Source organism: Cyanistes caeruleus, chromosome 5 (genome assembly GCF_971803275.1).
Source record: "Cyanistes caeruleus chromosome 5, bCyaCae1.hap1.1, whole genome shotgun sequence".
In the NCBI taxonomy this organism is placed as follows: domain Eukaryota; kingdom Metazoa; phylum Chordata; class Aves; order Passeriformes; family Paridae; genus Cyanistes; species Cyanistes caeruleus.
The window spans coordinates 28,214-100,302 of record NC_141705.1 but is presented as its reverse complement, the minus strand read 5'-3'; the positions used below and the strand labels follow the sequence as shown (position 1 = coordinate 100,302).

Sequence of the window (72,089 nt, the reverse complement as noted above, 5' to 3'; positions counted from 1 at the left end):
TTCAATTTGAAAAATATATGGATAGACGTTCATATATTTTTATATTCATTATGCATTTTATCTATGTGTATAAATATAGCTCAATATGATAGAAATAAATATTAATTACATTTAAGTGAAGGTGTATTTTGTTTTTTATTTGGTTAGAGGCAGGGCTTGCTAAGTTTCGATGGGGGGTGGGTTTTGGGACGTACCTCGGAGAAGAATTTTTGGAAGGGGGTTGCACACGTGGTTTCTTCCCTCGCTTCTCTGCACGTGCAGGGGCGCCCCCCCGCCCGCCCCGGGCTGAGCTCTGCGGCAGTGCTGCCGCCTTGTGGACACAGAGCGGTACTGCAGCTGTGATATATAGAATAATATAGAAATGAAAATATACACATCTATAATAAAGAAATGTATATAGGGAGATAGATAGATAGATAGATAGATAGATAGATAGATAGATAGATAGATAGATAGATAGATAGATAGATAGATAGATAGATAGATAGATAGATAGATAGATAGATAGATAGATAGATAGATAGATAGATAGACAGACAGACAGATAGATGGATAGATAGATAGATGGATAGATAGATGGATGGAGCCATAAAAGAAGAAATGAATTCCAGTAATCCAAATCTGGACAAGTAAATTAATGATCAGTATGAAAACTATAGGGATAGATGGTGATGTACTTTAATATCTGTTATGCATTGTGTCTGTGTGTACAAATATAAAAGATCAATATTATAGAAGTAGATATTAAAAACATTTAAAACAAGGGTTTAATTGTTTTTTATTTGGTTAGAGGCTTAGAGGCAGGGCTTTTAAATGATTAATATAGAAATGAAAATATACACATCTATAATAAAGAAACGTATATAGGGTGATAGAGAGATATATTGATAGGGAGATACATAGATAGATAGATAGATAGATAGATAGATAGATAGATAGATAGATAGATAGATAGATAGATAGATAGATAGACAGAGAGATAGAGTGATAGAGAGATAGAGAGATATAGCCATAAATAAGAAATAAACACAAATTATCCATATCTAGACAAGCTGGTTAATATTCAATATGAAAAATATACGGATAGATGGTAATGTATTTTAATATCTGTTGTGCATTATATCTCTGTGTGTATAAATAAAGAAAATCAATATTATAGAAATAGATATTATAAATCTTTCAATCAAGGGAATTACTGTTTTTTATTTGGTTACAGGAATGGCATTTAAATGAATAATATAGAAATGAAAATATACACATCTATTATAAAGAAATAAATATAGGGAGATAGATAGATAGATAGATAGATAGATAGATAGATAGATAGATAGATAGAGCCATAAAAGAAGAAATGAATTCCAGTAATCCAAACCTGGACAAGTAAATTAATGATCTGTATGAAAACTATAGGGATAGATGGTGATGTACTTTAATATCTGTTATGCATTGTGTCTGTGTGTACAAATATAAAAGATCAATATTATAGAAATAGATATTAAAAACATGTAAAACAAGGGTTTAATTGTTTTTTATTTGGTTAGAGGCTTAGAGGCAGGGCTTTTAAATAATTATTATAGAAATGAAAATATACACATCTATAATAAAGAAATGTATATAGGGTGATAGATAGGGAGATATATAGATAGGGAGATATAGAGATAGGGAGATAGATAGGGGGATAGATAGATAGATAGATAGATAGATAGATAGATAGATAGATAGATAGATAGATAGATAGATAGATAGATAGAGCCATAAAAGAAGAAATGAATACCAGTAATCCAAATCTGGACAAGTTAATTAATGATCAGTATGAAAACTATATAGATAGATGGTAATGTGCTTTAATATCTGTTATGCATTATATCTGTGTGTATAAATATAGAAGGTCAATATTATAGGAAAATATATTAATTTTTTTATACAAGGGGCTTTTCTTTTTTTATTTAATTAAAGGCATGGCATTTAAATGAATAATATAGAAATGAAAATATACACATCTATAAGAAAGAAATATATGTAGTGAGATAGATAGATAGATAGATAGATAGATAGATAGATAGATAGAGCCATAAAAGAAGAAATGAATTCCAGTAATCCAAACCTGGACAAGTAAATTAATGATCAGTATGAAAACTATATTGATAGATGGTGATCTACTTTAATATCTGTTATGCATTGTGTCTGTGTGTACAAATATAAAAGATCAATATTATAGAAATAGATATTAAAAACATGTAAAACAAGGGTTTAATTGTTTTTTATTTGGTTAGAGGCTTAGAGGCAGGGCTTTTAAATGATTAATATAGAAATGAAAATATACACATCTATAATAAAGAAATGTATATAGGGTGATAGATAGGGAGATATATAGATAGGGAGATATAGAGATAGGGAGATAGATAGGGGGATAAATAGATAGATAGATAGATAGATAGATAGATAGATAGATAGATAGATAGATAGATAGATAGATAGATAGATAGATAGATAGAGCCATAAAAGAAGAAATGAATACCAGTAATCCAAATCTGGACAAGTAAATTAATGATCAGTATGAAAACTATATAGATAGATGGTAATGTGCTTTAATATCTGTTATGCATTATATCTGTGTGTATAAATATAGAAGGTCAATATTATAGGAAAATATATTAATTTTTTTATACAAGGGGCTTTTCTTTTTTTATTTAATTAAAGGCATGGCATTTAAATGAATAATATAGAAATGAAAATATACACATCTATAAGAAAGAAATATATGTATTGAGATAGATAGATAGATAGATAGATAGATAGATAGAGCCATAAAAGAAGAAATGAATTCCAGTAATCCAAATCTGGACAAGTAAATTAATGATCAGCATGAAAACTATAGGGATAGATGGTGATGTACTTTAATATCTGTTATGCATTGTGTCTGTGTGTACAAATATAAAAGATCAATATTATAGAAATAGATATTAAAAACATGTAAAACAAGGGTTTAATTGTTTTTTATTTGGTTAGAGGCTTAGAGGCAGGGCTTTTAAATAATTAATATAGAAATGAAAATATACACATCTATAATAAAGAAATGTATATAGGGTGATAGATAGGGAGATATATAGATAGGGAGATATATAGATAGGGAGATAGATAGGGGGATAAATAGATAGATAGATAGATAGATAGATAGATAGATAGATAGATAGATAGATAGATAGATAGATAGATAGACAGAGAGATAGAGAGATAGAGAGATAGAGAGATATAGCCATAAATAAGAAATAAACACAAATTATCTATATCTAGACAAGCTGGTTAATATTCAATATGAAAAATATACGGATAGATGGTAATGTATTTTAATATCTGTTGTGCATTATATCTCTGTGTGTATAAATAAAGAAAATCAATATTATAGAAATAGATATTATAAATCTTTCAATCAAGGGAATTACTGGTTTTTATTTGGTTACAGGCATGGCATTTAAATGAATAATATAGAAATGAAAATATAAACATCTATAATAAAGAAATAAATATAGGGAGATAAAGAGATAGATAGATAGATAGATAGATAGATAGATAGATAGATAGATAGATAGATAGATAGATAGATAGAGCCATAAAAGAAGAAATGAATACCAGTAATCCAAATCTGGACAAGTTAATTAATGATCAGTATGAAAACTATATAGATAGATGGTAATGTGCTTTAATATCTGTTATGCATTATATCTGTGTGTATAAATATAGAAGGTCAATATTATAGGAAAATATATTAATTTTTTTATACAAGGGGCTTTTCTTTTTTTATTTAATTAAAGGCATGGCATTTAAATGAATAATATAGAAATGAAAATATACACATCTATAAGAAAGAAATATATGTAGTGAGATAGATAGATAGATAGATAGATAGATAGATAGATAGATAGAGCCATAAAAGAAGAAATGAATTCCAGTAATCCAAATCTGGACAAGTAAATTAATGATCAGTATGAAAACTATAGGGATAGATGGTGATGTACTTTAATATCTGTTATGCATTGTGTCTGTGTGTACAAATATAAAAGATCAATATTATAGAAATAGATATTAAAAACATTTAAAACAAGGGTTTAATTGTTTTTTATTTGGTTAGAGGCTTAGAGGCAGGGCTTTTAAATGATTAATATAGAAATGAAAATATACACATCTATAATAAAGAAACGTATATAGGGTGATAGATAGGGAGATATATAGATAGGGAGATACATAGATAGATAGATAGATAGATAGATAGACAGAGAGATAGAGAGATAGAGAGATAGAGAGATATAGCCATAAATAAGAAATAAACACAAATTATCTATATCTAGACAAGCTGGTTAATATTCAATATGAAAAATATACGGATAGATGGTAATGTATTTTAATATCTGTTGTGCATTATATCTCTGTGTGTATAAATAAAGAAAATCAATATTATAGAAATAGATATTATAAATCTTTCAATCAAGGGAATTACTGGTTTTTATTTGGTTACAGGCATGGCATTTAAATGAATAATATAGAAATGAAAATATAAACATCTATAATAAAGAAATAAATATAGGGAGATAAAGAGATAGATAGATAGATAGATAGATAGATAGATAGATAGATAGATAGATAGAGCCATAAAAGAAGAAATGAATACCAGTAATCCAAATCTGGACAAGTTAATTAATGATCAGTATGAAAACTATATAGATAGATGGTAATGTGCTTTAATATCTGTTATGCATTATATCTGTGTGTATAAATATAGAAGGTCAATATTATAGGAAAATATATTAATTTTTTTATACAAGGGGCTTTTCTTTTTTTATTTAATTAAAGGCATGGCATTTAAATGAATAATATAGAAATGAAAATATACACATCTATAAGAAAGAAATATATGTATTGAGATAGATAGATAGATAGATAGATAGATAGATAGATAGATAGATAGAGCCATAAAAGAAGAAATGAATTCCAGTAATCCAAATCTGGACAAGTAAATTAATGATCAGCATGAAAACTATAGGGATAGATGGTGATGTACTTTAATATCTGTTATGCATTGTGTCTGTGTGTACAAATATAAAAGATCAATATTATAGAAATAGATATTAAAAACATGTAAAACAAGGGTTTAATTGTTTTTTATTTGGTTAGAGGCTTAGAGGCAGGGCTTTTAAATGATTAATATAGAAATGAAAATATACACATCTATAATAAAGAAATGTATATAGGGTGATAGATAGGGAGATATATAGATAGGGAGATATAGAGATAGGGAGATAGATAGGGGGATAAATAGATAGATAGATAGATAGATAGATAGATAGATAGATAGATAGATAGATAGATAGATAGATAGATAGATAGATAGATAGAGCCATAAAAGAAGAAATGAATACCAGTAATCCAAATCTGGACAAGTAAATTAATGATCAGTATGAAAACTATATAGATAGATGGTAATGTGCTTTAATATCTGTTATGCATTATATCTGTGTGTATAAATATAGAAGGTCAATATTATAGGAAAATATATTAATTTTTTTATACAAGGGGCTTTTCTTTTTTTATTTAATTAAAGGCATGGCATTTAAATGAATAATATAGAAATGAAAATATACACATCTATAAGAAAGAAATATATGTAGTGAGATAGATAGATAGATAGATAGATAGATAGATAGATAGATAGATAGAAAGAGCCATAAAAGAAGAAATGAATTCCAGGAATCCAAATCTGGACAAGTAAATTTATGATCAGTATGAAAACTATAGGGATAGATGGTGATCTACTTTAATATCTGTTATGCATTGTGTCTGTGTGTACAAATATAGAAGATTAATATTATAGAAGTAGATATTAAAAACATTTAAAACAAGGGTTTAATTGTTTTTTATTTGGTTAGAGGCTTAGAGGCAGGGCTTTTAAATGATTAATATAGAAATGAAAATATACACATCTATAATAAAGAAACGTATATAGGGTGATAGAGAGATATATTGATAGGGAGATACATAGATAGATAGATAGATAGACAGACAGATAGATAGATAGATAGATAGATAGATAGATAGACAGAGAGATAGAGAGATAGAGAGAGATATAGCCATAAATAAGAAATAAACACAAATTATCTATATCTAGACAAGCTGGTTAATATTCAGTATGAAAAATATATGGATAGATGGTAATGTATTTTAATATCTGTTGTGCATTATATCTCTGTGTGTATAAATAAAGAAAATCAATATTATAGAAATAGATATTATAAATCTTTCAATCAAGGGAATTACTGGTTTTTATTTGGTTACAGGCATGGCATTTAAATGAATAATATAGAAATGAAAATATACACATCTATAATAAAGAAATAAATATAGGGAGATAGATAGATAGATAGATAGATAGATAGATAGATAGATAGATAGATAGATAGATAGAGCCATAAAAGAAGAAATGAATTCCAGTAATCCAAATCTGGACAAGTAAATTAATGATCAGTATGAAAACTATATAGATAGATGGTAATGTGCTTTAATATCTGTTATGCATTATATCTGTGTGTATAAATATAGAAGGTCAATATTATAGGAAAATATATTAATTTTTTTATACAAGGGGCTTTTCTTTTTTTATTTAATTAAAGGCATGGCATTTAAATGAATAATATAGAAATGAAAATATACACATCTATAAGAAAGAAATATATGTAGTGAGATAGATAGATAGATAGATAGATAGATAGATAGATAGATAGATAGAGCCATAAAAGAAGAAATGAATTCCAGTAATCCAAACCTGGACAAGTAAATTAATGATCAGTATGAAAACTATATTGATAGATGGTGATGTACTTTAATATCTGTTATGCATTGTGTCTGTGTGTACAAATATAAAAGATCAATATTATAGAAATAGATATTAAAAACATGTAAAACAAGGGTTTAATTGTTTTTTATTTGGTTAGAGGCTTAGAGGCAGGGCTTTTAAATAATTAATATAGAAATGAAAATATACACATCTATAATAAAGAAATGTATATAGGGTGATAGATAGGGAGATATATAGATAGGGAGATATAGAGATAGGGAGATAGATAGGGGGATAAATAGATAGATAGATAGATAGATAGATAGATAGATAGATAGATAGATAGATAGATAGATAGATAGATAGATAGATAGATAGATAGATAGAGCCATAAAAGAAGAAATGAATACCAGTAATCCAAATCTGGACAAGTAAATTAATGATCAGTATGAAAACTATATAGATAGATGGTAATGTGCTTTAATATCTGTTATGCATTATATCTGTGTGTATAAATATAGAAGGTCAATATTATAGGAAAATATATTAATTTTTTTATACAAGGGGCTTTTCTTTTTTTATTTAATTAAAGGCATGGCATTTAAATGAATAATATAGAAATGAAAATATACACATCTATAAGAAAGAAATATATGTAGTGAGATAGATAGATAGATAGATAGATAGATAGATAGATAGATAGATAGAGCCATAAAAGAAGAAATGAATTCCAGTAATCCAAATCTGGACAAGTAAATTAATGATCAGTATGAAAACTATAGGGATAGATGGTGATGTACTTTAATATCTGTTATGCATTGTGTCTGTGTGTACAAATATAAAAGATCAATATTATAGAAATAGATATTAAAAACATTTAAAACAAGGGTTTAATTGTTTTTTATTTGGTTAGAGGCTTAGAGGCAGGGCTTTTAAATGATTAATATAGAAATGAAAATATACACATCTATAATAAAGAAACGTATATAGGGTGATAGAGAGATATATTGATAGGGAGATACATAGATAGATAGATAGATAGATAGATAGATAGATAGATAGACAGAGAGATAGAGAGATAGAGAGATAGAGAGATATAGCCATAAATAAGAAATAAACACAAATTATCTATAACTAGACAAGCTGGTTAATATTCAATATGAAAAATATACGGATAGATGGTAATGTATTTTAATATCTGTTGTGCATTATATCTCTGTGTGTATAAATAAAGAAAATCAATATTATAGAAATAGATATTATAAATCTTTCAATCAAGGGAATTACTGGTTTTTATTTGGTTACAGGCATGGCATTTAAATGAATAATATAGAAATGAAAATATAAACATCTATAATAAAGAAATAAATATAGGGAGATAAAGAGATAGATAGATAGATAGATAGATAGATAGATAGATAGATAGATAGATAGATAGATAGATAGAGCCATAAAAGAAGAAATGAATACCAGTAATCCAAATCTGGACAAGTTAATTAATGATCAGTATGAAAACTATATAGATAGATGGTAATGTGCTTTAATATCTGTTATGCATTATATCTGTGTGTATAAATATAGAAGGTCAATATTATAGGAAAATATATTAATTTTTTTATACAAGGGGCTTTTCTTTTTTTATTTAATTAAAGGCATGGCATTTAAATGAATAATATAGAAATGAAAACATGCACATCTATAAGAAAGAAATATAGATAGATAGATAGATAGATAGATAGATAGATAGATAGATAGATAGATAGATAGATAGATAGATAGATAGGTAGAGCCATAAAAGAAGAAATGAATTCCAGTAATCCAAACCTGGACAAGTAAATTAATGATCAGTATGAAAACTATATTGATAGATGGTGATGTACTTTAATATCTGTTATGCATTGTGTCTGTGTGTACAAATATAAAAGATCAATATTATAGAAATAGATATTAAAAACATGTAAAACAAGGGTTTAATTGTTTTTTATTTGGTTAGAGGCTTAGAGGCAGGGCTTTTAAATAATTAATATAGAAATGAAAATATACACATCTATAATAAAGAAATGTATATAGGGTGATAGATAGGGAGATATATAGATAGGGAGATAGATAGATAGATAGATAGATAGATAGATAGATAGATAGATAGATAGATAGATAGATAGAGCCATAAAAGAAGAAATGAATTCCAGTAATCCAAATCTGGACAAGTAAATTAATGATCAGTATGAAAACTATATAGATAGATGGTAATGTGCTTTAATATCTGTTATGCATTATATCTGTGTGTATAAATATAGAAGGTCAATATTATAGGAAAATATATTAATTTTTTTATACAAGGGGCTTTTCTTTTTTTATTTAATTAAAGGCATGGCATTTAAATGAATAATATAGAAATGAAAATATACACATCTATAAGAAAGAAATATATGTAGTGAGATAGATAGATAGATAGATAGATAGATAGATAGATAGATAGATAGAGCCATAAAAGAAGAAATGAATTCCAGTAATCCAAACCTGGACAAGTAAATTAATGATCAGTATGAAAACTATATTGATAGATGGTGATGTACTTTAATATCTGTTATGCATTGTGTCTGTGTGTACAAATATAAAAGATCAATATTATAGAAATAGATATTAAAAACATGTAAAACAAGGGTTTAATTGTTTTTTATTTGGTTAGAGGCTTAGAGGCAGGGCTTTTAAATAATTAATATAGAAATGAAAATATACACATCTATAATAAAGAAATGTATATAGGGTGATAGATAGGGAGATATATAGATAGGGAGATATAGAGATAGGGAGATAGATAGGGGGATAAATAGATAGATAGATAGATAGATAGATAGATAGATAGATAGATAGATAGATAGATAGATAGATAGATAGATAGATAGATAGATAGAGCCATAAAAGAAGAAATGAATACCAGTAATCCAAATCTGGACAAGTAAATTAATGATCAGTATGAAAACTATATAGATAGATGGTAATGTGCTTTAATATCTGTTATGCATTATATCTGTGTGTATAAATATAGAAGGTCAATATTATAGGAAAATATATTAATTTTTTTATACAAGGGGCTTTTCTTTTTTTATTTAATTAAAGGCATGGCATTTAAATGAATAATATAGAAATGAAAATATACACATCTATAAGAAAGAAATATATGTAGTGAGATAGATAGATAGATAGATAGATAGATAGATAGAGCCATAAAAGAAGAAATGAATTCCAGTAATCCAAACCGGGACAAGTAAATTAATGATCAGTATGAAAACTATATTGATAGATGGTGATGTACTTTAATATCTGTTATGCATTGTGTCTGTGTGTACAAATATAAAAGATCAATATTATAGAAATAGATATTAAAAACATGTAAAACAAGGGTTTAATTGTTTTTTATTTGGTTAGAGGCTTAGAGGCAGGGCTTTTAAATGATTAATATAGAAATGAAAATATACACATCTATAATAAAGAAATGTATATAGGGTGATAGATAGGGAGATATATAGATAGGGAGATATAGAGATAGGGAGATAGATAGGGGGATAAATAGATAGATAGATAGATAGATAGATAAATAGATAGATAGATAGATAGATAGATAGATAGATAGATAGATAGATAGATAGATAGATAGATAGATAGATAGATAGATAGAGCCATAAAAGAAGAAATGAATTCCAGTAATCCAAATCTGGACAAGTAAATTAATGATCAGTATGAAAACTATATAGATAGATGGTAATGTGCTTTAATATCTGTTATGCATTATATCTGTGTGTATAAATATAGAAGGTCAATATTATAGGAAAATATATTAATTTTTTTATACAAGGGGCTTTTCTTTTTTTATTTAATTAAAGGCATGGCATTTAAATGAATAATATAGAAATGAAAATATACACATCTATAAGAAAGAAATATATGTAGTGAGATAGATAGATAGATAGATAGATAGATAGATAGATAGATAGATAGAGCCATAAAAGAAGAAATGAATTCCAGTAATCCAAACCTGGACAAGTAAATTAATGATCAGTATGAAAACTATATTGATAGATGGTGATGTACTTTAATATCTGTTATGCATTGTGTCTGTGTGTACAAATATAAAAGATCAATATTATAGAAATAGATATTAAAAACATGTAAAACAAGGGTTTAATTGTTTTTTATTTGGTTAGAGGCTTAGAGGCAGGGCTTTTAAATAATTAATATAGAAATGAAAATATACACATCTATAATAAAGAAATGTATATAGGGTGATAGATAGGGAGATATATAGATAGGGAGATAGATAGATAGATAGATAGATAGATAGATAGATAGATAGATAGATAGATAGATAGATAGATAGATAGATAGAGCCATAAAAGAAGAAATGAATACCAGTAATCCAAATCTGGACAAGTAAATTAATGATCAGTATGAAAACTATATAGATAGATGGTAATGTGCTTTAATATCTGTTATGCATTATATCTGTGTGTATAAATATAGAAGGTCAATATTATAGGAAAATATATTAATTTTTTTATACAAGGGGCTTTTCTTTTTTTATTTAATTAAAGGCATGGCATTTAAATGAATAATATAGAAATGAAAATATACACATCTATAAGAAAGAAATATATGTAGTGAGATAGATAGATAGATAGATAGATAGATAGATAGAGCCATAAAAGAAGAAATGAATTCCAGTAATCCAAACCGGGACAAGTAAATTAATGATCAGTATGAAAACTATATTGATAGATGGTGATGTACTTTAATATCTGTTATGCATTGTGTCTGTGTGTACAAATATAAAAGATCAATATTATAGAAATAGATATTAAAAACATGTAAAACAAGGGTTTAATTGTTTTTTATTTGGTTAGAGGCTTAGAGGCAGGGCTTTTAAATGATTAATATAGAAATGAAAATATACACATCTATAATAAAGAAATGTATATAGGGTGATAGATAGGGAGATATATAGATAGGGAGATATAGAGATAGGGAGATAGATAGGGGGATAAATAGATAGATAGATAGATAGATAGATAAATAGATAGATAGATAGATAGATAGATAGATAGATAGATAGATAGATAGATAGATAGATAGATAGATAGATAGATAGAGCCATAAAAGAAGAAATGAATTCCAGTAATCCAAATCTGGACAAGTAAATTAATGATCAGTATGAAAACTATATAGATAGATGGTAATGTGCTTTAATATCTGTTATGCATTATATCTGTGTGTATAAATATAGAAGGTCAATATTATAGGAAAATATATTAATTTTTTTATACAAGGGGCTTTTCTTTTTTTATTTAATTAAAGGCATGGCATTTAAATGAATAATATAGAAATGAAAATATACACATCTATAAGAAAGAAATATATGTATTGAGATAGATAGATAGATAGATAGATAGATAGATAGATAGATAGATAGAGCCATAAAAGAAGAAATGAATTCCAGTAATCCAAATCTGGACAAGTAAATTAATGATCAGCATGAAAACTATAGGGATAGATGGTGATGTACTTTAATATCTGTTATGCATTGTGTCTGTGTGTACAAATATAAAAGATCAATATTATAGAAATAGATATTAAAAACATGTAAAACAAGGGTTTAATTGTTTTTTATTTGGTTAGAGGCTTAGAGGCAGGGCTTTTAAATAATTAATATAGAAATGAAAATATACACATCTATAATAAAGAAATGTATATAGGGTGATAGATAGGGAGATATATAGATAGGGAGATATAAAGATAGGGAGATAGATAGGGGGATAAATAGATAGATAGATAGATAGATAGATAGATAGATAGATAGATAGATAGATAGATAGATAGACAGAGAGATAGAAAGATAGAGAGATAGAGAGATATAGCCATAAATAAGAAATAAACACAAATTATCTATATCTAGACAAGCTGGTTAATATTCAATATGAAAAATATACGGATAGATGGTAATGTATTTTAATATCTGTTGTGCATTATATCTCTGTGTGTATAAATAAAGAAAATCAATATTATAGAAATAGATATTATAAATCTTTCAATCAAGGGAATTACTGGTTTTTATTTGGTTACAGGCATGGCATTTAAATGAATAATATAGAAATGAAAATATAAACATCTATAATAAAGAAATAAATATAGGGAGATAAAGAGATAGATAGATAGATAGATAGATAGATAGATAGATAGATAGATAGATAGATAGATAGATAGAGCCATAAAAGAAGAAATGAATACCAGTAATCCAAATCTGGACAAGTTAATTAATGATCAGTATGAAAACTATATAGATAGATGGTAATGTGCTTTAATATCTGTTATGCATTATATCTGTGTGTATAAATATAGAAGGTCAATATTATAGGAAAATATATTAATTTTTTTATACAAGGGGCTTTTCTTTTTTTATTTAATTAAAGGCATGGCATTTAAATGAATAATATAGAAATGAAAATATACACATCTATAAGAAAGAAATATATGTATTGAGATAGATAGATAGATAGATAGATAGATAGATAGATAGATAGAGCCATAAAAGAAGAAATGAATTCCAGTAATCCAAATCTGGACAAGTAAATTAATGATCAGCATGAAAACTATAGGGATAGATGGTGATGTACTTTAATATCTGTTATGCATTGTGTCTGTGTGTACAAATATAAAAGATCAATATTATAGAAATAGATATTAAAAACATGTAAAACAAGGGTTTAATTGTTTTTTATTTGGTTAGAGGCTTAGAGGCAGGGCTTTTAAATGATTAATATAGAAATGAAAATATACACATCTATAATAAAGAAATGTATATAGGGTGATAGATAGGGAGATATATAGATAGGGAGATATAGAGATAGGGAGATAGATAGGGGGATAAATAGATAGATAGATAGATAGATAGATAGATAGATAGATAGATAGATAGATAGATAGATAGATAGATAGATAGATAGATAGAGCCATAAAAGAAGAAATGAATACCAGTAATCCAAATCTGGACAAGTAAATTAATGATCAGTATGAAAACTATATAGATAGATGGTAATGTGCTTTAATATCTGTTATGCATTATATCTGTGTGTATAAATATAGAAGGTCAATATTATAGGAAAATATATTAATTTTTTTATACAAGGGGCTTTTCTTTTTTTATTTAATTAAAGGCATGGCATTTAAATGAATAATATAGAAATGAAAATATACACATCTATAAGAAAGAAATATATGTAGTGAGATAGATAGATAGATAGATAGATAGATAGATAGATAGATAGATAGAGCCATAAAAGAAGAAATGAATTCCAGTAATCCAAATCTGGACAAGTAAATTAATGATCAGTATGAAAACTATAGGGATAGATGGTGATGTACTTTAATATCTGTTATGCATTGTGTCTGTGTGTACAAATATAAAAGATCAATATTATAGAAATAGATATTAAAAACATTTAAAACAAGGGTTTAATTGTTTTTTATTTGGTTAGAGGCTTAGAGGCAGGGCTTTTAAATGATTAATATAGAAATGAAAATATACACATCTATAATAAAGAAACGTATATAGGGTGATAGAGAGATATATTGATAGGGAGATACATAGATAGATAGATAGATAGATAGATAGATAGATAGATAGACAGAGAGATAGAGAGATAGAGAGATAGAGAGATATAGCCATAAATAAGAAATAAACACAAATTATCTATAACTAGACAAGCTGGTTAATATTCAATATGAAAAATATACGGATAGATGGTAATGTATTTTAATATCTGTTGTGCATTATATCTCTGTGTGTATAAATAAAGAAAATCAATATTATAGAAATAGATATTATAAATCTTTCAATCAAGGGAATTACTGGTTTTTATTTGGTTACAGGCATGGCATTTAAATGAATAATATAGAAATGAAAATATAAACATCTATAATAAAGAAATAAATATAGGGAGATAAAGAGATAGATAGATAGATAGATAGATAGATAGATAGATAGATAGATAGATAGATAGATAGATAGAGCCATAAAAGAAGAAATGAATACCAGTAATCCAAATCTGGACAAGTTAATTAATGATCAGTATGAAAACTATATAGATAGATGGTAATGTGCTTTAATATCTGTTATGCATTATATCTGTGTGTATAAATATAGAAGGTCAATATTATAGGAAAATATATTAATTTTTTTATACAAGGGGCTTTTCTTTTTTTATTTAATTAAAGGCATGGCATTTAAATGAATAATATAGAAATGAAAACATGCACATCTATAAGAAAGAAATATAGATAGATAGATAGATAGATAGATAGATAGATAGATAGATAGATAGATAGATAGATAGGTAGAGCCATAAAAGAAGAAATGAATTCCAGTAATCCAAACCTGGACAAGTAAATTAATGATCAGTATGAAAACTATATTGATAGATGGTGATGTACTTTAATATCTGTTATGCATTGTGTCTGTGTGTACAAATATAAAAGATCAATATTATAGAAATAGATATTAAAAACATGTAAAACAAGGGTTTAATTGTTTTTTATTTGGTTAGAGGCTTAGAGGCAGGGCTTTTAAATAATTAATATAGAAATGAAAATATACACATCTATAATAAAGAAATGTATATAGGGTGATAGATAGGGAGATATATAGATAGGGAGATAGATAGATAGATAGATAGATAGATAGATAGATAGATAGATAGATAGAGCCATAAAAGAAGAAATGAATACCAGTAATCCAAATCTGGACAAGTAAATTAATGATCAGTATCAAAACTATATAGATAGATGGTAATGTGCTTTAATATCTGTTATGCATTATATCTGTGTGTATAAATATAGAAGGTCAATATTATAGGAAAATATATTAATTTTTTTATACAAGGGGCTTTTCTTTTTTTATTTAATTAAAGGCATGGCATTTAAATGAATAATATAGAAATGAAAATATACACATCTATAAGAAAGAAATATATGTAGTGAGATAGATAGATAGATAGATAGATAGATAGAGCCATAAAAGAAGAAATGAATTCCAGTAATCCAAACCTGGACAAGTAAATTAATGATCAGTATGAAAACTATATTGATAGATGGTGATGTACTTTAATATCTGTTATGCATTGTGTCTGTGTGTACAAATATAAAAGATCAATATTATAGAAATAGATATTAAAAACATGTAAAACAAGGGTTTAATTGTTTTTTATTTGGTTAGAGGCTTAGAGGCAGGGCTTTTAAATGATTAATATAGAAATGAAAATATACACATCTATAATAAAGAAATGTATATAGGGTGATAGATAGGGAGATATATAGATAGGGAGATATAGAGATAGGGAGATAGATAGGGGGATAAATAGATAGATAGATAGATAGATAGATAGATAGATAGATAGATAGATAGATAGATAGATAGATAGATAGATAGATAGATAGATAGAGCCATAAAAGAAGAAATGAATTCCAGTAATCCAAATCTGGACAAGTAAATTAATGATCAGTATGAAAACTATATAGATAGATGGTAATGTGCTTTAATATCTGTTATGCATTATATCTGTGTGTATAAATATAGAAGGTCAATATTATAGGAAAATATATTAATTTTTTTATACAAGGGGCTTTTCTTTTTTTATTTAATTAAAGGCATGGCATTTAAATGAATAATATAGAAATGAAAATATACACATCTATAAGAAAGAAATATATGTATTGAGATAGATAGATAGATAGATAGATAGATAGATAGATAGATAGATAGATAGATAGAGCCATAAAAGAAGAAATGAATTCCAGTAATCCAAATCTGGACAAGTAAATTAATGATCAGCATGAAAACTATAGGGATAGATGGTGATGTACTTTAATATCTGTTATGCATTGTGTCTGTGTGTACAAATATAAAAGATCAATATTATAGAAATAGATATTAAAAACATGTAAAACAAGGGTTTAATTGTTTTTTATTTGGTTAGAGGCTTAGAGGCAGGGCTTTTAAATAATTAATATAGAAATGAAAATATACACATCTATAATAAAGAAATGTATATAGGGTGATAGATAGGGAGATATATAGATAGGGAGATATATAGATAGGGAGATAGATAGGGGGATAAATAGATAGATAGATAGATAGATAGATAGATAGATAGATAGATAGATAGATAGATAGATAGATAGACAGAGAGATAGAGAGATAGAGAGATAGAGAGATATAGCCATAAATAAGAAATAAACACAAATTATCTATATCTAGACAAGCTGGTTAATATTCAATATGAAAAATATACGGATAGATGGTAATGTATTTTAATATCTGTTGTGCATTATATCTCTGTGTGTATAAATAAAGAAAATCAATATTATAGAAATAGATATTATAAATCTTTCAATCAAGGGAATTACTGGTTTTTATTTGGTTACAGGCATGGCATTTAAATGAATAATATAGAAATGAAAATATAAACATCTATAATAAAGAAATAAATATAGGGAGATAAAGAGATAGATAGATAGATAGATAGATAGATAGATAGATAGATAGATAGATAGATAGAGCCATAAAAGAAGAAATGAATACCAGTAATCCAAATCTGGACAAGTTAATTAATGATCAGTATGAAAACTATATAGATAGATGGTAATGTGCTTTAATATCTGTTATGCATTATATCTGTGTGTATAAATATAGAAGGTCAATATTATAGGAAAATATATTAATTTTTTTATACAAGGGGCTTTTCTTTTTTTATTTAATTAAAGGCATGGCATTTAAATGAATAATATAGAAATGAAAATATACACATCTATAAGAAAGAAATATATGTAGTGAGATAGATAGATAGATAGATAGATAGATAGATAGATAGATAGATAGAGCCATAAAAGAAGAAATGAATTCCAGTAATCCAAATCTGGACAAGTAAATTAATGATCAGTATGAAAACTATAGGGATAGATGGTGATGTACTTTAATATCTGTTATGCATTGTGTCTGTGTGTACAAATATAAAAGATCAATATTATAGAAATAGATATTAAAAACATGTAAAACAAGGGTTTAATTGTTTTTTATTTGGTTAGAGGCTTAGAGGCAGGGCTTTTAAATGATTAATATAGAAATGAAAATATACACATCTATAATAAAGAAACGTATATAGGGTGATAGAGAGATATATTGATAGGGAGATACATAGATAGATAGATAGATAGATAGATAGATAGATAGATAGATAGACAGAGAGATAGAGAGATAGAGAGATAGAGAGATATAGCCATAAATAAGAAATAAACACAAATTATCTATATCTAGACAAGCTGGTTAATATTCAATATGAAAAATATACGGATAGATGGTAATGTATTTTAATATCTGTTGTGCATTATATCTCTGTGTGTATAAATAAAGAAAATCAATATTATAGAAATAGATATTATAAATCTTTCAATCAAGGGAATTACTGGTTTTTATTTGGTTACAGGCATGGCATTTAAATGAATAATATAGAAATGAAAATATAAACATCTATAATAAAGAAATAAATATAGGGAGATAAAGAGATAGATAGATAGATAGATAGATAGATAGATAGATAGATAGATAGATAGAGCCATAAAAGAAGAAATGAATACCAGTAATCCAAATCTGGACAAGTTAATTAATGATCAGTATGAAAACTATATAGATAGATGGTAATGTGCTTTAATATCTGTTATGCATTATATCTGTGTGTATAAATATAGAAGTCAATATTATAGAAATAGATATTAAAAACATGTAAAACAAGGGTTTAATTGTTTTTTATTTGGTTAGAGGCTTAGAGGCAGGGCTTTTAAATGATTAATATAGAAATGAAAATATACACATCTATAATAAAGAAATGTATATAGGGTGATAGATAGGGAGATATATAGATAGGGAGATATAGAGATAGGGAGATAGATAGGGGGATAAATAGATAGATAGATAGATAGATAGATAGATAGATAGATAGATAGATAGATAGATAGATAGATAGATAGATAGAGCCATAAAAGAAGAAATGAATACCAGTAATCCAAATCTGGACAAGTAAATTAATGATCAGTATGAAAACTATATAGATAGATGGTAATGTGCTTTAATATCTGTTATGCATTATATCTGTGTGTATAAATATAGAAGGTCAATATTATTGGAAAATATATTAATTTTTTTATACAAGGGGCTTTTCTTTTTTTATTTAATTAAAGGCATGGCATTTAAATGAATAATATAGAAATGAAAATATACACATCTATAAGAAAGAAATATATGTATTGAGATAGATAGATAGATAGATAGATAGATAGATAGATAGATAGAGCCATAAAAGAAGAAATGAATTCCAGTAATCCAAATCTGGACAAGTAAATTAATGATCAGTATGAAAACTATAGGGATAGATGGTGATGTACTTTAATATCTGTTATGCATTGTGTCTGTGTGTACAAATATAAAAGATCAATATTATAGAAATAGATATTAAAAACATGTAAAACAAGGGTTTAATTGTTTTTTATTTGGTTAGAGGCTTAGAGGCAGGGCTTTTAAATGATTAATATAGAAATGAAAATATACACATCTATAATAAAGAAACGTATATAGGGTGATAGAGAGATATATTGATAGGGAGATACATAGATAGATAGATAGATAGATAGATAGATAGATAGATAGATAGATAGATAGACAGAGAGATAGAGAGATAGAGAGATAGAGAGATATAGCCATAAATAAGAAATAAACACAAATTATCTATATCTAGACAAGCTGGTTAATATTCAATATGAAAAATATACGGATAGATGGTAATGTATTTTAATATCTGTTGTGCATTATATCTCTGTGTGTATAAATAAAGAAAATCAATATTATAGAAATAGATATTATAAATCTTTCAATCAAGGGAATTACTGGTTTTTATTTGGTTACAGGCATGGCATTTAAATGAATAATATAGAAATGAAAATATAAACATCTATAATAAAGAAATAAATATAGGGAGATAGAGAGATAGATAGATAGATAGATAGATAGATAGATAGATAGATAGAGCCATAAAAGAAGAAATGAATTCCAGTAATCCAAACCTGGACAAGTAAATTAATGATCAGTATGAAAACTATATTGATAGATGGTGATGTACTTTAATATCTGTTATGCATTGTGTCTGTGTGTACAAATATAAAAGATCAATATTATAGAAATAGATATTAAAAACATGTAAAACAAGGGTTTAATTGTTTTTTATTTGGTTAGAGGCTTAGAGGCAGGGCTTTTAAATGATTAATATAGAAATGAAAATATACACATCTATAATAAAGAAATGTATATAGGGTGATAGATAGGGAGATATATAGATAGGGAGATATAGAGATAGGGAGATAGATAGGGGGATAAATAGATAGATAGATAGATAGATAGATAGATAGATAGATAGATAGATAGATAGATAGATAGATAGATAGATAGAGCCATAAAAGAAGAAATGAATTCCAGTAATCCAAATCTGGACAAGTAAATTAATGATCAGTATGAAAACTATATAGATAGATGGTAATGTGCTTTAATATCTGTTATGCATTATATCTGTGTGTATAAATATAGAAGGTCAATATTATAGGAAAATATATTAATTTTTTTATACAAGGGGCTTTTCTTTTTTTATTTAATTAAAGGCATGGCATTTAAATGAATAATATAGAAATGAAAATATACACATCTATAAGAAAGAAATATATGTATTGAGATAGATAGATAGATAGATAGATAGATAGAGCCATAAAAGAAGAAATGAATTCCAGTAATCCAAATCTGGACAAGTAAATTAATGATCAGCATGAAAACTATAGGGATAGATGGTGATGTACTTTAATATCTGTTATGCATTGTGTCTGTGTGTACAAATATAAAAGATCAATATTATAGAAATAGATATTAAAAACATGTAAAACAAGGGTTTAATTGTTTTTTATTTGGTTAGAGGCTTAGAGGCAGGGCTTTTAAATGATTAATATAGAAATGAAAATATACACATCTATAATAAAGAAATGTATATAGGGTGATAGATAGGGAGATATATAGATAGGGAGATATAGAGATAGGGAGATAGATAGGGGGATAAATAGATAGATAGATAGATAGATAGATAGATAGATAGATAGATAGATAGATAGATAGATAGATAGATAGAGCCATAAAAGAAGAAATGAATACCAGTAATCCAAATCTGGACAAGTAAATTAATGATCAGTATGAAAACTATATAGATAGATGGTAATGTGCTTTAATATCTGTTATGCATTATATCTGTGTGTATAAATATAGAAGGTCAATATTATAGGAAAATATATTAATTTTTTTATACAAGGGGCTTTTCTTTTTTTATTTAATTAAAGGCATGGCATTTAAATGAATAATATAGAAATGAAAATATACACATCTATAAGAAAGAAATATATGTAGTGAGATAGATAGATAGATAGATAGATAGATAGATAGATAGATAGATAGAGCCATAAAAGAAGAAATGAATTCCAGTAATCCAAATCTGGACAAGTAAATTAATGATCAGTATGAAAACTATAGGGATAGATGGCGATGTACTTTAATATCTGTTATGCATTGTGTCTGTGTGTAAAAATATAAAAGATCAATATTATAGAAATAGATATTAAAAACATTTAAAACAAGGGTTTAATTGTTTTTTATTTGGTTAGAGGCTTAGAGGCAGGGCTTTTAAATGATTAATATAGAAATGAAAATATACACATCTATAATAAAGAAATGTATATAGGGTGATAGAGAGATATATTGATAGGGAGATACATAGATAGATAGATAGATAGATAGATAGATAGATAGATAGATAGATAGATAGACAGAGAGATAGAGAGATAGAGAGATAGAGAGATATAGCCATAAATAAGAAATAAACACAAATTATCTATAACTAGACAAGCTGGTTAATATTCAATATGAAAAATATACGGATAGATGGTAATGTATTTTAATATCTGTTGTGCATTATATCTCTGTGTGTATAAATAAAGAAAATCAATATTATAGAAATAGATATTATAAATCTTTCAATCAAGGGAATTACTGGTTTTTATTTGGTTACAGGCATGGCATTTAAATGAATAATATAGAAATGAAAATATAAACATCTATAATAAAGAAATAAATATAGGGAGATAGAGAGATAGATAGATAGATAGATAGATAGATAGATAGATAGATAGATAGATAAATAGATAGATAGATAGATAGATAGAGCCATAAAAGAAGAAATGAATACCAGTAATCCAAATCTGGACAAGTTAATTAATGATCAGTATGAAAACTATATAGATAGATGGTAATGTGCTTTAATATCTGTTATGCATTATATCTGTGTGTATAAATATAGAAGGTCAATATTATAGGAAAATATATTAATTTTTTTATACAAGGGGCTTTTCTTTTTTTATTTAATTAAAGGCATGGCATTTAAATGAATAATATAGAAATGAAAATATACACATCTATAAGAAAGAAATATATGTAGTGAGATAGATAGATAGATAGATAGATAGATAGATAGATAGATAGAGCCATAAAAGAAGAAATGAATTCCAGTAATCCAAACCTGGACAAGTAAATTAATGATCAGTATGAAAACTATATTGATAGATGGTGATGTACTTTAATATCTGTTATGCATTGTGTCTGTGTGTACAAATATAAAAGATCAATATTATAGAAATAGATATTAAAAACATGTAAAACAAGGGTTTAATTGTTTTTTATTTGGTTAGAGGCTTAGAGGCAGGGCTTTTAAATGATTAATATAGAAATGAAAATATACACATCTATAATAAAGAAATGTATATAGGGTAATAGATAGGGAGATATATAGATAGGGAGATATAGAGATAGGGAGATAGATAGGGGGATAGATAGATAGATAGATAGATAGATAGATAGATAGATAGATAGATAGATAGATAGATAGATAGATAGAGCCATAAAAGAAGAAATGAATACCAGTAATCCAAATCTGGACAAGTAAATTAATGATCAGTATGAAAACTATATAGATAGATGGTAATGTGCTTTAATATCTGTTATGCATTATATCTGTGTGTATAAATATAGAAGGTCAATATTATAGGAAAATATATTAATTTTTTTATACAAGGGGCGTTTCTTTTTTTATTTAATTAAAGGCATGGCATTTAAATGAATAATATAGAAATGAAAATATACACATCTATAAGAAAGAAATATATGTATTGAGATAGATAGATAGATAGATAGATAGATAGATAGATAGATAGAGCCATAAAAGAAGAAATGAATTCCAGGAATCCAAATCTGGACAAGTAAATTAATGATCAGCATGAAAACTATAGGGATAGATGGTGATGTACATTAATATCTGTTATGCATTGTGTCTGTGTGTACAAATATAAAAGATCAATATTATAGAAATAGATATTAAAAACATGTAAAACAAGGGTTTAATTGTTTTTTATTTGGTTAGAGGCTTAGAGGCAGGGCTTTTAAATGATTAATATAGAAATGAAAATATACACATCTATAATAAAGAAATGTATATAGGGTGATAGATAGGGAGATATATAGATAGGGAGATATATAGATAGGGAGATAGATAGGGGGATAAATAGATAGATAGATAGATAGATAGATAGATAGATAGATAGATAGATAGATAGATAGACAGAGAGATAGAGAGATAGAGAGATAGAGAGATATAGCCATAAATAAGAAATAAACACAAATTATCTATATCTAGACAAGCTGGTTAATATTCAATATGAAAAATATACGGATAGATGGTAATGTATTTTAATATCTGTTGTGCATTATATCTCTGTGTGTATAAATAAAGAAAATCAATATTATAGAAATAGATATTATAAATCTTTCAATCAAGGGAATTACTGGTTTTTATTTGGTTACAGGCATGGCATTTAAATGAATAATATAGAAATGAAAATATAAACATCTATAATAAAGAAATAAATATAGGGAGATAAAGAGATAGATAGATAGATAGATAGATAGATAGATAGATAGATAGATAGATAGATAGATAGAGCCATAAAAGAAGAAATGAATACCAGTAACCCAAATCTGGACAAGTTAATTAATGATCAGTATGAAAACTATATAGATAGATGGTAATGTGCTTTAATATCTGTTATGCATTATATCTGTGTGTATAAATATAGAAGGTCAATATTATAGGAAAATATATTAATTTTTTTATACAAGGGGCTTTTCTTTTTTTATTTAATTAAAGGCATGGCATTTAAATGAATAATATAGAAATGAAAATATACACATCTATAAGAAAGAAATATATGTAGTGAGATAGATAGATAGATAGATAGATAGATAGATAGATGGATAGATAAAGCCATAAAAGAAGAAATAAATACCAGTAATCTAAATCTGGACAAGTAAATTAATGATCAGTATGAAAACTATAGGGATAGATGGTGATGTACTTTAATATCTGTTATGCATTGTGTCTGTGTGTACAAATATAAAAGATCAATATTATAGAAATAGATATTAAAAACATTTAAAACAAGGGTTTAATTGTTTTTTATTTGGTTAGAGGCTTAGAGGCAGGGCTTTTAAATGATTAATATAGAAATGAAAATATACACATCTATACTAAAGAAACGTATATAGGGTGATAGGGAGATATATAGATAGGGACATGGATAGATAGATAGATAGATAGATAGATAGATAGATAGATAGATAGATAGAGATAGAGAGATAGAGAGAGAGATAGAGAGAGAGATAGAGAGATATAGCCATAAATAAGAAATAAACACAAATTATCTATACCTAGACAAGCTGGTTAATATTCAATATGAAAAATATACGGATAGATGGTAATGTATTTTAATATCTGTTGTGCATTATATCTCTGTGTGTATAAATAAAGAAAATCAATATTATAGAAATAGATATTATAAATCTTTCAATCAAGGGAATTACTGGTTTTTATTTGGTTACAGGCATGGCATTTAAATGAATAATATAGAAATGAAAATATACACATCTATAATAGAGAAATAAATATAGGGAGATAGATAGATAGATAGATAGATAGATAGATAGATAGATAGATAGATAGATAGATAGATAGAGCCATAAAAGAAGAAATGAATACCAGTAATCCAAATCTGGACAGGTAAATTAATGATCAGTATGAAAACTATATTGATAGATGGTAATGTGCTTTAATATCTGTTATGCATTATATCTGTGTGTATAAATATAGAAGGTCAATATTATAGGAAAATATATTAATTTTTTTATACAAGGGCCTTTTCTTTTTTTATTTAATTAAAGGCATGGCATTTAAATGAATAATATAGAAATGAAAATATACACATCTATAAGAAAGAAATATATGTAGTGAGATAGATAGATAGATAGATAGATAGATAGATAGATAGATAGATAGAGCCATAAAAGAAGAAATGAATACCAGTAATCCAAATCTGGACAAGTAAATTAATGATCAGTATGAAAACTATATAGATAGATGGTAATGTGCTTTAATATCTGTTATGCAATATATCTGTGTGTATAAATATAGAAGGTCAATATTATAGGAAAATATATTAATTTTTTTATACAAGGGGCTTTTCTTTTTTTATTTAATTAAAGGCATGGCATTCAAATGAATAATATAGAAATGAAAATATACACATCTATAAGAAAGAAATATATGTAGTGAGATAGATAGATAGATAGATAGATAGATAGATAGATAGATAGATAGGTAGATAGATAGAGCCATAAAAGAAGAAATGAATTCCAGTAATCCAAATCTGGACAAGTAAATTAATGATCAGTATGAAAACTATAGGGATAGATGGTGATGTACTTTAATATCTGTTATGCATTGTGTCTGTGTGTACAAATATAAAAGATCAATATTATAGAAATAGATATTAAAAACATGTAAAACAAGGGTTTAATTGTTTTTTATTTGGTTAGTGGCTTAGAGGCAGGGCTTTTAAATGATTAATATAGAAATGAAAATATACACATCTATAATAAAGAAATGTATATAGGGTGATAGATAGGGAGATATATAGATAGGGAGATATAGAGATAGGGAGATAGATAGGGGGATAAATAGATAGATAGATAGATAGATAGATAGATAGATAGATAGATAGAGAGATAGAGTGATAGAGAGAGAGAGATATAGCCATAAATAAGAAATAAACACAAATTATCTATATCTAGACAAGCTGGTTAATATTCAATATGAAAAATATACGGATAGATGGTAATGTATTTTAATATCTGTTGTGCATTATATCTCTGTGTGTATAAATAAAGAAAATCAATATTATAGAAATAGATATTATAAATCTTTCAATCAAGGGAATTACTGGTTTTTATTTGGTTACAGGCATGGCATTTAAATGAATAATATAGAAATGAAAATATACACATCTATAATAAAGAAATAAATATAGGGAGATATATAGATAGATAGATAGATAGATAGATAGATAGATAGATAGAGCCATAAAAGAAGAAATGAATACCAGTAATCCAAATCTGGACAAGTAAATTAATTATCAGTGTGAAAACTATATAGATAGATGGTAATGTACTTTAATATCTGTTATGCATTATATCTGTGTGTATAAATATAGAAGATAAATATTATAGAAAAATATATTAATTTTTTTATACAAGGGGCTTTTCTTTTTTTTTATTTAATTAAAGGCAAGGCATTTAAATGAATAATATAGAAATGAAAATATACACATCTAGAAGAAAGAAATGTATGTAGTGATATAGATAGATAGATAGATAGATAGATAGATAGATAGAGCCATAAAAGAAGAAATGAATTCCAGTAATCCAAATCTGGACAAGTAAATTAATGATCAGTATGAAAACTATAGGGATAGATGGTGATGTACTTTAATATCTGTTATGCATTGTGTCTGTGTGTACAAATATAAAAATTAATATTATAGAAATAGATATTAAAAACATGTAAAACAAGGGTTTAATTGTTTTTTATTTGGTTAGTGGCTTAGAGGCAGGGCTTTTAAATGATTAATATAGAAATGAAAATATACACATCTATAATAAAGAAACGTATATAGGGTGATAGAGAGATATATAGATAGGGAGATACATAGATAGATAGATAGATAGATAGATAGATAGATAGATAGATAGATAGATAGACAGAGAGATAGAGTGATAGAGAGATAGAGAGATATAGCCATAAATAAGAAATAAACACAAATTATCTATATCTAGACAAGCTGGTTAATATTCAATATGAAAAATATACGGATAGATGGTAATGTATTTTAATATCTGTTGTGCATTATATCTCTGTGTGTATAAATAAAGAAAATCAATATTATAGAAATAGATATTATAAATCTTTCAATCAAGGGAATTACTGGTTATTATTTGGTTACAGGCATGGCATTTAAATGAATAATATAGAAATGAAAATATACACACCTATAAGAAAGAAATAAATATAGGGAGATAGATAGATAGATAGATAGATAGATAGATAGATAGATAGATAGAGCCATAAAAGAAGAAATGAATACCAGTAATCCAAATCTGGACAAGTAAATTAATGATCAGTATGAAAACTATATTGATAGATGGTAATGTGCTTTAATATCTGTTATGCATTATATCTGTGTGTATAAATATAGAAGGTCAATATTATAGGAAAATATATTAATTTTTTTATACAAGGGCCTTTTCTTTTTTTATTTAATTAAAGGCATGGCATTCAAATGAATAATATAGAAATGAAAATATACACATCTATAAGAAAGAAATATATGTAGTGAGATAGATAGATAGATAGATAGATAGATAGATAGATAGAGCCATAAAAGAAGAAATGAATTCCAGTAATCCAAATCTGGACAAGTAAATTAATGATCAGTATGAAAACTATAGGGATAGATGGTGATGTACTTTAATATCTGTTATGCATTGTGTCTGTGTGTACAAATATAAAAGATTAATATTATAGAAATAGATATTAAAAACATGTAAAACAAGGGTTTAATTGTTTTTTATTTGGTTAGTGGCTTAGAGGCAGGGCTTTTAAATGATTAATATAGAAATGAAAATATACACATCTATAATAAAGAAATGTATATAGGGTGATAGATAGGGAGATATATAGATAGGGAGATATAGAGATAGGGAGATAGATAGGGGGATAAATAGATAGATAGATAGATAGATAGATAGATAGATAGATAGATAGATAGATAGATAGATAGATAGATAGATAGATAGATAGATGGAGCCATAAAAGAAGATATAAATACCAGTAATCCAAATCTGGACAAGTAAATTAATGATTAGTTTGAAAACTATAGGGATAGATGGTGATGTACTTTAATATCTGTTATGCATTGTATCTGTGTGTACAAATATAAAAGATCAATATTATAGAAATAGATATTAAAAACATTTAAAACAAGGGTTTAATTGTTTTTTATTTGGTTAGAGGCTGAGATGCAGGGCTTTTAAATGATTAATATAGAAATGAAAATATACACATCTATAAAAAAGAAATAAATATAGGGAGCTATATATATAAATTGAAATAAAAACAAATAAACACAAGTAATCTAAAACTAGACAAGTAGATTAATATTCAATATGAAAAATATGTGGATAGACGTTCATTTTATATTTATATATAAATATATATAAATATTTACATTATTTATATTTTAATTTTTATATTGATTATGCATTATGTCTATGTGTATAAATATAGATCAATATGATAGAAATAAATATTAAATACAATTAAATGAGGGGGTATTTTGTTTTTTATTTGGTTAGCGGCAGGGCTTGCTAAGTTTCGATGCGGGGGTTTTTGGGGGAGTTCCTTGGAGAGGAGTTTTTGGAAGGGGGTTGCACACGTGGTTTCTTGCCTCGCTTCTCTGCACGTGCTGGGGCGCCCCCCCGCCCACCCCAGGCTGAGCTGTGCGGCAGTGCTGTTGCCTTGTGGGCACAGAGCGGTACTGCAGCTGTGCTCCTAGCCAGGTGGGACCGGGCGGGGCCGAGCCCAGCCGAAGCGTGCGGGCCCGAACCGAGCCGAAGCGGGCTGGAAAGAGCCGAACTGAGCGGAGCTGCGTCGGGACCCCACCCCGCAGGAGCCGGCCGGGAGGACCCCAGCAGAGGCGTTGACTCCAATGCCTGCCGCCGCAGGCGGGGCCGCCACCCAGCTACGGAGCCACTGAGCCCCGCTGCCATCATCCTCGCCCCGGGAAAGGCGGCGGAAAATCGGGCGGAGTGCTCGGAATCGGTCGGCGTCGGCAGGTTTTTCGTTCACACAAGTTAGACGTGCTGAGAGCAGCGGGGGCCTTAATTGTGCCATAACAAAGCTGGCCGCTCAGCCGGAAGTGGCTTCAGCCACAACAAAGATGGTGGCGAGGAAGGGCGGAAGTGATGTCATGACACACACAGGATGGCTGCCCGGTCGTGGCTGGCTTGACCTTCCAAGGATGGCGGCCAAAAAGGCGGGAAAATGGAAGGACCCTGGGCAGTGGGTGCATGCTTTCGACTGCCTGACAAACACCCCGGCGCCGACGCCGCTCCGGTGCAATTTTCCATGGCTTTTCTGGCCGTGCGGACCCGGGCTGTGCGCTCGGCAGTGCCCGGGCCAGGCGCGAGCCGGTCGGGCACCGACAGGCAGCGGTGAAGACGCCTCTCTCTGCCGGGGTCCTTGCCGCGGCCGTGTTCTGGGGCTTCTGGCACTCGTGACGACCCGTACGTTGCTGCCGCTCCTCTCGCTCCGTTCTCTCCCCCACGGCCCGGGGAAATGGCGGAAACCCCAATGGCATCGGGACCGAACGGTCGCTTCCCGGGCCTGGGACCGAAGCAGCCCGAGGAGGCGGCTGCTCTGTGTGCCGGAACAGTGAGAGCGGCGGGTGGGGCGGGGGCAGGTTAGCAACCGAGTATATACCTGTAAGTATAAAGATGATCACAATAGATATTAAAAAATATTGAAGATAAAGGGGCTGCTTGGTTTTTATTTAGTTAGAGGCAGGGCTTTTAAATAAATAAGAAAAATACAAATAAATAAAATATTTAAAGAATGAATATATAAAGGTATAGAGAAATATATATATATAGACATATATATATATATGTAGGTGTAAAAATAAGTAATAGCAATATATACATATATATTGATTTATAATCTATAATATGATTTCTGTACGTATAGATGGTAATATGATATCTTTTAGGATATGTTATGTGTTATGTATATCAACAAGGTATATAAATATGATAAAAATTATATATTAAAATATTTTTAAATACCGTTTAAGATAAAGGGACTGTTTGGTTTTTATTAGGTTAGCTTCGGGGCTTTTAAATAAATACAACAAAAATAAAAACATAGAAATGTATATTAAATATATAAAGATATAGACATACGTGCAACCAGAAAAGTAAAGATATATAAGTAATGCCAATATATACAAACAGATTTATATTTAATATATATTATTTATATTTATTTAATATATGTATTATATATATAATAAATATATATCATTAAAATGTATATAATATATTTAATATATAATAACATACGTATACATGTTAAAATAATATATTTTGATACTTTATATATTGCTTGTCATATATAAATGAATATAGTATATAAATTTAAACATGTGTGGTGGAAATAGATGTTAATTTGGTTTTTTTAAATTTTCATTGTTTTGATATGTTTCTCGGAGGCAATCCTCCCCTTGCAACTGCTGACAGCACTGAAAACCTGTGTGCTTCGTGGTGTCTATTGCCCAGCTGTCTACAATTCCATTGTGTTTGGTGCATTAAGTCACACCCAGCTGTGTGGGATGGCAGGTGAGCACATTGCCCGACCCTTTTAGCTTTTCTGGCTCATGCACAACTTCCTTTCCTTTTGGATATGGAAAACAGGGAAGAGAGGGTAGTGTGACATTAGCACTAATTTCTAGCAGATTTTTAACTGCCCCTGATGCTCGTTCATCTTTGCAGTGTGGGTTTTCATGCTGACAAATCCTCTGCTTTGCCTTCTGCTCACAGTCAGCTGGGCCCTTTATTGAACAGATTTATCTGCTACAAGGCTACGCAGAAGGATGGAAAGGAGGAACACAGGGGGAAAAAAAATAGATTCAAGGCCGTGCATTGATCATCTGATGTACTCTAGAGACAAACGTGGCTATCAGGGGTAAAATGGAGCAGCCCTTCTGGCCTTTTCAGTTGTATTCAGAGAGATGTTTGTCTTCTGTGAATATCTGGGTGCTTGGAGTTCACTCTGATTTCAACAAGCCCATCAATAATAAAACATTGTATTGATAGAACAAGATCTACTTCTGTGAAGTTGTGGCTCCACAGAAAAGCGGCATAAAGAAGGTAGCTGGTTTATTTGTATGATATGTAGCTTTTTTAGGATGTTTTGTTCTTTATATGGCGTTAATTCCAAATACAAGCCTGTGAACTTTGTGTTCCCCTTTAGGGGCTGGTTCTGGGGTAATGAGGAAACACAAGGCCTAAACACCTCTGGCTTGTCTGTCCAAGGATCTGCCTCAATTGTGGCTTCCATCCTTCTGAAGAACTCTTCAGCACAGTGAGTTACCTTCTATAACTATTCATTGTTGTATTGTTGTTGTGAGACCTCATTGCTGGGTGAGAGGACCAGGGGAAATGAAAGGCTGTATGCCACTGTTACTTCATCACTGAATTCTTGCACTCTGTTAAAATCAAAACAAAAGGGATTTACACTGTTAGAAACACTTAACTGTAAGTTAAGGTAAAGGTCACAGTGCTAAAATGTAAGAGCAGATAGCGTTGAGCTCTTTTCTATTCCCTCTCCGGCAGCTTTTGTGACTCCTGCCTCCAAGGTATCATCAGATATCCTCTAGATCTTGCAGTAGAAGAGATGCTGAACCATCAGCTGTTCCATATTCTACACCATGTGTCTTTTTACCATGCTCCTCTGAGAAGCATCTCTCCCTTCTCTGTTTCTTTGCAGACAAAAAGGGAGAAATTGGGATTGCCTTTGTTCTTTTGCCTGTTAATAAAATGGCCGCTTGTGGCTGTGTGCAGCGGCAACTGCATCACAGAATCTTAGAGGGGATTATTCACAGGTTAAGGAAATAATTCCTTTTTTTTGTCACTGCTGCACTGAATTTCATAGGCGTGTCTGTGGCTTGATGCCTAAGATATTTAGAGCAGGTTTTATTCTTACAGGGCTTTTGCACACTAAAGTGTGTGCCCAGGTTTTGTTTCCAAAAGTGAGGTATAGTGCTGGGTGTTTAATTTGGTATGTTACTTGTTCTGTTGTGTAAATAACTGCAGCTCCCTCCCTGTGCCTGTGTATTGCAGGGGCAAGCGAGCGCTGGTTCTAAAGGTGGTGATAATTAGGAATAAGCTGTTTAAGCTTGGATAAATGTTTAGAAATCATTGATTAGATATTGCTGTGTAAAATGCTCGCTTGCGGTGAGAGACTTCTCCAGGGTCAAGCTGTTCAGGTATAAGCAATTTATTATAAGGGTAAAGAGAGGGGACACCTCTGTCCACCACCAGCCTCGGCATCCACGTGGTCCAGGGGAGGGGGGAGAGCAGGGAGAGCAGGGGAGGAGAGGTTGGAAAAGGGGAGGGAGGGAGTAAGAGCAACAGAGGGAGAGCGGGGGAAACCAGGGAGGCTTAGGAGAGGGGGGAGACAAGAGAGGGGTAAGAGGGGAAAAACCAAGAGGGTAAGAGTAAGAGAGGGAAAGAGTGGAAGAGGTAAGAGAGGGGGAGAGGGGAGCTGAGAGAGGAGTAAAGGGGTAAGAGAGAAGAGCCAAGAGGTACGAGAGAGGTTAAGAGGTACGAGAGAGGTTAAGAGAGAGAGGTTTAAGAGTGAAAAGCTAAGAGAGCAAAGTTCTTGTCACAATCCAATGTATCTTTTTCTACAGTGAATATTCTAATTCCCAGTATCCAATCACTATGAGATACACCCACTAAAGACTTTACATACAGTGTTGCATTTGAGGCTCTACAAGCTTTACAAGTTCTTTCCTTGCTTCTTGGCCTTTGGGCTTTCTGTCAGCAGAAGGGCATTGTTTTATCAGCAGGGATTTTCCTTTAGCTGGCTTGGCTATTGTTCTCTGGTCATATAGTAACCAGTACTCTGTATCTTATGACTCAAAGCAGGCTTTCATTTCTACTTCGATTCTAGCCTTCTTTTTTCAGAATGTTCTGCCAAACAATCACATTCATAAGGTTTCTCTGTTTCACCCTCCTCAACAGGCAGCGAGTTGTGCTGCGCTCTGATAATTCCATACTCAACCTGTTCCTCATTTCTTAAAGGTTCACTTCAGCCTTGAATCAGCAGGTCCCTAGGTCCTGCTTCCACAGGATCATCTGGGCCCAGCACCAGAGAAAAGGACTCGTGCCACTCCCGGTCTTCGTTGGACACGATCTCCACCTTAAACATGATGTGGGCCACACCTGACAACAGTTCAGAGACACGGGGGTTACTGTGCAAGTCAGAGCCTCAGCCACCACGTCACCAGCTCGGCTCCCTTCGGCTCTGCTGGCACCAAGGGCAGAGTTTGCAGGGAGGGGAAGAAGCAAAGACGTGACTGAGAACATTCAGTCAGCATCTCAGTCCCCCCCTGCCCCGAGAGGAGGCAGATCCCTGTGAGCTCCCAAGGCCCTCTCCCATCCCTTCTCCTGCCTGACCTTCTTCCCTCCCTCCTGCACCACGAAGAGGGGGCTGGTGCCGTCGGAGACGGTGAGGGTGAAGCGGTCCCTGAGCGCGCTGCCGCCGCGGTGCCTGTAGCTGCCGCGCTTCTGGTAGATGTGAAGTCATCCATGGTGAAGGTGGTGGCCTGCAGAGGACGCTGCCCATGGCCGCTGCGTTCCATAAGCCCGTGCCGGGGCGGCTGCACCACCCCGAACGTCAGGGACTCCACCTGTGCCCGGACATGGAGGGGCAAAGCTGGGGACACGACCTCAGGACACTGCCCTTCCAGCTCAGGAGGCCCGGACAGGGATTCTGGCCAGGCCGCTCCCCTGCGTTGGTGTTCCCAACACAAGGGTTAGCACAGAACATTCCTGGTTCCCCCTAAGCCCCGCCCTGTCCTTGTCCCTCTCCCAAGGGATTTTGTTTTGTAGGTGTCTCCCTATAAAACAAGGCACATCCTACTGAATTCCTGCTTCAGCTGGTCTGAGACAGCTCCCACCCACCCCTGTGCCTGCTCCACGAACACAAGAGCAGCCCCCAGTCCTGCAGCCATTCTGGGCAGCGTGTCCCTTGCCACTTCTGCCAGGGCAAAAACCTTGGGGGCAGGATTTTGGCTCAGGCAGCCAGATCTCTTGCTGCAGGGGAAACAGCAGTGAGATAGAGCCAGTGTTAGACAGCTCAGCCTCTGGCCAGACCCAGGAAGAAGAGGAAGTGCCATTTCCATCCATGCTGAGCATAAATTCAGCGTTAAGTCTTTAAACACAAGCCCAGATGTGCAGCACAAGAGGGGAGCAAGGAGGCTGGGGGTGGTCCTGCCTTACCTCTGTGTCAGCATCTGTCGCTTTGAGCTCAAACTCCGTGATGGTTTTTCTCACCCCTTCCTGAACTGTCATCCCAAAGATTTGCACGATGGGCAAGGAGTCATCCACGGGGTTTATGGTGATGTCAAATGTCTGGCTCACCTCGGACAGGAAGAAAAGCTTCCCTTGCCGAATTCAGCCTTCCAAGAGTGTGACTTCATCGCAAGAGCACAGCGATCCCCAGTTTGGGTCTCTTCATTTCAGCCTTGTCTGAGCTGCTAAGCCCAGATCACTTCTTTATCCCTCCCCACTCATTAATTCTCCCTCTTTCTGTGATATTTACGGACATCCACTTTCCCTCCCTCTCTCACTCAGTTTTGCCCCTCTCCCTCTATGTGCAGCTAGACTTCTTCTCTTTCAGGAAGCAGGAAAAAGGCATTTCTCCAGGGGCTAGCTGTCGTCACTACGCTGTCAGTGCACTGGATCAAAGCCGAGCTCCAGCAACAGTTGGCAAGCAGCTGAAAACCAGGCACCCAGCTCTTGGTGAGCCCACAGGGCAGGTGGCTCCCTGTTCCCTGCACAGGCCTTCCTCCCTCCCTGACCTGAGCGATGTGGGAAATCCCACAGCAGGAGAAGGAGGAACAGCCACATCTGCCCACTCAGGCAAAAGTCAGGCTGGGACTGACCTCGTTTGTCCCATCAGACACAGAAAAGGTGAAGGCATCCGTGTGCTTTTCCTCCTCACTGGTGTGGACGTACTGGATGCTGCCAGAGGCCAAGTCTGCCTGGCTGAAGGAACTAATTCTTGTCCCTGGAAAATGAACAACAGGGAGGAAATGTGCAGCAGAAAGAGCAAGGCAGGGAAAAACTACAGGAAGCAGGACATATTTAGGCATGAAGACTCGGTTTTGGCTGGTTCTGATCCAAGGCAGGCTGCCCCGTGAACCCTCAGCTGAGCCAGGGATTTAGCTGGCACAGAGCCTCCTAAAATTTCCTTCTCAAAAAGAAGTCCAGACTTCTTTTCATCTCCTCCTGTTGGGAGTGGGCCTCCTGGGGCAGAGAAGCTGGGAGAAAAACTGTCCATGTAACACTTGGATTGTCGCTGCTGGGCAGGACTAAGCCAACCGTGGCATCACTGGGGATGAACCGAAGGCCTCCTGGCCTCACAGCAGTTTTCCAAAATGCCTTCCAAGGATCTCTTCTCTCTGCCCTTCCTTATACCCCTGCATTTAGTACCCAGTCCCATTTTCAGCACTGATTTATAGTGACATCTTTACAGCCCATTAGGTGTGACACAGCCACAGAAAGGTACCTGACAAGCATTTTAAAAAACACTTGAGCATTTTTAAATCTCTTTGCTGCGTTCAACAGTTTTTACTGCTGCTGTCAACCAACATCCTGACAAGAAGTTTGACACCAATATATCACACTAAATGGCTGCTGACAAGTGCTGGCCACACTACAGAAGACACCAGGATCTGATTTAAATAAACGAGCCACAATGGAATGATCAGCTAATATTTCCTCAGAGCTCATCAGCTGGAAAGGTTTGGGTTCTCTTTTGAACACTTCAGTACTCTCTCCTTAGGCTTAGGTCATTTGAATCATTACAGCTACTTCTCAGTCTGTGACTCGGTAGCCTTATTGGTTCCTCACAGACATGAAAAAGCAGAGAAATCAGAATCATCATCAGATTTTAAATAACAGGAGGAATAAAGCCCTTAATTCAAGTCTCCAAAGTACAAGATTCGCTGGTTAGTTTGCAATTTAGACAAAGATACTGCAAGTTTTTAATTTACTCTCACAGCATGGAGTAGTTTGCTTATTATAACTCATTCACTATTCCTGCCCTTTCAACATGTTTTTGTGAGAAGATGAGGCAAACCACACACCCAAACTGAGCTGTACAGGGACCGTCTGCATCTTGAAAACACAGAGCAGATATTTCCGCTTTCATCTCACGTTAACGAGAAATCTAAAGCTAAGAAGAAATACAACCTTAGATGAATATAATAAAATCAGAAGAGCGTATTTTATGACACCGCAGATCAAGATTAATTCATCAGGGAGAGGCAGCACACTCACACAGTCAGCAGAATAACAGCAGGGTGGAGCTGCTCCCACTCCAAGGCAAGAGCCTGCAAGGCCCATCCTTTGGGGACTCGTCTTTTGTGTGAAGGCACATTGTCTAGCAGAGGAAGAGGTTGGTACCTGGTGGAGCAGGGCCAAGATTCCATTTTCCCCAGGCAGCTCCCCCTGCATGCTGTAGCGCTGGCCAGGACTGGGAGAGGAGGGGGAGTGTGTTCAGCACTGCTGCTGGAACGGAGTGGCCCTCTCAGGAGGATCCTGGTTGCTTCAGGGACTTGCTTTTCAACTGGTTTGTGTCCACAAAGCAAAGGCATGCAGAAGGCAGCACCATCACCCCAGCCCTGCAGTCAGGAGTCCATCAGCTTTCCCCACAGTGAATGTGGTTAAGGTCTCCTTAACCAAAGGAAAACTCAGCACCACTACAGATGTACAGAACATGTTCTTGGTCAGGGTTCTAGATTATGGTTCTAGGTCAGGGTTCTAGGTCATGGCTCTAGGTCAGGGTTCTAGGTCATGGTTCTAGGTCAGGGTTCTAGATTATGGTTCTAGGTCAGGGTTCTAGGTCATGGTTCTAGGTCAGGGTTCTAGATTATGGTTCTAGGTCAGGGTTCTAGGTCATGGTTCTAGGTCAGGGTTCTAGGTCATAGTTCTAGGTCAGGGTTCTAGGTCATGGTTCTAGATTATGGTTCTAGGTCAGGGTTCTAGGTTATGGTTCTAGGTCAGGGTTCTAGGTCAGGGTTCTAGATCATGGTTCTAGGTCACGGTTCTAGGTCAGGGTTCTAGGTCATGGTTCTAGATTATGGTTCTAGGTCATGGTTCTAGATTATGGTTCTAGGTCAGGGTTCTAGGTCACAGTTCTAGGTCAGGGTTCTAGGTCATGGTTCTAGATTATGGTTCTAGGTCATGGTTCTAGATTATGGTTCTAGGTCAGGGTTCTAGGTCATGTTCTAGGTCAGGGTTCTAGATTATGGTTCTAGGTCAGGGTTCTAGGTCAGGGTTCTAGGTTATGGTTCTAGGTCAGGGTTCTAGGTCATGTTCTAGGTCAGGGTTCTAGGTGGCCAATCACTGCCGCCCTTTGAATCCAGGAGCGGTCTCGCCAAGCTCAGCCTGCTGAGTCGTGGCCCGTTCCCGCTCCCCCGTTTTGCTGGGGTGCCGCTCCGGCCGCTGTCGCTTTGGGAGCCGGCAGAGCCGAGCTGCCGCAGCCCCGAGAGGTGCTGCTGGGTCCCGGGAAGGGTGGGCGGGGGCTCCCCGTTCAGGTCCCGGCCGTAACTTCGCCCAAAGAAACGGGGAGAAGGGGGGGAGCGGGCGGGATCGCGGGAGCGAGGCCTGAGGGGACAGCGGGGGGTCGCGGAGACGAGCGCGGCGGGAACGGGCGGGCTGGGATTGGCGGGCCCGGCGCTGCCTCGGGCTGTGATTGGCTGGGCTGGCCGGTGTGGGCTATAAATAGTGTGAGCTGGAGGGGTGCGGGCCTTAGTTCGGCGGCGAGCGGTGGAGAGGCGGGCGGTAGCGGGAGGTGCGCGGGCGCGATCCAGGGAGCGCCGGTGCGCCAGGACGGGAGCCCTGCGCTCGCTGATCCGGGGAGCGCCGGTGAGGTCGGGTGCCATGCCCGCGTCTGCTGGGGCCAGCATCTGGGGGCCGGCGGTGTCCTGGGGCGGCGGGGCTGGTCGTGGCCAATTCTTTCTGCCACGTCCTGGGCTTTTCGGGCGGCCGGAGGCGGGTGCGGGGTCTGGAGTGGCACAGGGAGATGAGCTGTTGTTTCTGCGGGACAGAGAGGATCTGTTTTGTAGTTTCTGGATCGAAGATAATGTTTAAAATATCGAGAATAAAGCTGGGTTTTTTAGTTTTTATTATTTTAGTTTGATTTTATTTAAAATAATAACGATTTTCTTTATTACGTTGCTTTGTTTTGCTTGTTTTATTAAAATAATAAAATTATTATTAATTATAATTACTTTTAACAAGATATATTGTTATCCTTATATGTATTAGTTTAACTAAGTATTAATAAATAATGATTAAATATTATCTACTATTATTAAATACTATTTGTTAATCATTATTTAATTCAATATTTATTATTTATTAGTTTGTTATTTACTAATTATTTAATACTATTAAATAATAAATATTTATTAATAATTATTTAATTAAATATTTATTATTTATTAGTTAGCTAATATTTATTAGTTATTATTTATTGATTATTAATTAAATATTAAATAAATATAAATTATTAATTAGTAAAATATTGATTATTTACTAGTTCATTATTATTTATGATTTAATTATTAATTAAATGTTATTTATTAATTAATTCTTAAAATTAATTACTTTAGGGGCTTTTTTGCTGGATAGCTGATGTTAATTCAGTAGAGATTGTGGGGCTGGGGCTGAAACACCCATTGTGGGACCAGTGGAGACATAAAGCCCCAGAGTGTGGAATAAAGACCTTGGCACTTGAATCATGCCTAAACCAATGTGGGGCAATGGAAATACTGAGGCTGGAGCTGGATAAATGCCATGGGGGAAGGGGATGGAGCTGCAGCTCAGGGCCTGCAGGAGGTGCCTGGGGGATTAGCAGCCCCTGTCTGCTGGTACCAAGGAGAGTCTGAGGGTCTGGGGGCTGGGAGGGCCCAAGGGCACCTTTTGGGATGGGGGAGCAGGGGCCCAATGGCTATTCCCAGCCCCTGGTAATGCCTGGGGGGGGTGAGGGGGGGCCTTTGGGCAAGTGCTGGGCTGAGACCCAGGGGGAGGGGGAAGGTACCTGTTGGGCTAGAGGCCTCAAGTGTCCCCAAAGTTGGGCTCCCATTAGGGTGGGTAGGACAGTATCTAGAGACATTGAAGTGATAGTAATAACTGACTTGTGGCCTGATCAACAGCCCTGGGTTGCAGTGAGAAGCGGGAGCAACTTTCAGCCACCAGAAGTGGGAAGCTGAGGAGCAGGAACTCAGGAAGCAGAGCTGGAGCAGACAGAAACATGGTAGGGTTTAGGGTAAAACTGTTGTGGGGCTGGGATAAGGAATATGGAGCTGGGATGCGAACTGCGTGGCTGGAGCTGAAATCAGTGTAAGGGCGGGGATAGGGCCTTGCAGAGCTGTTCCTCCAGTAAGGATGGTCAGGTTGGGGCTGGAATGTGGGTTCAAGAGCTAAGCTCAAACCACAGAGAGCTAGAGCTAAAACAGAGATCCTGCCTGGAGAGCCAGAAAGCAGCATGATGTGGCACTGCTGGGAAGATGAGGAGGCAGAAGGATAGCACAAGAGCTGGCAGTCAAATAAAGCTTGTGGGACTGAAGCTGAAGTCACTGGGGCTGGGATGGGGACTGCTGCAAACACTGTTCTGAGGGGATAGTGACTGTACATGTGGGAAGCAAGCATAGAATGGTACACAACGGGGCAGGCTGTAAATACAGTAAAGATTGCTTTGGGGTTGGGATGGGGTTGGAGTGGCATTTCTCGGCCTTAAGGTGAAACCTCAGAGCTGGAACCAAGAACAAAAATCCTTTGTCTCAACCTGGAGCAGCTTCACCTAGCAGAGCGGAGGGAAAAGGAAGTGGATGTGGAGCTGGAAGAAGAGAGCTTGCAGTGAAATAAAGCTCGTGGGCCAAGAGCTGAAATCACTGGGGCAGGGAAGGGATCACTAGGGCTGGAGCTATAATCACTGGGGCTGGGATAGAGACTGATAGTGGTATTGACACGGCTGGGTGAGATAACTGTGGTAGCATTCATATGCTGAAATCACTGTAGGTCAGTAATATTGATGTTGGGGCAGGGTCAAAGGGCTGAGGTCAAGTGCAAAAGGTCAGGGGTCAATGGTTAAATTGGAAAGTCAGGGATTCAAACTTCAAGGGTCACATGTGAATGGTCAGTGTTCAAAGATCAAGAGTAAAGGGTCCCAGGTGCAATGTTATGGGTTAATTTTCCAAGGTTATGTGGTTCAAGGTCAATTATCAGGGAATCAAACTTCAGAGAGCTAAAGTCAAGAGTCAAAGGTCAAAATTCAGAGGTTAAGAGTAAAAGGTCAATGGGAGGTTGCCAGGGATTTGCAGGGAAGAGGAGTATTTATAAACTTTATCCATATTTCCCTGTAATTCTGGGTGTTTGGATTTCATTTGTGCTCGTCAGGATAAGCCATAAACAAGCCCCTGAACTCTGCATCCATGCGTCAAGCACTTCCACAGAAAGGCAAATCAGCAGTGATTCTAGAGGAAAAATTAGAGGTGATGGCTTATGATCCATGGGGAATTACATTGGGAATTGTGAAACTCAAACACATGGACTTGTGGAGGTGGAATTCCATTTTCAGCCTTGGGCACCAGGAGGAGAAGTGTCCTGATCCATAGCAAGGAAAGCCTGGTGCCCCAGTGTGTCAGGTGCAGACAATGTCCTGTCCAGGGAATGAGCGACAAGTCCCTTCTGCCCCTCCCCTCACCCGTAGGATGGCAACAGCACAAACTGAACTGTGAGGTTGATGAGCTCTCAGAGCAGCCCCAGGTGTGAGCAGTTATGGTAAAGAATGGGTGGGTCCTGCCCGGGGCTATTTTAGGGGGAGGGTTTCTGTCACTTCGCTTGAGCATGGAGTGTGGAGCAGTTGGAGCAGAGGGATTTTTGGTGAGCTCCTGGGGGGTATTTCATGGAATAATACTGGGAGTGTCTCATAGGATCTGGGAGAACAGCTGGATACACCTGGACATGGAGCATTGTTTAAAGCAGCATCTGAGCCAAGTAAGCCTGTGCGGGTTCGCAGGGATTTGCAAAAGGGATTTTCCCTTTTGATTTCATTTTGCTGTTTGCTCCCCAATTCCCCCCGGAAGAAATGGGTATTATGAGGACAAAAGGGGGGCATAAATTGAGGGAAGAAACTCCTGTTATTATCTATTTTTACACTGGGGGGGAGTCCACCTGTGAAAAATGAAGTTCACTCCTGTAAAATTTTAAAAATGTTTAATAAAGACAATAAGAGACATAAAGTAAAGCAAAGAGATATGGCCGGGTGCCTTGGCGCGCTGCCAAGAGCACACCTGGTATCTCAGGAGTGTCCTTTTTATCCCATCCTTGCTGCGAGAGGTTAATGCATATTCAAGCATGTCCCCTCCCTGGTTCCACCTTCTTGGATCATATTTTTTTTCAATTTTATTTTCTGTTGGTCAGCATAATTTTTGCTGGTCTAGCTGGTCAGCATTATTTCGGAGTTTTTGGTTTCCTTTCTGCTGCAGATGGTCACTTGTTGATAAGAGTCCAGGCCCCTTATACTTCCTCAGAGAGCAGATGGGCTTCATATCTTTCCCCCTTGCCAACGTCCTGGTACCGGCTTTTTGGTAACAGTTTGCTCTCCATTTCCTGCTGCTGATAACAGCCTGTTTTCCACAGCTTGATCCTCCCATTGTCTTGCCTGTTGGAGTTATCTTGCCTTCTCCAGATGAGACATATCCTTACCATTCAGAATTCCTATCTAAGCCTATAACTTGCTAAGAGAGAAAAGAATATAGTGAAAGCATATAATATATTTATCAGAATAATTGTGGAAAGCCAATATTTACAACATGAATTCACAACACACCTATGATTTAAAGGGTGCTGATTGGAGGAAAACCTGCCTTTTCCAGGGTGTTAGGGGTATCAGTGAACAGTGAATCCCCATGTTCCATTTTAAATGGAAGGGGGGAAATATTGTTGCTATTTTATGGGTTTGACTTGAGGGGAACCCCCCACTTTCCATCATCCTGAGGTTTAAATTGAGAAGGAAGCCTTATAGTCACTACTTTTTAAGGGTCTGATTGAGTGTTCCCCTTTTCCTATCATTTGAGAGATTTCAATCAAGGGAAAAACAACTTTTTACTTTTAGGGGATTAAATTGAAGGGGGGGGAGCACTCATTTATTTGCTATCGTGTTGGTTTAAAAAGGCACGAACACCCCCCCCCCCCCCCCCCCGTTGCCTCAGTTTCCGGGGTTCAATTGACAGAAACACCGGCTTTTCCAGCAGGGGTCACATGGAGCCGTGGCGCTGCTTTTGAGAGCGATTCTGACCCCTTACAGCCCTGCACGGCAGCGCTTCTGGCATTCCCTGGGGAATTTGGCGGCTGGGCAGCCCCCGAGGAGTGACAGAGCCGTGCTGAGGCCGGGCGGGCAGGCGGGAGCCGCGGCGCGGAGCTGTGTCTGTCCCGGCTGCTCTGTCCGCTCCGGGCGCGGGGCTCGGGCACCGCTGGGGCCCCTTCGGGCCGGTCCCGGTGCCGCTGGGCGGGCCGGGCTCTCCCGGGGCCGGAGCTGCCCCCGCCCGCCGGAGGAGCCGCTTTCCGGCCGGGAGCGCGGGGCCGCCCCCGGGTGCCGAGTGCCGCCGCTGCCGGGGCTCGCGTGGCTCCCCCGGTCCCCCCGCACCTGGAGCGGCGCCAGCCCGGGAGCGAGTCCCGGCGGGGGCCACTGGGGAACACTTGTGGCTTGTCAGCTTCCGAGTGCGCTGGCAAAAGCCGCTGGGAGGAGGGGAGGGGGAAAAGCCCGACCTGCCGGGCTTTTTGTCTCGGGGCTTTGTCGATATTGCTCTTTAGCCGAGCTGTGCCTTTAAATAACGATGTGGTGCCTTCTAGAAACTGTGTCCAATACCTTTTGTACCCTTGCAGGAGGGCTTCGAGCTCAGGTTTTTCCATTGCCGAGTTAACTGCAGGTCCGAGCTGGCAGCGTCCCGTGCATATGGGGTGCGTGAATCTGTTTGTGATGTTCATTTCCCCTGGATGCAGAGCTGGGCTTTTCGGGCAGACTGTATTTCTCAAGCCTCGGGGTTTATTTAAGCCTTGCACGCGATTTTCTGGAGACGCGGGCCGAGTGAGAACTTTGTCTTGGTGCTGTACTGGGGAATGGAATGCAGGGGGTCCCCGCAATATCCCCGTGGAAGCTGGAATGTCCGAGGGAATGGATGTGACAATTCTCGGGGCTGAACCTGGCTCCCAGCGCTCTGCAGCGTAGGATGCGAGAGAGCAGGGCCGGGGGACAGCAGGGTAGGGACAGCGAGGGGCTTCGTGCTCTGGGTTTGGTGTTGATGTTTCCAGAGCCAGAGCAGGTTGATTTGGTTCAGGTGCACTGGAACAGGATCCAAACCTTGGAAAGGTCTGAGATCAATTGGGAGGAAATGTTTTAAAATGAATGTGTTTCTTGATAGAAATCAGGTTTCAGTTAGTTTTTTAATAGATTTTAAAGGAAATTTTTTTTTGAGGAAAAGTGAAAAAAATGTTTATTTTAATAAGTAGGGCGTAGGAAGAAGAATGAATAACATTAGATAGTTTATTTGTTGTGGAGTAGAGATCAGGAGGTTTAGAAGGTTTTGTGTTTTTTTCACGTGTGTTTGGGATGTGGCGTGGGTCTTTTTGAGCCGTGGGGTGTTTTGGTGGTAGCTTGGGTTTTGGGATTGGAGTAAAGTTGAACAGTTTTAGAAGAAGTTACTATGGTTTTGGCAATTATTTTGTATTCACTAATCAATGATGTCAGGAAAATTAATCCACAAACACCAGAGGTTTATGTCCAAAAAGGAGACAGAGGAGTCCTTTTACTTTATTCGAATAAAGGGAGAGGCCATGGGGCATTCCCCTGGGGTTTCTCAAATTTTCGGAGGGCCGGCTGCTTGTCCCTTCTCCCTTTCCCCATAGGCTGAGGTACTTGAGAGGTACAGGCTTCCCGGAATGCCTGACACCTGGGGTACCTTTCCCCCCACCACGCATAATCCCTTCTTAATTCTTAGCTTTTGTGGAATTCATGATACTCTTTCAGTGCCTCTTTGATCTTTTAGTGGAATCCATCCCATTGTTTCTGTTGTCTCTCACTGATAGCTGCATCTTATCAGCAGACCCACAGCTTGTTTGTAAAGACAAACCCGTCATTCCTCTCTATGAGAAGTTATTTTCAAAAAAGTACAAAATGGATTTTTTGTTGTCTCGGTTAAACAATAGAGCTGAGAGAGAATTTGGGGTAGACTGCATTAGTATTGTATACAGATTGTACGTTAAAAGTTTTTTTTTTCTTTGTTAGTTTTGAAGTTACAGAATTTGCTTAAGCATAAAGCAGATGGTGGGGATATAATATAATGTAATTTTAGGACAGCTTGATTTTTATTGTATATCTTTGGCTTAATGGTCAAATTATTTTTTACTTTTAGATATACTTTTATAGAGATACAGGTAAATATAAATAGTGGTAGTAATATTGAGTAAGCAGAGTTATTTATGTGGTTTTTATTCAATATTAGTTTTTGTGGTGGCACATAGTGTGTTGTTTCATTTTTTTGTGTTCACTACGTGAAATTTGGTTTTTGAATAAAGATGATTTTTATGAATGGGTTGGTTTGTATTTTAGGTAGAACCAATTAAAATAGATTTTGATATGTATTATTTGGTTTTGTTTATTGTATGTACGGGTTCAGATTGGGTAGGGTTTGTTTGGTTAGCTGAGTTTTGGGTGTTAATTAGGCGGCTTTTGTTAGATGCAGTTTTTAATTTTTGGCAGTTTTTTGAGTGGTTTTAAGGTGATTTTTAGTAATTGATTGTATCTTTTTTTTGGTTTGTAGTTGGTGTATAATAATGTATATGTTCTATTTATTTAATGTTGTGTTTTTTAGTTTAGGTGTTGATGATAAGTTTGGATTCCTTTCTGTTGTGGTGTTTCTTATTAGCTTCATTTCTGGGGACACAGGCATTTATATGGTGGCTTTTTATAGGTATATTTTTGGGGGTGGTGTTTTTTAACTTGTTGTAGTTTAGGTTGGTTTTTTGTTTTTAATTAGTTATTAAAATTTTTTATAGAGTCTTGGTAATTATTCAGGTATTACTATAAATGTAGAGCTTTGGGGTTTTTTTACTAATGTCTAGGGTTAGTTGAATGGCTTTGAGTTCAGTGACTTGGTTTGATTTTTTTTTTTAATAGTTGGTGTTGTCAGGAAAATTACTCCACGAACACCAGAGGTTTATATCCACAAAGGAGACAGAGGAGTCCTTTTACTTTATTCAAATAAAGGGAGAGGCCATGGGGCATTCCCCTGGGGTTTCTCAAATTTTTGGAGGGCACAGCCTCCTTTTTTATCCTAATTCCCGGCCGCTTGTCCCTTCTCCCTTTCCCCATAGGCTGAGGTACTTGACAGGTACAGACTGCCCGGAACGCCTGACACCTGGGGTACCTTTTCCCCCTCCACCCCCAATGCATAATCCCTTCTTAACTTTTATGGAACTCATAGTGTTCTTTCAGTGCCTCTTTGATCTTCTACTGGAATTCATCCCATTGTTTCTGTCGTCTGTCACTGATAGCTACATCTTATCAACTGACCCACAGCTTGTTTGTAAAGACAAGCTCATCATTCCTTTCAGTGTGATGTGTGGAGTTCAATAGGGTTGCTTTTTATTTATGTTTAACTTTGCTGATGTGATAAGAACTGTTAGTGAAAGAGCATAGCATCTGTTTTTGCTGGTGGTTGTATGGCGTGGCTTTTGTTTGTTACCTGTTTTGGGTTTTTTTTTGTTAGTGAGATTAAACTTTATTTTGGGGTTAATTTGTGATTATTTTAAAGATTTTAGTGCAATTTAGGTTTTTGATTTGGGGGTGCTGTGATGAGACTGCTTTATTTGTTTTATGTGGTATTGGTGGTGTGGATAGAGGGAATACTTGTTTTTAAAATTTATTTTAGTATTGTTAGTTGAAGTGTTAGGATGCATTGTGTTTCAGTGTTGAATCTTTTTGAGGTGGTTTGGATTTTTTCTAGGTTAAGATTTTTTTCCCTTGGCTGGTTCTATTGATCATATGGGTGGGAATTTGATGCTGTTTGTTTTTTTGTTTTTGTTTTTTTTTTTAGGAATTGGATTTTTGCAGTACACCCGGAAGAATTTACTTTATTTCAAAACATACTAGTTTAATCACATAAAGATTCCCATATTAACTCGTCAGTCTTTTAGATTCTTTTTCTCATTTAGGTTTTCCAGAATTTACTGTTGATTTAGCAATCAAGCAGGGATGGCACTTCGTTCTTGAAAAGATGGCTATGGAAAAACCTGTGTCTAACAACATGTGCCTGACAGAGGGCAATGATTTTGCTGTTATTACAGGGCCAAATACGAGTGGCAAATCAACTTTGGCATGGAACTGCTGAAGGAGAGGAGTTTCTGGTGGGCTCCCAGTGGCATCTGATGGAGTGACGGTGAGAGCATCTCATAGGGTCTGGGGGAGCACGTGGATGCAACTGGACGTGGAGCACTGCTTAAAGGAGGTGGTGATGGACAAAGCTTTTTGCCAGGAAGCAGCACCTGAACAGCTGAGCCAGTGTGGAGTTGCAGGGGTGACCTTTCCCCTTTTGATTTAATCTTGACAGTCCCTCCCTGGTGCCCTCAATCTGTCACAAGAATTCCAAAAATAAAAAGGCTGAGTGAACAGTGAAAAGAAGGGGTATAGGTAAGGTGGAGTTCAGGTGTACCCCACCCCAAACCCTAAACAGCAGCCCTCACAGCGCTCCCGTTTCCTTGAGACAGCTGCAGGCAGGAACCCTAAAGCAGCAGAGTGCCAGAACCCACGAGAGGTGCAGGCAGTTCCCTGGTGCTAGGGCCAGCCAGGAAGAGATAGTGGGGGGACGATCCGCAGGGTTGGGGAAACAGGGGGTTTCCCGCCCCGCCCCACCCTGGGCTCTCTGTCCCTCCGCAGCCGGGGATTGCTCCCACCCCTCCTCGAGGCGGCGGTTGGTAAGGCTTCGTGCCTGGCCTCCGCAAAGAGTTCGGCTCTGTCAGCCTCTGCCCTGTCTCAGGGCCAAACTTAGGTAGGGTAGGGAGCAACTGTGGATTGCCTGGTCCGGGCTAAGGGACATCTCTTGGGGCCTATGGATAAGGAGCATCCCCGGTTGCAAGCGTAGGGTTGTAAGTTTGTAGGGTTCAGCGGGGCAGCTTGGCAGTGACACGGAGAGGCTGAGGGAGGGCTTCAGAGGTCAAGGGCTCGAGGGCTGGAGACAAACAGAGAAAATAAAAGGGGTATAGGTTGGGATATAAGGTAGAGTACAGGACTATTCAAACCCTAAACAGCAGCCCTAACAGCGCTCCCGTTTCCTTGAGACAGCTGCAGGCAGGAACCCGAAAGCAGCAGAGTGCCAGAACCCCCGAGAGGTGCAGGCAGTTCCCTGGTGCTAGGGCCAGCCAGGAAGCGATAGTGAGTGCTCGGGCCTACTGCTGTCGTATAAGCTGGGGTTTCTATCCTTGGGGTACCCTGGGCTCCCTGGCCCTCACTGACTGGAGAGTCTTCCTCCCCTCCTTGAGGTGGTGGTCATTTGGCTGTCAGCCAATACTGCTGTGAAGCAAGCCTCTGCCTCCCTGTGGGGTGAAGTGTGCAGCCCATGAACCTGGGCATTCTCTAGAGAAGGTAAGTGCTGGGTTTTCACAGATGTGCCACTAAGATCCTGCATTGATATTTGGTCTTCTTGGTTGTAGCTGACCAGGAGACGACATCCTGGCAATGGCAGGAGCTTCCCAGATGGCGAGGAGGCCTTCCTTCACGCCCCATGTGGATCCACCCCACCAAGCATCTGAGAGCTGAGTCGAAGGCTACCACCCTCAGAGGGGGGATGAAAGCGGGGTGCCGGGTCGGGGCTCGTGACCTGGGATTTTTGAGTCAGCTTTGGGGACGGGGAGGTCCAGGCTGTGGCCCCTTAGGCCACACGGTGGGAGAGCCTCACTTTTGTTCACAGTGCTGAGGTGTGCAGGACAGAGCAGCCTCGGGGCGTGGCGTGTCACTTGTCTGTCGTGCCTTCTGTGTCTTTTGTGCCTCTTGTGTTGTACGTGCCTTGCCCTATCTCTTCTGGGGGCTTACCAGAAACCCCAGCATCACTTATAGCATCTCCAATCTCTGGGCTCCTCGGCTCGGCTGCTCTCAGAGGCCTTGGAATCGCATCTCTTTTGAAAAGCATCCGATCGGATGTCTTTTAGACCTCTTGTTCCGAGCTGTGTCAACAGCCGTGCGCCGCGAGGATCCATTGTTGCGGCTTAGGACTTGAAGAAACGCAAAGATAGGTAGGGGACTGCGGCCATAAGATTCTTGGGCCTCCGTCTTGGCGGTTCCTGGAGTTTGCCATTCCATCAGCATCTTCTTCCTCCCGGGTTCTGTGAGCTTCATCAGCTCGCCTTCATTCTCACCCGGCTCATCTCGTTCCGCATTCTCTCAGTCCTTGCGGCCGTCCTTGTGGCCCAGAGTTTTGTTTCCCCATTGTGTCCCCTCGTCTGTTGTCTGGTGTGTCACGGGTGTCTGGGTGTAGTTGCCCCGGAGCTGCTCTGCCCTGCTGCCCAGCCTGGCTGTAGGTGTACAAGGCCAAGTCCCAGGCCCCTGTAATTTGAACTTTGTGATGTAGGGTGTAGTTGGGGTCTAGAACATATTCCTCGATCAACACAAGATGTCTGGAGCTGTGAAGTTACCCTGCAGCACTTTGACTTTTGTCTCAGCTCTCTTTCAGATGCGGATGGATGAAATCAGTGGAAGAGCGCCCCATCCAGGGTAAGGGGGTTCCCCCGAGAAGGTAAGTCAGTGTTTGTCTTATCAGGGCAACTGGAACCGGTCCCTGTGTTACAGGTCTCCTCTTTGTCTTTATTTTTAGGAAATAGAGCTAGCTAGCAGCAGTCAAGGTGAAACGGGCAAGGTGAGCGTTGACCGGTGGAGGGAGGCTGTTGTTATCGCTGGGCTCTCAGTTTCTGGTGCAACGCCAAGCGTCCCTCCTTGTTTGCGTGCTTTAGGCGGTCCAGTCGCGTTTCGTCGAGACCCCGTCGCCAGCCGGCCGGCACGCCTGCTTCGCCGCTCCCGTGAGCCCTGCGGAAGCGTCACAGGGACCGCGTGACGGAGCCTTTTCCACGTAAAGGGGCCTTGTGGCTGGCCTTCAGGAAGGGGCCGAGGGCTTCCCGTGAGTTGGGGATGTCGGGGGGAGGAGCGAGGGCCTGTTCAAGTCTCAGCAACGCCGCATCACTTTTTCTTCTCTTAACTCAGGCGTGCCCTGTGCTGATGGCGTCCAGCACCCGGCATGTCCGTAGCATGTGGCCTCAGGACACAGCCATTCATAGGAGACCGTGAGTAGCGGAATTGTCGGGTTTTGGCCGACGCCCTGCACAGATCAGCTGCTGATTTTCTGTTTTATTTTTTGTAGCTGACCTGGAGATGATATCCTGGAGATGGCAGGAACTTTCTGGATGGCGAGGCGGCCTTCCTTGGCGCTCCACATGGATCCTTCCCACCGGGCATTCGAGAGCATAGTCGATGACTGAGATCCGCAGAGTGGATGAAAGTTGGGACTCGTCGGGACTCGTGACCCGGGATATTTGAGTCAGCTTTGGGGACGGGGAGGTCCAGGCTGTGGCCCCTTAGGCCGCACGGTGGGAGAGCCTCACTTTTGTTCACAGTGCTGAGGTGTGCAGGACAGAGCAGCCTCGGGGTGCGTCGTTTCACTTGTCCGTCGTGCCTTCTGTGTCTTTTGTGCCTCTCGTGTTGTATGTGCCTTCCCTTATCCCTTCTGGGGGCTTACCAGAAACCCTGACGCCGTTCTTAACATCTCCAATCTCTGGGCTCCTCGGCTCGGCTGCTCTCAGAGGCCTTGGAATCGCGTCTCTTTTGAAAAACATCCGATCGGATGTCTTGTAGACGTCTTCTTCCGAGCTGTGTCAACAGCCGTGCGCCGCGAGGATCCATTGTTGCGGCTTAGGACTTGAAGAAACGCAAGGATAGGTAGGGGACTGCGGCCCTCAGGTTCTTGAGCATCTGTCTTGGCAGTTCCTGGAGTTAATTGTTCCATCAGCATCTTCTTCCTCCCGGGTTCTGTGAGCTTCATCAGCTCGCCTTCATTCTCACCCGGCTCATCTCGTTCCGCATTCTCTCAGTCCTTGCGGCCCAGAGTTTTGTTTCCCCATTGTGTCCCCTCGTCGGGTGTCTGGTGTGTCACGGGTGTCTGGGTGTAGTTGTCCCGGAGCTGCTCTGCCCTGCTGCCCAGCCTGGCTGTAGGTGTACAAGGCCAAGTCCCAGGCCCCTGTAATTTGAACTTTGTGATGTATGGTGTAGTTGGGGTCTAGAACATATTCCTCGATCAACCAAGATGTCTGGAGCTGTGAAGTTACCCTGCAGCACTTTGACTTTTGTCTCAGCTCTCTTTCAGATGCGGATGGATGAAATCAGTGGAAGAGCGCCCCATCCAGGGTAAGGGGGTTCCCCCGAGAAGGTAAGTCAGTGTTTGTCTTATCAGGGCAACTGGAACCGGTCCCTGTGTTACAGGTCTCCTCTTTGTCTTTATTTTTAGGAAATAGAGCCATCTAGCAGCAGTCAAGGTGAAACGGGCAAGGTGAGCGTTGACCGGTGGAGGGAGGCTGTTGTTATCGCTGGGCTCTCAGTTTCTGGTGCAACGCCAAGCGTCCCTTCTTGTTTGCGTGCTTTAGGCGGTCCAGTCGCGTTTCGTCGAGACCCCGTCGCCAGCCGGCCGGCACGCCTGCTTCGCCGCTCCCGTGAGCCCTGCGGAAGCGTCACAGGGACCGCGTGACGGAGCCTTTTCCACGTAAAGGGGCCTTGTGGCTGGCCTTCAGGAAGGGGCCGAGGGCTTCCCGTGAGTTGGGGATGTCGGGGGGAGGAGCGAGGGCCTGTTCAAGTCTCAGCAATGCCGCATCACTTTTTCTTCTCTTAACTCAGGCGTGCCCTGCGACGACGCTGCCTGGTCCCGGCGTGGCCGTATTGTGCGGCCTCAGGACACGGCCGTTCGCAGGAGACCGTGAGTAGCGGAATTGTCGGGTTTTGGCCGACGCCCTGCAAAGATCAGCTGCTGATTTTCTGTTTTATTTTTTGTAGCTGACGGAGAGACGACAGCCTGGCGATGGCAGGAACTTCCCGGATAGCCAGGTGGCCTTCCTTGGCTCTCCGTGTGGATCCTCCCCAGCAGGCATCCGAGAGCTGAGTCGAAGGCTACGACCCGCAGAGGGGATGAAAGTGGGGTGCCGGGTCGGGACTTGTGACCTGGGATATTTGAGTCAGCTTTGGGGACGGGGAGGTCCAGGCTGTGGCCCCTTAGGCCGCACGGTGGGAGAGCCTCACTTTTGTTCACAGTGCTGAGGTGTGCAGGACAGAGCAGCCTCGGGGCGTGGCGTGTCACTCGTCCATCGTGCCTTCTGTGTCTTTTGTGCCTCCTGTGTTGTATGTGCCTTCCCTTATCCCTTCTGGGGGCTTACCAGAAACCCCAGCGTCACTTATAGCATCTGCGATCTCTGGGCTCCTTGGCTCGGCTGCTCTCAGAGGCCTTGGAATCGCGTCTCTTTTGAAAAACATCCGATCGGATGTCTTGTAGATGTCTTCTTCCGAGCTGTGTCAACAGCCGTGCGCCGCGAGGATCCATTGTTGCGGCTTAGGACTTGAAGAAACGCAAAGATAGGTAGGGGACTGCGGCCCTCAGGTTCTTGAGCATCTGTCTTGGCAGTTCCTGGAGTTAATTGTTCCATCAGCATCTTCTTCCTCCCGGGTTCTGTGAGCTTCATCAGCTCGCCTTCATTCTCACCCGGCTCATCTCGTTCCGCATTCTCTCAGTCCTTGCGGCCGTCCTTGTGGCCCAGAGTTTTGTCTCCCCATTGTGTCCCCTCGTCTGTTGTCTGGTGTGTCACGGGTGTCTGGGTGTAGTTGCCCCGGAGCTGCTCTGCCCTGCTGCCCAGCCTGGCTGTAGGTGTAAAAGGCCAAGTCCCAGGCCCCTGTAATTTGAAATTTGTGACATAGGTTTTACTTTGGAATCTAGAGGCTTTTCCTAGATCAACACAAGATGTCTGCATCTGTGAAGTTATCCTGCAGTGCTTTGAGTTGTGTCTTAGCTTCCTAAGCATTTTATTATTTGCTGCCGAATGTGGGGTTCAGAAGAGTAAGGAAAACCCATGCTGATTATATTGTATTGGTGCTTACTGTGTGCTGGGATAAAGGACTTTGTAATGGTGTTACTTAAGTTCATGTCTCTCAGGGTGGAGGCCTTTATGTTGTTCTAGTCTCTGAGCTTTTTGGAGGTTTTAATGCCTTTCTTGTCCCTAAGTTTATTTTCTTATCCAAAAATAACTCCAATACTGTCCCTACTACATAACTTTCACAGTAAAAGAGAACAGATTACTATAGCTGTTATGCTAAGGTCAGTAATAATGATGGATAAAAACTTTATAAAAGTACTGAAATTTGTACCAAATAGCTTTAGTTTATTTTTTCTTTGGCCTACCCTACATCCCAATCCCAGTAACATGTTTTAAAAGTGTATTAGTAATTATACCCTGTTTATTAGAGGAGGAGCAAAAAAACCCCACTACACTCTTTTTACTAATAATTCATACCCCATCATAAAAGTAAAACAAAACACAAAAAGCTATATAAAACCTAACACAACCCAATCTGCTTAAAAAAACCTCAACAGCTTACTAAACTGAAAACCATTCAATGAGCCCTAAGCATTACTAAAAACAACCTAACCACATCTCTACCTTCTAATTCATAAATAATAATCAATGCTCTAGAAAAATAACTAAAGATTAACATTAACAATAAAAAAAATTAAACTACTAAAAAATAAGAAATCACTACAAAAACAAACTAACTGTAAAAATCCATCATATAATATATTCATATCCATCATATATATATTCATATCTCAAAAAATACAACTAATAAAAACCACCAAAGCAATAAACAGGTACATGCAACTACAAAAAGAAAAGATCAAAAATAAACTGCAATTAACCAAACAAAACCAAATTGTTCCTAACTCAATAATCTCATAATACCTTGAATCATCAAAATAAAAATACTATCTCCAAATAAACACAAAACCAAAAAATAAATTTAACCATAAACAATATTTTTCACATTAGCCATGAGTTTAAAACATACTACAATCAAATGAACCCCCTCTAAGAAACAATAATCCAAATAGAAATATAAGAAACCTAACAAATTAGCTACATTACTGTACCCCAAACATACATAAGCACTACATACTCACAATAATAAAAATACATCAATAAATAAAAAACTACCCTATACCTCATACTGCTACTCAAAACATCATCCTTAACCTTAAAAAACAAGCCCTTTAAAAACATAATGCCCCTAAAAAATTAAATCAAACCATAAAACTCATTTCAAAAACAACCTTATCAACACCTCAACTAAAAAACATAATATTCAGTAAATATACCATATCCCCTACCATGCACCAAGTACAAAAAAACAACCCAACAAAACTATTAAAAACCATTTTAAAAACATTAAATAAAAAAGTCTTTCAAATATTAAAAAACATCTAGCAAAAGCCACCTAATTCATTAACACCCCAAACTCCACCAAGCAAACTAACCCTACCCAATCTAAACCCTGACATATCATTAACAAAACCAAAATCCCAGTAACAAATAAAAAAATGTATTTAAAAAAGCAATTAAAATCAATTCCAGGTTAAATAGAAAAAAATCCGTAAAATTGTCTTAACTCAAAAACCAAATGACACATGATAAATAATATGAAAAAATAACACAATGTATACCTCAAAAACTATATACCTCAAAAAAATCTAAGCATTAAATAAAAAATACGTATAAACCTCACTTTTTACTCAATATCTCTACTCTTATCTGTCTATATATATAACTAATTTCCAAAAGAAACAAAACACCCCACACAAGTTATTTTCAAAAACAACACTCATTCCCTCACATCCTTCTCCTAACGATATTCTGTACAACAAAACAAAAGTCTCCCTTACTTTGAATTAATTTTTAACAAACTAAAACAAAAAAATTCTCCAAACTATATATATTTTTTTCTTTCTCTTAAATCTATTCAAATGTACTCTAAACTAAAAACCCAAACACCAAAAACTCACACATCCAGCCCTCGGGGGTCTGGGCCTCAACGCTTTGCAACACCAAAAAAACTGATATATAACTAAACAAAGAAAACTACACTTCCCAACAAGAACTTTCTAAATTGACCATCTCTTCAAACAACAAATAATTTTATTATTTATTATTCATTTGTTTATAATTATAAATACTTTACTCATTAAATAAACATTTTTTTCAATTTTCCTCCAAAGAAATCTTTTCCCAAACCAATTAAACAAAATAAAAAAAACACTTAAATTTTCTTTATTAAAAACCCTTTTCAAAACTTTTCTCCCAAATTTACCCTAAACCAGGAAAAATATCTCTTGTGCATTATACATATATCAATGTAGTATATAAATATATATTTGATAAAAATAGACATTAAAAAAATGTTTGATTACCATTTCAGGTAAAGGGGCTGTTTGGTGTTTATTAGGTTAGAGGTAGAGCTTTTAAATAAATAATGTAGAAATTAAAATGCACAAATCTATAATAAATACATTAAGATATAGACATAAAAAAGAAATATAAGTAATATAAACATAGACATGTAGATTAATATTAAATAAGATATATATAGATGTTATATATGCTTATATGTTATATATGCTGCTTCATCCCCTACTGCAAGGTCACCAATGACAACAACACCCCTCCATGTTCACCAAAATCATATTGCCAATATTTCCAATAGATAGTACATACATCACGGCAGCCATGTAAATCCACCACACCTCGTCAGCACATGCACACTGCTGTACCATCCACTAACCAACCCACACAGCCCTCCAAATAAACCACACCACACAAGCCCACCAAAACACATGTGGCACAGCATCCGGAAACCACACAAATGTACAGCACCGCGTTTGGCCAGAAATGCATGAGCACAACCATTTTTAACCACAAATAAATGCACATCACCATATTCAACCCAAAATGCATCTGCAGACCACCATATCGAACCAGAAATACACATGAACCACCATAGTTACCTAAAAATAAATGCACAGCACCAAATGTGAACCAGAAAAACACAACCACCACCATTCCACTGCTGCTGGAATGGAGTGGCCCTCTCAGGAGGATCCCGGTTGCTTCAGGGCTTTGCGTCCACAAAGGAAAGGCATGCAGAAGGCAGCACCATCACCCCAGCCCTGTAGTCTGGACCTAGAAAGGCTTCCAATAAAGCAAGGTGCTGCTGTCCAGGGCAGTTGGAGTTGTTCTGTGCCTTCTTTGGGGGGGAAGAGCAAAGGCTGGGGGGGACGGGATGGAGACTGGGGGGCTCCCGTGTCCCTTGGGGCACGCCGAGGCCCCACCAGAGGGAGGGACACGCTGCGCTGGAGGAGCAAGGTGAGCGGGGAATGGGGAGGGCTGGTGCTGGGTACCCTTGCCCAGAGGGGACCCCGAGCTGCCAGGAAATTCCCTGGGAGGGCTGGGTGCAGAATCCAAAAACCTGTGGAGTTGTTCTGGTTTTTACGGTAGGTATTGGCAAGGGACAGGAATTGACCTCTCTAAATCCCCTTGGAAAGGAACCCCCTCTCTGTGCACTCCGTCGTTAGGGTTTTGTTATGTCAGGAACGGCTTAGGGTTAAGAAAGTGGGTTTTGTCTTTCCACCTCTTACTTCCCTGTAAAATGGGAGTGTATAAAACACATGTGTGCATCCCTGAGGTATTAAAATGCACCGAGAGAAATTTCTGGGCCTAAGGTCCATAGAGACGAGCGCGTTCTGCGCTCGGGGTTGAGTAGGGATTTATATTTTTGTCATTCTGACCTGTTAGCTGAAAGAATTGGGAGAGTTTCCAAGAGAAAGAAATGCAAATTTCAAAAAGCAGAACATTAGAAAGAGAAATATATAAATGTATACATGTAAAAATAAATATAGGGAAAGCTAGGTAGATCTATATATAGAGAGAGAGCCATAAAAAAGAAAGAAATACAAGTAATCCAAGTCTAGACAAGTAGACTAATATTCAGTATGAAAACTATATGGATAGATGCTAATATAATATATTTTAATATCAGTTCTGTATGATATCTCTGTATAGATAAAGAAGATCAATATGATAAACATAAATATTACAAAAATTTAAATGTAGAGTCCTTTTGTTATTTATTTGGATAGGGGCATGGCATATAAATGAATAATATAGAAGTGAAAATATACACATCTATAATAAAGAAATAAATATAGGGAGAAAGATTGGGAGATAGATAGATAAATAGATAGATAGATAGATAGATAGATAGATAGATAGATAGATAGATAAATAGATAGATAGATAGAGAGATAGATAGATAGATAGATAGATAGATAGAGAGATAGAGAAAGAGACAGAAAGATAGAGAGATATAGCCATAGAAAAGAAATAAACACAAATTATCTATATCTAGACAAGCTGGTTAATATTCAATATGAAAAATATACAGATAGATGGTAATGCATTTTAATATCTGTTGTGCATTATATTTCTGTGTGTATAAATAAAGAAAATCAATATTATAGAAATAGATATTATAAATCTTTCAATCAAGGGATTTACTGGTTTTTATTTGGTTACAGGCATGGCATTTAAATGAATAATATAGAATTGAAAATATACACATCTATAATAACGAAATTGATATAGGGAGATATAGATATATAGAGAGAGAGAGCCATAGAAAAGAAATAAGTACAGATAATCTAAATCTAGAAAAATCGATTAATATTCAGTATGAAAACTCTAAGGATAGATGCTAATGTAATATATTTTAATTTTAGATATGTCTGATTTCTATGGGTATGGATAAAGAAAATCAATATGATAGAAATAAATATTACAAATATTTAAATGTAGGGGCTTTTTGTTTTTTATTTGGTTACAGGCATGGCATTTAAATGAATAATATAGAAATGAAAATATTCACATCTATAATAAAGGAATGTATATAGGGTGATAGACTGGGAGATATATAGATAGAGAGATAGATAGATAGAGAGAGAGAGAGAGAAAGAAAGAGAAAGAGAGAGAAAGAGAGATACAGCCATAAAAAAGAAATAAACACAAATTATCTATATGTAGACAAGCTGGTTAATATTCAGTATGAAAAATATACGGATAGATGGTAATGTATCTTAATATCTGTTGTGCATTATATCTCTGTGTGTATAAATAAAGAAAATCAATATTATAGAAAGAGATATTATAAATCTTTCAATGAAGGGAATTACTGGTTTTTATTTGGTTACAGGCATGGCATTTAAATGAATAATATAGAAATGAAAATATACACATCTATAATAAAGAAATAGATATAGGGAGATACATATATAGAGAGAGAGATAGAGCCATAAAAAAAAAGTAAATACAGATAATCTAAATCTAGAAAAGTCGATTTATATTCAGTATGAAAACTATATGGATAGATGCTAATATAATATATTTTAGTATCAGTTATGTCTGATATCTATGTGTATAGATAAAGAAGATCAACATGATAGAAATAAATATTACAAATATTTAAATGTAGAGGCTTTTTGTTTTTTATTTGGATAGAGGCATGGCATTTAAATGAATAATATAGAAATGAAAATATACACATCTATAATAAAGAAATGTATATAGGGTGATAGATATGGAGATATATAGATAGGGAGATAGATAGAGAGAGAGAGAGAGAGAGAGAGAGATAGAGAGAGAGATAGAGAGATATAGCCATAAAAAAGAAATAAACACAAATTATCTATATCTAGACAAGCTGGTTAATATTCAATATGAAAAATATACGGATAGATGGTAATGTATTTTAATATCTGTTGTGCATTATATCTCTGTGTGTATAAATAAAAAAAATCAATATTATAGAAAGAGATATTATAAATCTTTCAATCAAGGGAATTACTGGTTTTTATTTGGTTACAGGCATGGCATTTAAGTGAATAATGTAGAAACGAAAATATACATATCTATAATAAAGAAATAGATATAGGGGGAGATATATATATAGAGATAGAGCCATAAAAAAAAAGTAAATACAGATAATTTAAATCTAGAAAAGTCGATTAATATTCAGTATGAAAACTATATGGATAGATGCTAATATAATATATTTTAATATCAATTATGTCTGATATCTCTGTGTATAGATAAAGAAGATCAATGTGATAGAAATAAATATTACAAATATTTAAATGTAGGGGCTTTTTGTTTTTTATTTGGATAGAGGCATGGCATTTAAATGAATAATATAGAAATCAAAATATACACATCTATAATAAAGAAATGTATATAGGGTGATAGATATGGAGATATATAGATAGGGAGATATATAGATAGATAGATAGATAGATAGATAGATAGATAGATAGATAGATAGATAGATAGAGCCATAAAAGAAGAAATAAATACCAGTAATCCAAATCTGGACAAGTAAATTAATGATCAGTATGAAAACTATAGGGATAGATGGTAATGTACTTTAATATCTGTTATGCATTGTATCTGTGTGTACAAATATAAAAGATCAATATTATAAAAATAGATATTAAAAACATTTAAAACAAGGGTTTAATTGTTTTTTATTTGGTTAGAGGCTTAGAGGCAGGGCTTTTAAATGATTAATATAGAAATGAAAATATACACACCTATAATAAATAAATAAATATAGGGAGATATATCTATGTATAAACTGAAATAAAAACCAAAAAACCCCCAAGTAATCTAAAACTAGACAAGTAGATTAATATTCTATATGAAAAATATATGGATAGACGTTCATATATTTTTATATTGATTATGCATTATATCTATGTGTATAAATATAGCTCAATTTGATAGAAATAAATATTAATTACATTTAAGTGAAGGGGTATTTTGTTTTTTATTTGGTTAGAGGCAGGGCTTGCTAAGTTTCGATGGGGGGTGGGTTTTGGGGCGTTCCTCGGAGAAGAGTTTTTGGAAGGGGGTTGCACACGTGGTTTCTTGCCTCGCTTCTCTGCACGTGCAGGGGCGCCCCCCCGCCCGCCCCGGGCTGAGCTCTGCGGCAGTGCTGCCGCCTTGTGGGCACAGAGCGGTACTGCAGCTGTGCGCCGAGGCGGGCGGGGCCGGGCCGAGCGGGGGCCGAGCAGGGCCGAGCCGAGCCGAAGCGGGCGGGGCCGAACCGAGCCGAAGCGGGACGGAAAGAGCCGAGCCGAAGCAGGACGGAAAGAGCCGAACCGAGCCGAGCCGCGTCGGGCCCCCCCCACTCCGGAGCCGGCCGGGAGGACCCCGGCAGAGGCGTTGACTCCAATGCCTGCCGCCGCAGGCGCGGCCGCCGCCCGGCTACGGAGCCGCTGCGCCCCGCCGCCATCGTCCTCGCCCCGGGAAAGGCGGCGGACAATCGGGCGGAGTGCTCGGAGTCGGTCGGCGTCGGCAGGTTTTTCGTTCAGGCAAGTAAGTTAGACAGACGCGTTGAGAGCAGCGGGGGCCTTAATCTTGCCTCAACAAAGATGGCCGCACAGCCGGAAGTGGCTTCAGCCACAACAAAGATGGCGGCGAGGAAGGGCGGAAGTGACGTCACGCCACGCACAACATGGCTGCCCGGTCGTGCCCGGCTTGACCTCCCAAGGATGGCGGCCAAAAAGGCGGGAAAATGGAAGGACCCCCGGGCGGTGGGTGCATGCTTTCGACTGCCTGACAAACACCCCGGCGCCGACGCCGCTCCGGCGCAATTTTCCGCGGCTTTTCCGGTCGTGCGGACACGGGCTGTGCGCTCGGCGGCGCCGGGGCCGGGCGCCAGCAGGTCGGTCGCCGACAGACAGCGGTGAAGACGCCTCTCTCTGCCGGGGTCCTTGCCGCGGCCGCGTTCTGGGGCTTCTGGCACTCGCGACGACCCGTACCTCGCCGCCGCTGCTCTCGCTCCGTTCTCTCCCCCTCGGCCCCCCCACGGGAAATGGCGGAAACCCCAATGGCATCGGGAACCAAACGGTCGCTCCCCGGCCCTGGCACCGAAGCAGCCCGAGGAGGCGGCTGCTCTGTGTGTCGGAACGGTGAGAGCGGGGGCCGGGGCTGGGGCAGGTTATCAACCGAGTATATACCTGTAAGTATAAAGATGATCAAAATAGATATTAAAAAATATTGAAGAAAAAGGGGCTGCTTGGTTTTTATTTAGTTAGAGGCAGGGCTTTTAGATAAATAGGAAAAATACAAATAAATAAAATATTGAAAGAATGAATATATAAAGAAAAATATATATAAATCTATATATCTATAAATATATAGAGAAAAAAAATATATATATATGTAGGCGTAAAAATAAGTAATAGAAATATATAGATAAATAGGAAAAATACAAATAAATAAAATATTGAAAGAATGAATATATAAAGAAAAATATATATAAATCTATATATCTATAAATATATAGAGAAAAAAAATATATATATATGTAGGCGTAAAAATAAGTAATAGAAATATATACATATATGTTGATTTATAATCTATAATATGATTTCTGTACGTATAGATGGTAATATGATATCTTTTAGGATATGTTATGTGTTTTGTATATCAAGAAGGTATATAAATATGATAAAAAATATATATTAAAATATTTTTAAATACCGTTTAAGATAAAGGGACTGTTTGGTTTTTATTAGGTTAGCTTCGGGGCTTTTAAATAAATACAACAAAAATAAAAACATAGAAATGTATATTAAGTATATAAAGATATAGACGTATGTGCAACCAGAAAAGTAAAGAAATAGAAGTAATGCCAATATATACAAACAGATTTATATTTAATATATATGTTATATATATTTATTTTATATATGTATTATATACATAATGAATATATATCATTAAAATATATATAATATATTTAATATATAATAACATACGTATACACGTTAAAATAATATCTTTTGATACTTTATATATTGCTTGTCATATATAAATGAATATAGTATATAAATTTAAACATGTGTGGTGGAAATAGATGTTAATTTGGTTTTTTTTAATTTTCATTGTTTTGATATGTTTCTCCGAGGCAATCCTCCCCTTGCAACTGCTGACAGCACTGAAAACCTGTGTGCTTCGTGGTGTCTATTGCCCAGCTGTCTACAATTCCATTGTGTTTGGTGCATTAAGTCACACCCAGCTGTGTGGGATGGCAGGTGAGCACATTGCCCGACCCTTTTAGCTTTTCTGGCTCATGCACAACTTCCTTTCCTTTTGGATATGGAAAACAGGGAAGAGAGGGTAGTGTGACATTAGCACTAATTTCTAGCAGATTTTTAACTGCCCCTGATGCTCGTTCATCTTTGCAGTGTGGGTTTTCATGCTGACAAATCCTCTGCTTTGCCTTCTGCTCACAGTCAGCTGGGCCCTTTATTGAACAGATTTATCTGCTACAAGGCTACGCAGAAGGATGGAAAGGAGGAACACAGGGGGGAAAAAAAATAGATTCAAGGCATAGAGAAGGTAGCTGGTTTATTTGTATGACATGTAGCTTTTTTAGGATGTTTTGTTCTTTATATGGCGTTAATTTCAAAGAGAAGCCTGTGAACTTTGTGTTCCCCTTTTGGGGCTGGTTCTGGGGTAAGGGGGAAACACGAGGCCTAAGCACCTCTGGCTTATCTGTCCAAGGATCTGCCTCAGTTGTGGCTCCCATCCTTCTGAAGGACTCTTCAGCGCAGTGAGTTACCTTCTATAACTATTTATTGTTGTATTGTTGTTGTGAGACCTCATTGCTGGGTGAGAGGACCAGGGGAAATGAAAGGCTGTATGCCACTGTTACTTCATCACTGAATTCTTGCACTCTGTTAAAATCAAAACAAAAGGGATTTACACTGTCAGAAACACTTAACTGTAAGTTAAGGTAAAGGTCACAGTGCTAAAACTTAAGAGCAGATAGGGTTGAGCTCCTTTGTCTTCCCTCTCCGGCAGCTTTTGTGACTCCTGCCTCCAAGGTATCATCAGCTATCCCCTGGATCTTGCAGTGCAAGAGATGCTGAACCACCAGCTGTTCCATATTCTACACCATGTGTCTTTTTACCATGTTCCTCTGAGAAGCATCTCTCCCGTCTCTGTTTCTTTGCAGACCAGAAGGGATAAACTGGGATTCCTTTGTTCTTTTGCCTGTTAATAAAAAGGCCGCTTGTGGCTGTGTGCAGTGGCAACTGCATCACAGAATCTTAGAGGTGATTATTCACAGGTTAAGGAAATAATTCCTTTTTTTTGTCACTGCTGCACTGAATTTCATAGGCGTGTCTGTGGCTTGATGCCTAAGATATTTAAAGCAGGTTTTATTCTTACAGGGGTTTTGCACACTAAAGTGTCTGCCCAGGTTTTGTTTCCAAAAGTGAGGTATAGTGCTGGGTGTTTAATTTGGTATGTTACTTGTTCTGTTGTGTAAATAACTGCAGCTCCCTCCCTGTGCCTGTGTATTGCAGGGGCAAGCGAGCGCTGGTTATAAAGGTGGCGATAATTAGGAAGAAGCTGTTTAAGCTTGGATAAATGTTTAGAAATCATTGCTTAGGGTACTGCATAGATGTACCAGAAGGAACTGCACCCTGGAAGTGCTGTGTGTCTGAAACCGACTGCACCTGCTCATTTTTAGCTCCTCTTTCTGACTCTGACTCTGCTCCTATTCCGACAGACCCGTCCGAGCCTGGCGTTCGCTACAGGCCTCCGCGTGGTGGGAGATGAGTCTAGGAGGAAATACCTTCAATCCACAGACGAGGCAGAAAGGACTCAGTACAAGGAGGACTGGACTCAGATGAAGGTAAAGTCCTTAACAGTCTATTTCTTCCCCATAACAAGTACTTCATTAGTGCATTCCTGGCCGTGTGCTGCAGGGCACGTTGGAAGTTACACGTGAGCGACGCTTCCGCTCGCGTCGAGGCGCACGCACGCGTTCCTCGTGCACCTTCTCCCTGCCTGACACGAGCTAACAGAGTCTGCCGAGGTGTGCCTGACCGGTTGTGAGGGCCAGATCTTTGTTGCCCTCATTTCAGTGAAGGAAACTGGAATTCCTTCTTGTATTCAGCACCACGTGTGGGTGTAAAGTTGAGCTGCCACGTGCCAGTTGAGAGCTGATTTGGTCAAGGAGAGGAATTCTTGCCTAGGAAGATTTGGCACTCTAGTTTCTCTTGCATGGCAGAGGCCACCCGAGATCGAAATGTTGCTACAAGTGTCCCGAGCTATTTCCAGTACGTACTTAAAAATGTCTGTCTGCAACTGGAGCGATTCTGTGCCTTATCCAGAGATGGTGCATTCTGGCTTTTCAGCGTGCACAGTGACGCTCCCGAGTTTTTAAGTGTCGATCTTTCTCTCGTAGGTTAAGATGGGCACAGCTCTAGGTGGCCCATAGCTTGGGGTTCATCTCAGAAGGAGGGACTTCATTTGGTCACAGAGAAGACATGCCTTCCCTGCAAGGAGCAGCAAAGATAATGCACAGCCTCTCGGAGAGGCTTAAACTTGAGTAAATTTTTGTAGCCACTGATGCTGTTGAGGAAGGTACGTGGATTGCAGTCACCTGAGGATTGGTAACTTTTGACAGTGAGTGCAGCACTTGCCACTGGCTCCCCTCCCTGGCTGCCGTGCTGTGGGTTTTGGCAGCTGCATTGTAAAATTTGTTGGTAGATTTTGGAGTCGCTTCCCCTGTAAGCGTTCAGCCAGGGTTCCCTTTAACAAACACACTGTGTGGCAGCAGCGCGTTGCTCTTCATAAAGTAGAGATAAATTTCTGTGCTTCCTTTTTTAAGCGACTGAACTGCTCAAGAAACTGCTGCCCGAGATGGTGAGGTTTGAAGCCTCTCTGGAGGAGCTGGAACTCTCTAAGGACGGGGGCTCGTGATTCACCCGTGGATTTGCGCACATGCAATGTAGCAAACCTGACTTTTATTTCAGCCAAAGCTTAATGTCACTGTCAGAAAACTGAGTATGATTTTTGGCCCATAGTTGCTTACGAATGGTGTAAGCCATTATATAATCAAGTATATCATTGAGATGTGTCTAGTAGATGTATTACGGTTATAGTGTGTGTGTGTGTGTGTGTGTGTGTGATGATTTCATTATCATACCATTTCACTGAACAGTCAAGTTCATTGGAGTGAAATCTGATTACTTGCATTTTAAAAACTTGCCCACCCCAACCCTTTTTGATTTTTTTTTCACAGGTATTTTATAGGCATATTTCAACATTTTCCTTCCTAATCCACGAGTAAAGGGAGATGTTGGGATTTGATCCAAAAGATCTTACAACCGATTTTGTGGTGAAACAGAGAAAAACCGTGAGCAGCCAACTCACTGGAAACCTGCATGTTAAACGCAGAGAAGCACAAAGTGTTTGATGCTGTTAGAGTTCAAAATAACAAGGAAAAATGGTGGGGAATTTACCTGCCTTGGAACAAAGTATGACCCCATCCCATACTCTCAGCTCCCGCTCCCCTTCCAGCGTGGCTGTGACCCGGGCTGGCCGTACCGCTCGGTGTGTCTGGACCTCACAGCATTTCTACGTGGCTGCTGCACCCGGGTCCCCAGTACGTCCTGCTCTGGCTGCCTTCCCCGAGCGGTCCCACGTGCACCAAGCGGGTGCTACAGACCACAGGGGCCTCTTGGCTGCAGAGCTGGGTGATGGGAGACAACAAAGCAATGCCCAGGATGCAGCTGTTCAAGCCAGCCTCGCCTCACGGAGCATTTCTTTCTCACCTGTCCATGGTTCTCTCTCTGTGTGTGTCTGTGCTCCTTTTTAAACTGCAGGGCTGGGAGGCCTGGCCATTCCACCGGGAGTGCTCACCCTGGGAGCACCAGTCTCTACCTTGGGAGGAAGCAAGCTGCCACCAGAATAAAAGCAGGGTGGAGCTGCTCCCACTCCAAGGCAAGAGCCTGCAAGGCCCATCCTTTGGGGACTCGTCTTTTGTGTGAAGGCACATTGTCTAGCAGAGGAAGAGGTTGGTACCTGGTGGAGCAGGGCCAAGATTCCATTTTCCCCAGGCAGCTCCCTCCTCTGCCTGCTGTTGCGCTGGCCAGGGCTGGGAGAGGAGGGGGAGTGTGTTCAGCACTGCTGCTGGAACGGAGTGGCCCTCTCAGGAGGATCCCGGTTGCTTCAGGACCTTGCTTTTGCACTGGTTTGTGTCCACAAAGGAAAGGCATGCAGAAGACAGCACCATCACCCCAGCCCTGCAGTCAGGAGTCCATCAGCTTTCCCCACAGTGAACGTGGTTAAGGTCTCCTTAACCAAAGGAAAACTCAGCACCACTACAGATGTACAGAACAGCAATTTATCCACTGGGGCTCTCCGACACACTTTGCCCATTATGTGTCCAGAGGACTCCAAGTACTGACTTTACATGTCCACAAGCGTGGCCAAAGCCACACATACAGAGGAACACCAAGTTCTCACTGTGTACCAAGAGAAACAAAGATTTAATAACAGTATTTCTTAGACAACTGTTGGGGATGAAGTCAAATGTAAAGAAAAAATGGAAATGTAAAAAATCATGGATGTTAGTGCACATGGATACAGAGTTTCTGCTTTTGAGCTCCGCAGATGTTTTTTTCTTTCCTCTTTCCCTTCTTGTGTGAGCTGCCTTTGAGTCAGTTATGTTATGTTGAGCTCTTGTGGGCACAGAGCGGTACTGTCGCTGTGCCCCGACCGGGGCCCTGCCCCGCTCCGCTGGGTGACGGGGGGGAGGCGGCAGCGGGAGCTACGGCAGTTCCGCGGCTGCCGAGCCTGGGGAGGGAGTGAGCGGGGCGGTGTCTGTAAATAGCAGGGAGGGGTGAAATAGCGTTAAGTGTGTAAAGTGACACGGCTGGGAGCAGGGACACTGCGCTAAAAGGAGCGGGGGCCGTGCAGGCTGGCGGCTAAGAATAGCAGCAGTGGCGGGCGGCAGATCAGTTTCAGCTTCACGGACAGACTGCGGGGGAAGGACGGTGAGCAGCGGACCCGCAGCAGGCGAGGGGCGGGCACTTAGGTATTTTGCTAAGGTGTTTACCTCGGCCAGCACCTAATCGGGCAGTCCAAGTCCCCGCAGAAGAGGAACCGCTGCGAGGGAAGAGGCGCTCAGAGCCCGCAGCGAGCTGTGCACGCCTTCCCCACCGCCGCTCCCTGCTCCGCGCTGCCATCGCAGCTTTGCGAGCTGGCACCACACCCGGGCGAGTTGGCGGCTACGCCCCTCCCCGCCCCCTGCCCCGAGTGCCGCTGGGGCGCTCCGATAGAGGCTCTGCGGGGGCCTTTTAGGCGGGACCAGGGCAATAGAGAGGGCCGGAGAAGGGGACGGGAGTCTGGCGAGAGGGGCCCAGGGCGACCGCGGACCCTGCGAGCACCCCTGGCTCTGCCTAACTGAGCACCTCGCGCTCCCATGGGCCGCAGCCTCAAAGCTTCCGCTAATCCCGGTGGATTGGTTCTAGGTTATGGTTCTAGGTCAGGGTTCTAGATCAGGGTTCTAGGTTATGGTTCTAGGTCAGGGTTCTAGGTCAGGGTTCTAGGTCAGGGTTCTAGGTTAGGGTTCTAGGTCAGGGTTCTAGGTCAGGGTTCTAGGTCAGGGTTCTAGGTGGCCAATCACAGCCGCCCTTTGAATCCAGGCGCGGTCCCGCCAAGCTCAGCCCGCTCAGTCGTGGCCCGTTCCCGCTCCCCCGTTTTGCTGGGGTGCCGCTCCGGCCGCTGTCGCTTTGGGAGCCGGCGGAGCCGAGCTGCCGCAGCCCCAAGAGGTGCTGTTGGGTCCCGGGAAGGGTGGGCGGGGGCTCCTCGTTCAGGTCCCGGCCGTAACTTCACCCAAAGAAACGGGGAGAAGGGGGGGAGCGGGCGGGATCGCGGGAGCGGGGCCTGAGGGGACAGCGGGGGGTCGCGAAGGCGAGCGCGGCGGGAACGGGCGGGCTGGGATTGGCGGGCCCGGCGCTGCCTCGGGCTGTGATTGGCTGGGCTGGCCGGTGTGGGCTATAAATAGCGTGAGCTGGAGGGGTGCGGGCCTTAGTTCGGCGGCGAGCGGTGGAGAGGCGGCGGCGGAGAGGCGGCGGCGGGCGGCAGCGGCGAGCGGCGGCGTGAGCGATCCAGGGAGCGCCGGTGCGCCAGGACGGGAGCCCTGTGCTCACTGAACTGGGGAGCGCCGGTGAGGTCGGGCGCCATGCCCGCGTCTGCTGGGGCCAGCATCTGGGGGCCGGCGGTGTCCTGGGGCGGTGGGGCCGGTCGTGGCCACTTCTTTCTGCCACGTCCTGGGCTTTTCGGGCGGCCGGAGGCGGGTGCGGGGTCTGGAGTGGCACAGGGAGACGAGCTGTTGTTTCTGCGGGACAGAGAGGAGCTGTTTTGTAGTTTCTGGATTGAAGATAATGTTTAAAATATCGAGAATAAAGCTGGGTTTTTTTCGTTTTTATTATTTTAGTTTGATTTTATTTAAAATAATAACGATTTTCTTTATTACATTGCTTTATTTTGCTCGTTTTATTAAAATAATAAAATTATTATTAATTATAATTACTTTTAACAAGATATTTTGTTATCCTTATATGTATTAGTTTAACGAAGTATTAATAAATAATGATTAAATATTATCTACTATTATTAAATACTATTTGTTAATCATTATATAATTAAATATTTTTTATTTATTAGATTGTTATTATTTACTAATTATAATTTAATACTATTAAATATTAATTATCATTAATTATTTAATTAAATACTTATTATTTATTCGTTAGCTAATACTTATTAATTTTCATTTATTGATTATTAATTAAATATTTATTATTATTTATTAATTATTAAGTAAATATTGATTAATTATTTATTAGCTCGTTATTATTTATTATTAAATTATTAATTCAAACTCTAGGTGATTTCCAGGAGCAAAAAAAAGGCGATAGTCAAGGTGCTTGTGAACTGGTGTTAAAAGACAAATTCTTCATTGTCAATCCAGCTACCATCCTTGTTCAGTTAAACTCTGCAACAGATCTCCCACAAAGGTAATTTTCTGCTTCTCTGGCTTAATTCTATTCATCTTTTAGAGAGTAATTAGCACTGCTTGGTGTTCTTTTAAGCCCAACTAATTGCACCTTGTTTTAGGAGAGAAAGTTAATGCCTCTCCATGTAGGTTGGTGCAGCAATTTATGATGAGAGCTGGGACCAGGCAGAGGTGTCGACCAGGGGCACCATTGCTGCTGCTGCTGCTGCCGCCGCCGCCACCAGAAGCATGGTGCTTGCTCCATTGCAAAGGTTTCCCAGTTTTAATTTGAGCTGTTTTCTGGATGCTGTGGCTAGCAGCAGTGAGCCCACATTGCCAGCGGCTGCCTCTGCTACTCAGCAATGGTCAGAGGGTTGCAGGACAGACTTGATTGCGCCTGGAAGTGTGTGGCAGCAGAAGGGTGCCCACAGCACACCATGGTCACATGGTTATAGAGTCATAGGGGATGGTGACAGGGCCACCACCTGCCACACAGTCAGAGGGGCGCAGCCAGGACCAGCTCTAGTGCCACCAGGGAGGCAGAAGGGGCTGGATGTGGCTGTGAGGCAGTGGTGTGACCCTTACAGGGAAGTCCTCCTCTGGGATAGTCACTTTGTAGTGATATCTGTAGGTCAAGACTCCTGCTACAGTAGCATTTACCAAATTGTTCTTTGCTCAGTTGTGTCCTGCTGTTGCTGCTTCTGAAGGATCATGGAATCACAGAATGGTTTGAGTTGGAAGTGACTTTAAAGCTCATCTCATTCCACCCTTGCCATGAGGAGGGACACCTTCACTAGACCAGGTTGCTTCGTCCTGGCCTTGAATACTTCTAGGGATGGAGCACTTCCACGATGGCTGTTTGACTTCCTTTCCCTGTAATGGCAAATGCCTTTGCTGGGGTTCCTCTGCTGAAATCACACCCTGACCAAATGTAACACCAACAAAAATCTGGACTTGTGCCAGACTGCCATCATCAGAGCTCAGCCAGCAAACAGTGCTCAGCAAAAGGCAAGTAGATATTGTGTTTGGAGGCCTCATTTATGGAGCTGCTGATGAGGCATCAGTGACTTTGATAATGTCAAGGACTAGAAAGCAAATGCTTCCACGATAAATCTTGTCTACTTTGAAAGTAGGTTATACTTTGAAAGCGCTTTAGTTCTTAGGAATTTAATATTTCTATGTCAATTGTAAGACAAGTAATTGGATGGGGAGAAGGTTGTTACCGGAACCTGAGATCAAAGGCAGGATTTGAAATGATGTGCAGGTGGGTGTTATTGTTCACTGCAAATGTGACTCTGGAGGTTTTGCAGGCACCACTTGTGTTTGAAATCATGGAAGCACATATTCTGAGGTGGAAGGGATCTGCATGGATCAACTCCTGGCCCTGCACAGAACACCAAAATCCACCCTGTGCCTGAGAGCATTGTCCAGATGCTTCTTGAGCTCTAGCAGCCTTGGGGCCATGACCATTCCCTGGGGACCCTGTTCAAGTGCTCAACCACCTGCTGTGGGAATACCCTTTACCTAATATCCAGGCTAAACCTCTCTGCACGCATGGCAGAGAAGACCACTGTCCCAGCACCTGCCATGCCCAGGGTACTCATCCACAGACTGGTGTGTCCATGGAGGGAGGGGCTCCAGACCTGGGCTTAATCCTCCCTGGGAGGAATGCTTTCCCTTCCATGAGAGCGGGTTGTTTTAATCGCACTAAGCAGTTTATATTGAGGTTATCGAAAACTCTTTCTGCCCATGCTGGGAGATACTTGGGTTGTTTCTAGAAAAAACTCTGCCTCCTCCTGCCCTCACTCACCCCTTCCTCTCTAGGGAAGGAGTTTTCCACATCCCATATGCAACATTTCCCTGATCTGTCCCTTTCCAAATTGCAAGCTGCACAACTGTGAGCTGGCATCAAGACTCTGAGGTAAGCACAAACTGCCTGAATCCGAGCCCTCCCTGTGGGGTTGCAACCCCAGAGCCCCTGGACATGGAGCATAGCTGCAACATCATGGCTGTGGATTTCCCTGAAAGGATGAAGCAGCACGGTGGAAGTCCCGGGGCACTGTCTGAGGAATTGCCCTCCCTGTGCCGTGCTCTCACCTGGGGACAGCAAGAATTGTACAGCCCTGTCCCAGAGCTCTATGCCCAGCCTGCCTGAGCAGTGAGCAAAATGGGATCAGTTTAATTATAATTTGATATTCCAGCCTTAAACTTTCTGTAAACCAGTGGCTGCTGGACAGGTGAGCTGGACTCCTGTGCCTAATGTAGATTGATAGCAGATCAGCTTTTCTGTCTCAATTTGCTTATGACCTAGAGAATTAGCAGAGAGGATCTGTTATCCTGCCAGTGCACTAATGGCTTTGGCAAGAGAAGAGCTCCCGAGGGAAGCAGCGGTATTTGCTAACCTTTCCGCAATTTGCTTTACATAATAACACACTCCTCCAAACGTCCACAGCGTGACTGGCCATTCCCCTTCGCCTGCACGTGCCTTGATACTTCACTTTTTAAATTTCACAACTAGTGCACAGTAAGAAAAGGTGCTGAATGCCTCATGTCATTCATCTTCCCTCTCCCTTCAGAGGCTATTCTTAGCCATGCCATCGGTTTAGCAATTCAGAGGGAAGTACTTTTCCTTTTCAAGGTCTCTAAAGATTTCCTATTTCTCTATGTCCAGCTAGAAAAGAAAAACAATCTGAATCTGCCTGCCAATCTGCCCTTCAGCTCACTGGTTTTCTCCAAAATGTCTTGCAAGGCTGGGAGCATAGCAGAAACCCTCTCTGGGGGCACTTCTAAAGGCAGTAGGACAACTGAGCACACAGTGTGCTGAGGATCAGGCAGGACACTCCAATGACACACCATCCTAATGAGCGTCTGAAAATTAGTTTTTCAGGAACAGGCAATGGGAGTGGAAGCAGGAGCCCAAAAGGGGGAATGAAATTGCTAGTGGTGAACCAGAGAAAATGCAAGTTAATTCTCCTTCTCCACATACCATTGTGGAGTGGGAATTGCAGCCTGTCTACTGAGAAGCAGAGATCAGCACATCTCCTTTGCTTGGAAATGGCTTTGCCTAATATCCCAGTGCCCACGGACTGAGCTCAGTGCCCTGTGAGGAGGCACATGCTGCAGGAGGTAGCTGCTTGGACCCTGTGGCTGTGGGATCTTCTGCCCCAAGCACTGTCAGACTCATTCGTGGAAGGGGCACAGCTGATAGGCCTTTCTCAGACCTGGTCCATGGCAAGCATTTCTCCAGGGATGCAGCAGTCACAGCTGTGCCTCACCCAGGTAGGACAAAACAATGGAAAACTGATCAACTAACTAAATTAATTAACTAATTAAAATTAACTGAGTACACATGCACCAGCCCAGTCTCCTTCTCTTCCCACTCGCAAGCAACTCTCCCCTACATGCAGTACTCAGGGGTGGGAGCTATACAACTGGGGATGATAAATGCAGTTAGTCCAAGCTGCAACCATCACTTCATGTGACAGGTATGTTCAGACACTGTTCTCAGCCCTATAGTCTCCCTGCACACCCACCACCCACCATGCCCTCCCCAGGAATCACATAATTCCTCACCCTGACAGCCCAGTCCAAGTGCCAGCAGCTGCAGCTATTGTTGTTACATGCTGCCATTTATGAGTGTTTTTATTTCAGATTATTACGATTATTTTATTTTATTTTATTTAGATTATTTTATTCAGATAATTATATTAATTATTCAGTTTATTATTATTATTCAGATT

The 72,089-nt window shown here is 38.1% G+C and overlaps 3 protein-coding genes across 7 annotated transcripts; 2 read left to right on the top strand and 1 right to left on the bottom strand.

Moving 5' to 3' along the window:
• Positions 1–29,213: 29,213 nt before the first annotated feature.
• LOC147652822 (uncharacterized) lies at positions 29,214–52,753 on the top strand. The gene is made up of 11 exons (XM_086888015.1): positions 29,214–29,933; positions 30,719–30,845; positions 31,480–31,590; positions 39,461–39,561; positions 46,653–49,213; positions 49,308–49,471; positions 49,555–49,634; positions 49,712–50,893; positions 50,988–51,151; positions 51,235–51,313; positions 51,391–52,753. The coding sequence occupies exon 1, from the start codon at positions 29,390–29,392 to the stop codon at positions 29,885–29,887; it is 498 nt and encodes a 165-aa protein (XP_086744141.1). The 5' UTR covers positions 29,214–29,389; the 3' UTR covers positions 29,888–29,933; positions 30,719–30,845; positions 31,480–31,590; positions 39,461–39,561; positions 46,653–49,213; positions 49,308–49,471; positions 49,555–49,634; positions 49,712–50,893; positions 50,988–51,151; positions 51,235–51,313; positions 51,391–52,753.
• On the bottom strand, positions 29,884–33,921 carry LOC111921994 (uncharacterized). Of its 3 annotated transcripts, none has more exons than XM_086888014.1 (3): positions 33,690–33,921; positions 33,295–33,455; positions 29,884–29,931 (listed from the first exon to the last, which is right to left on the bottom strand). In XM_086888014.1, exons 1-2 carry the CDS (start codon positions 33,856–33,858, stop codon positions 33,322–33,324), a joined length of 303 nt encoding a protein of 100 aa, XP_086744140.1. In that variant the 5' UTR covers positions 33,859–33,921; the 3' UTR covers positions 29,884–29,931; positions 33,295–33,321. The 3 variants fall into 3 exon arrangements, with proteins under 3 accessions (XP_086744140.1, XP_086744138.1, XP_086744139.1); XM_086888012.1 differs by lacking the exon at positions 29,884–29,931 and adding an exon at positions 31,629–31,714; XM_086888013.1 differs by lacking the exon at positions 29,884–29,931 and having other exon boundaries at positions 33,161–33,455.
• Positions 52,754–60,301: 7,548 nt separating the features above from the next.
• LOC147652821 (uncharacterized) lies at positions 60,302–65,951 on the top strand. Of its 3 annotated transcripts, none has more exons than XM_086890155.1 (5): positions 60,306–60,504; positions 61,456–61,582; positions 63,067–63,192; positions 63,457–63,619; positions 63,748–65,951. In XM_086890155.1, the coding sequence occupies exons 1-3, from the start codon at positions 60,358–60,360 to the stop codon at positions 63,114–63,116; spliced, it is 324 nt and encodes a 107-aa protein (XP_086746281.1). In that variant the 5' UTR covers positions 60,306–60,357; the 3' UTR covers positions 63,117–63,192; positions 63,457–63,619; positions 63,748–65,951. The 3 variants fall into 3 exon arrangements, with proteins under 3 accessions (XP_086746279.1, XP_086746281.1, XP_086746280.1); XM_086890154.1 differs by having other exon boundaries at positions 63,425–63,619; XM_086890153.1 differs by lacking the exon at positions 63,457–63,619 and having other exon boundaries at positions 60,302–60,504.
• Positions 65,952–72,089: the final 6,138 nt, after the last annotated feature.

Excerpts from the sequence above, each read along its gene's own strand:
- LOC147652822 (XM_086888015.1), top strand. The coding sequence starts at position 29,390 with ATGGTGGCGAGGAAGGGCGGAAGTGATGTCATGACACACACAGGATGG.
- LOC111921994 (XM_086888014.1), bottom strand. The coding sequence starts at position 33,858 with ATGGGCAGCGTCCTCTGCAGGCCACCACCTTCACCATGGATGACTTCA. Across the intron at positions 33,456-33,689 it reads TGCAGGAGGGAGGGAAGAAG|GTGTGGCCCACATCATGTTT; the intron begins GTCAGGCAGGAG and ends AACTGTTGTCAG.
- LOC147652821 (XM_086890153.1), top strand. The coding sequence starts at position 60,358 with ATGGCGGAAACCCCAATGGCATCGGGAACCAAACGGTCGCTCCCCGGC. Across the intron at positions 60,505-61,455 it reads TATCAACCGAGTATATACCT|GCAATCCTCCCCTTGCAACT; the intron begins GTAAGTATAAAG and ends TGTTTCTCCGAG. Across the intron at positions 61,583-63,066 it reads CCAGCTGTGTGGGATGGCAG|ACCCGTCCGAGCCTGGCGTT; the intron begins GTGAGCACATTG and ends CTATTCCGACAG.